Genomic DNA, 50,770 nt, shown 5'->3' on the forward strand with positions numbered 1-50,770 from the left:
AAATTTTGGCCTACAGATTCTGTAGAGGTGAGCACCCCGCCATGGTGACCACTGACTCCATAACCAGCACTCTGCAGAAAGGGGTGATTTTGGCTGCCCAGCCAAAACGTCCGTTCACGCTGTGTCCTTGTTCACCTTGATCATACATTCACACACCCAGGCACATCCCTAAGATAGGCATGGTGGGATGCAGACCTGCTGCACCCCGGGGAGAGCAGACACAAGCAGGGCCAAGCAGCAGCCCTGTCCTGCGGCAGCTCCACCAAGCGTGGTGCTCACTGAGCACTTGGGGACTATTTCGGCTGAATTGAGAAATAAGTGTGGAAAAGGCAGTATGTTTGGGTGGTGCTTGACTACTTGTCCTCATATTGATCCCAGGGGTTGCATGGGTGGGCAGGATCTCCAGTGGCGATACAGAGTACAGCCCTCTCTCTGGTGCAGGCTGAGGGCCAGTGGTAGAGAGGAGGCAGCTGGAAGATAAGAAGTGTTGTGGAAAGTCATATTTTTGGGGAGGATTTTGGGTTAGTTTATCTGATTTACCACTATTACCACAAACTCAGATTAGTTTATTCAGTTGGGACTGGGGGGTTGGTTGCCAGGTAGTGTGTTAGGAGGGAAAAATGAAAGAGGAGAGAGGGGTGAGGTGTGTGGAGTTCATCTGGGCTTGCGGACTGACTTTGCAACTAAGTACCTGTGCTATAGGATGGGAAGAAAGAAACCAGGGTGTGCAGGTGGGACAGGGCAAGCGGGGATGCGGAGCTGGCCAAGGCACCCACAACGCAGAGCACCCTCAGGCTGTGTGGGGAAATCAGTAGGGCTTGGACACCAGGATGTTGTTGTTCCCACTGCTCACGGTGTCCTCAGCATGGGGTTAGCCAGGGCACAGCTCAGAGGCCAGTGCTGCCAGAAGCCATGACCATACAGGGCCAGGACACATGTTGGCACACGAGTGGAGCTCAGGGGCTGTGGCTGGGTCACCGGCGGCGGCAACAACAGAAGGGCTGAGCACGGCCTAGAAGGGCAGGGTACGGACTTTGATTTTTGAGTGTGTGTTCTTCATTGTTCTAGATGTTTTCATTGCTTCTGCTTTTCCTCTGGGATTTTGCTGCTGAATTTGTGTCAAAGGATTGCAGGAGTGAAGGGGAAATGTGTCAGGCACTGGCAGAGAAAAATGCCTCCGAAGATCTGCCAGCCTTCTTGGGCCTGGTGTGGAGCCATGTCTGCTTCTACTGCCACCTGGAAATGTACATTATCAGCCAAAAAACAAGCACCTTTAGTGACCTTTGTTGAGCTCACAGAAAAGGAGCTCACAGTCTTTGTTGTTCCCTTGTGGTGCCCTGGACAATGAAGCATTCTCCATTTAACAGGTGACCTTCCCTTCTGTCCATGCAAATATTTTATCTGTTTAGCTTTGTTAGACATGAACAGTTGCATTTTTGATGCAGGAACTCTATTTAATGGTTCTTCTTGCCTGTGCATGGTGTCTTTACAAGTTGGTGACACCTGCAAGAAAGCCAGTGAGGATGTGGGTTCTTGCCATTTTTCCCAGCTGAGTTAGGAAGCAGATGATTTGAGTATGACATCACAGTGGGAAACGGGCAGAAATTTTGAACTTCCTTTACTTTACAACTCTACAGCTTTAATTGTGCCAGGTTAGGTCCAGGCATTGCTGTTAGAAGTAGCAACTGAGGTGTCACCTTCAATCTAGCTTCTTCGACTGAGGTACCACCTGGATCATTCGATGATTCTATGATTATGAGGTTCTTCCAGACCAACTCAGGTGGCCTCAGGCCCATTTGGGCAGCAATTGCTTGACAACGGACAGGGCAAAGGACCTGTCATAGATTAGACACCATTTCCATAGAAGATAAAAATGTCTGGATCTGATGAGAAACTGAATGGGATGTGGAAAGGCAAGAAACAGCATCTGTGAGAGAGCATTTTTGTAATGGAGGTTCACACGGAATCACGGAATCACAGAATCACGGAATCTTCAGAGTTGGAAGGGACCTCTAGAGATCATCTAGTCCAACTCCCCTGCTAGAGCAGGATTGCCTAAAGCACATCGCTCAGGGCTGCATCCAGGCGGGTCTTGAAAATCTCCAGAGAAGGGGACTCCACAACCTCCCTGGGCAGCCTGTTCCAGTGCTCTGTCACCCTCACTGTAAAGAAGTTTTTCCGTGCATTTGAACAGAACTTCCTATGTTCTAGCTTGTGCCCATTGCCCAGCATGTCCGCCCCTAACCTATACTGGTGTTTGGCATTCTTCCTTCCCAGGTGCAGGACCCTACACTTTCTTTTGTTGAACCTCATTAGGTTCTTCTCTGCCCAGCTCTCCAGCCTGTCCAGGTCATGCTGGATGGCAGCACGGCCCTCTGGAGTGTCGGCCACCCCTCCCAGCTTGGTATCATCAGCGAACTTGCTGAGGATACACTCTGTCCCCTCATCTAGGTCATTAATGAACATATTGAACAAAATTGGTCCAAGTATTGACCCCTGAGGGACACCACTGGTTACAGGCCTCCAACTGGACTCTGTGCCGCTGATCACAACCCTCTGAGTTCTGTCACTCAGCCAGCTCTCGATCCACACAATCCGGTGAGGGGAAAAAAAAAGCCAACTGGCCAAGATGCTGGAGGATGGGAATGTACAAAACATTGGTCAAATATTTGTTTATCACCACTCTATTCTCCCAAATTAATTCTGGGTTCCTTTTTCTCCTCAATAGCATCCCTTTTGTTTACAGGCAGGCTTCGAGCTTATGAGAGGGGAAGTATAGCCTGTTATGGTGTCTGGGGAAAATATCTAATTTTCCCAGGAGTCTGGGTGGAGCCTTAGGGCGTTCGTTAATTTTAACAGAAATTCCTTGGTATTTGCACCTGTCCATGGTTATTGCCAACGGACTGAACACACAAAGGCCGTGAGAAACATTCAATCCCTTCAGCCTCCATGGTAGAGAGATGAAGTGTGGAGCTGGGAGCCATGCTATGCTGCCACCTGGAACATGGAAAGCCATGAAAATAACTTCCCTTTCTGGGGTATTTTACTCTGTCAGTTGCATTCAGAGTTACTGTACAACACACACATATGTCTGCATATTCTTCAGTTAATGGGCAAGCCGAGTAACTCAGTGTTTCAACGTCAGTCTCACGTTAGGTTCAGTAAGGTTAAAAGCTTGCCATATCCTCTTCCACCATTGTTAAGTCCAGGCACACTGCAATGCAAAAAAAAGGAAATTATATGAGTAGGAGATTATGCTATTACAGGGGTTTTCATTTACAAAAGAGAGCCTTCTGAAAAAAGGATGAGACAGGTCACGTACGTTATTAACACAGCACCTCCTCCTCCTTTAGGGTCTTATCCCAATGATTTCAGAAGCACTACTGGTGACTTACTTACAGTGAAATCATAACTAAGCCCATTTGTATTTCAGGAAATACAGTGAAAGAGGGTATTTAGTCATGTTTTGGCGATGCTTCAAGGAATAACCTTCAGTCTTCTTGCAATATGATACTCAGTCATAGGCGAGTATGACGTGCCATTAAGAAAACCATACTCTCCATTATAGTTCCAAAATACAGTTTAAATTGATGTTCAGACCAGTCTCTCATCACTGATGGAAGACACAGAGTGGGAGAAATTGTCTGCTGCTAGGAGCGTATCTTGATTCCAGTATGGTCCAAGTGTTCCCAGAAAGATGCACCTTCTGTACCTTTTCAAAAAGAAGATTTTGTCATGATAAGAGATCAAGAGAGAGAGAATCAGACGGAAGAAATAAATACTTTTTTCCTGGGAGAAGGCAGATTTGTTTTGCAGGATGGCTCAAAGCATGACTTTGTCATCAGACCTTCATGCAATAGTAATTGGCATACTCTCTGAACACCAGTTTTGAGTATCAAGAGGACAAAGAAGGAATATGTGTATAGCTTGATTTTTCCAGGTCCACAGAAGGAACAGAGCCATCAGCAGCTCAGAAAATGGTTTTATTTGTTTCCTTCTTGCTGTAGCAATTCTGTTGTTTCAAAGAATCTGACAAAGTGGATAAGATAGACAGAAGTGGCAAAGGGAGGATGAGAGAAATGAGTGAAAGCAGGAAATTGCAAAAGACCCCCAGTCATTGTTTTGGGTTTTCTCAGGACATAAAGCTTGATGTCTACCTTCAGCTTAATGGTGGTTGCAGGTCCCACTTACTTCTTTGAGCGTTCAGGTGCGTCTATTTTAAGGAGATAATGCAGTGGACAATATGGTGGAGTCAACAGATTGCGTAGCCCTTCACATTAAAGGAAAATTTTGTGGTGGTGAGTAGACGGATAATCATTTGCATGTGAAGAAAATTTAATAGACTTCTGTTTTGCTGTGGATGGATCTGCAACAAGCTCTTTGTGTCTCTGTGCAGGCATGTGGCGCTTCGTCAACAGTAATCAGTCCTTTCCTGGGAGCTGAGTACAATAGCACAAGCGTGAAAGGTAACATCATGGCCTCTGCATGGTTTGGCTGTTGGAAGAGCTGACTGGATTATCTTTTGGAAGGATCTGAGAAACATGCAGACACAACCAACTCAGTCTGAGACGGGCACAGTGAATTAAGCCATGCTGCATTTCTTGAGGGCAACTCAATAGAAACTAAATGAACATCAGTACTAATTGGCAGCTATGCCGTTAAGTTCAATTAAATTTAAATCAGTTCTTTGTGAAACACACTGTTTAAGGACTTCCTAACTAAAAAGACAATGTTAGTAACATCAAGGATGACATAAAAGCTTTGTCATCACAAATACATCTAGCTCTTGGCTCTCAGCGTATACCGTTTCTGAAGTCTTGCCTTCTCAGACAGGAGTAATTTTAACTGTAGTCTGTTTTGTTGCTCACTTGAGTTCTGTTCTTGCATAGAAAAGACATTAAATCCAAAAGTGGTAGTGCAGAGTAGACACCATCAAGGAATATGGGGGAAGGTTATATTGGTAGTGTGTAGATATGTGTTCATACGGTCACTTTGCATAACTCAAGCATTATTTTTCATGCTACTCATGCCCACGGAGGTCAGTTAATCCAGAATTATAGGGGGTATTGAGGTTTTTTTTAATGTTCTTTGCTGAAATGGACTACCATAACTCAACGCCTTGGAGCCCAGGAAGCACACATGAGATGGGGCTGTATTTTGTATTCAGACCATGGAACTGAAGCTTGTTCTTCTCCACTGTAAGTGTCTTCATGCCACACCGTTGACTTTCTTCAGTTAGGGCTCTGTCATCTCTCCTTTCAGAGCTATTTAGGTTTATATCACCACTGGTATCCTTCTCGGAGCCAAGAACTTTGCTCTGGATCTCTCACACCCCAGGTATGTGTCTTGACAAACAGGCTGTCGTGGAGACTGAGCAGGCTGTTTTCACTGGAAATTCCAGGTAGGCGCTGTGAAATTTTTCCTGAGGAAGCTGGCATATGTGCTCCCACTGAAATTGGCTGTTTTTGACAAATACACACTTTCTAACAAAATGGAAAATTCCATGCCTGTCCTGTACTTGCAGAGATGCCATTTAAGTGCAGTTTGCTTGAGCAGACAGTGCATTAGTGCCCAGCACCTCAAGAAAGTGAGAAGAATTAAAAAAAAAAAAAAAACTCCAAAAAAAAAAAAAATGAAATGCAGATGCAGCATTCATAACACGCAGAGCCAAGAGCATTGTGGTTAAGCTCTTAACCAAGGTGACAAGTCACTCTTCTGTCAGAACTTCATGCTCACTTCTGATGAACAAAATCACATAGCGTTTGTCTGTTCCCACCCTTGTTTGTCAGGGGTCCCTTTGCAACAGCTTGGTGACCAGATCCTTAGGTCCTTCTGCAGCAGGCAGGCAGCAGATCTTTCTGTCCTCCCTTTTTGATTTCCCAGTTTTCTAATTTCTGATCCAATTTTTCTTTGCTCTGCTTCTCTGTCCCCCTCACCAGAGGCTACCTACTGCTTGGGTTGGGGGGCATCCATGCACTGACACCTACAAACCTATTTTATGCCAAAAGAACATATGGGGAAAAACAGTTTCAAGGAACAGTCGCAGCCTTTCTCCTCCACGCTCCTTCTCTCTCCACTCCATTTTCCTCTTCTCCTGCCTGACTCCACTGCTCCAATCTGCAAATGATCTTCACGGGCTATGCAAAGCGCTACAGCATAAGAGCAAATAATCAGAGGCCTGTTTAATTTGGAAACAAATAAGAACGGGCAGCCAGGTAAAGGACACCTTATTTGCTTTCTTGCAAGAACAAGGAGATATTCAATCATATTTAAAGCAGTGTAGTGTAAATCTTACCAAAGGGAAATGATTTTATATTATGCAGAAGCACTAATGCACAGCCACAGGATTTAAGTAAAGCCAAGGTCAATAGGAATAATGAGGGGAATTCAACATTTGTATGAGTAATAAGACCATAAAATTATGTCTGATGGGAATTTGTGTTTTGTTAAAGAAACATTAAAACAGCATGTTTTTAAAAACCATCCAGGGGTGTTATTAAATACAACTCATAAGGAGAGCTGGTGAGAAATGGAGGAAAGACTAATATACCTAGGGGAAGGGGGAGGTGATCTAATTTTCTTCCAATGTCTGAGCCTGTAGGCAGGACAGGGCAGAGCTCCAGACTCCTCACATCCACCTGGTCCATGTGTGCTGATCAAAGGGCTGGCACGAGCCGTGTGGTCATTCGGCACTGTCCCATGGCCGTTGCAGAGGGCTTCAGGCCGATCAAGGTCACACTTGCCATAGCTGGTTAAGTGAGAGAAATCCGTGCCACCAGATTGGAGAGCTTTGGATTTGGGGTCACTTTGCCAGATAACAGGATTTGTCACATCTTAATAAATAGAAATTTCAACAAAAGCCCCAACAACATTGCTTTCTGTAGCATCTTACAGAGCTGTTTCACTTGAATTCTTAAACCATCTTAATTCTTGTATTTCATTTGTTCTCCGTGTAAACAGATTGGCAAGACTTAGCTGCCTAATGAGGAAGAATCCCTTCATCTTAAATCTCTAGAAGCTTCCACTGTCTGGAAAAAAAGGCTTTTGTGAGGAATTATTTAAGTCTTAATTCTTTTTTATCACTACTTTATCTTAATAAAATAAAGAAAACATGAAAGTAGTTTAAAGATATATACTTAACCTTGTTTTATGTAAGTAAATGAGGGATTTTCTTGTAAATTATACTCACCACAACTGAAAAATTGAGGATTATTTAATAACAAAATCAAGACAAACAATATACCTAAGTGTGTATTTCTGAATGTTGAGCTGAACGCATTAGTTCTACGTTAGAATTGCAGCATTTGAACTGAAGGATTATGGACTGCAAAGTTTAGCAATCACTCCAGCCATGCTAAAATTTCACATTAGTAAAAAAGTGAAAAGCTTAAAATAAAGCCAGGCTGTATTTATCCATTGTCTGTAAAGCAACTTTTGCGCATGCGTTAACGAAGTGGACAGTGCCGTCAGCATAGCAATCATTGTGAGTTCTGGGCGTGTAGCAGGAAGGAAATAAATATATTTTTTTTGTACAATGGAGAAAATAGAAAGATTTGCCCACCCTGATGCTAAAAATACAGAGTAATTATCAGCTGAGGCAAGTGCACTTCTGACCTAAGCATACACACGCACCATCTATTTTCAAGTTCGCTTTGTTATAATAAACAGATGAACTTTTCCTCAAGTACAGACTTTAAAAGCAAATGCAAGCGGCTTTCCTGAGGACGGGAAAACCAGTCACAGAGTCCAGACACCTTCAATGCCTTGTTGTACGATTGCTTCCACAGTAGGATGAGGGCTTTGAAACATATGCCCTGATCTCTTTGGAGATGGTCCCAGGTGATAATGGGCCTTGGTGACATTGCTTACACCATTTATGGCCTCTGCTCCTTCTAGCTAAGGTCTAACAGGTTTCAGAGCATGAACATACCTTGTGGCATTCACAGGATCACAGAATCACAGGTTGGTTGAGGTTTAAAGTCACCTCTGGAGGTCATCTTGTCCAACCCCCCTGCTCAAACAGGGCCACCTAGAGCCAGTTGCCTTGGACATTTCAAATGTCTCTAAGAATGGAGGCTACACAACCTGTGCGCGTAACCTGTTCGGGGTTCAGTCACCCGCACAGTAAAAAAAGTGTTTCCTGGTGTTCAGAGGGAATCTCCTGTGTTTCAGTTTGTGCGTGTTGCCCACTGGGACAGTCTGTCTGGTATTTTCCTATTGTGTAGACTTTGAGCAATCTCAGCTATTAATGGAAGGTGATTTCTGATGTTTGACGCACTGTAGGGCAATAAAAAACTTTTCTGATTTCCTGAGTGGATGCTAAACCTTCAGAAAACCAGGAGTCATATCATAAATGAGTAGGTATAAAGTCAATACATATTCAGCTTGTGTATTTTTGGTGAAAGAAGGTGAAATTTGCTGCTTTCTTCCTTCTGCTTGGATTCTGTTTCAGTTTGTCAGTACGTGTTGCTTCTGCTTTCTTCCAGATTTTCCTCCTCAGGGTGAAGTTGTGGTTTTCACCTCTAAGCACGCAGGTCACCAACAGCCTGCTTAGGAACAGCTCTTTTATGACCAACATAAAACCAGGCACAGAAATGCAGGATATCTAACATGCATGAGATGTCCCTTGTGAGAGCTAGGACACAGCATACTACACCAAACTGCTCCTTTAATTATACTGTTTTCTATTTTATCCTACTTACTCCTTCACCATTGCCTACTCCTCTTTCTGAATCCCTCTTTTTGCAGTCCTACACTCCCCCACTTCCCTCAGACCTCTTTTGCTTCTCGGCCGTTTTATAACAGGAGATCATTTAGCCATGGAGCTGCTGCTCAACATGGGCAGTTGGATGAAGTGCCTGCAAAAGACACATCTCACACTGCTTCTCCCTGTCTGTGAATCCAATGAGGCTTCAGACTAGAAATATGGATTTTTTTCTTTCCCCACACTGAGGAGAGGATCGGTGGGAAAGAAAAGGGAGATGGTTTGGTGTACTCGGTCATAGGCACCGGGGTAGAGCTGAAAGCCTGGACCCTAATCACATTTGTGCCGGAATCAAAAGGTGGCTCAGATCCAGGATACAGGTCTGGGCTCAACTCTCTTTAGTGTGTTGGCTCTTCTGAAGCCTTTCCTCATTACATCATTCCTCACCATCCATTCCAGCCCCACAGGAAGAAGGACAAGTAACAATCACCAAGTGTAAAGGCCCTTTTTGATTCAGGGCCATATGAATGCACGTAGGCTGCTAAAGCAGGAACATCAGCAATTATTAAGAAATGAAGGGCCTTTCTTCCAGAAAGGGCTAAATAACTGATTTCTTCCTTGCATGCTCTTTCCAGAATTTCCACAGAAGTCACAATTATTCATTTATGCCATAAAAAAGAGCTACGCTTCTGAGTAACAGACGATCTTATACAATGTCAAATAAAAGCTGCTTTCACTGTTTGTTGAACATGAATCAAGTAATTTTTGTCTGAGAAAAAGTAATGGATAACCCAGGTGAAAAAAAGCCAAATAAGTATGTCTGTCTTTGAGCTGTTTTGAAGGCAATCACTTCAACACCCGGCTGTTGCTCTCACTTGGTAAAAAAACCTCCTTTTAATACCTTCTGCCAACTCAAAAGTTTGGCTTCTCTTCTGAAGAGATGCAGGAGTGCAGGCAAAATCCTTCTTACTTTGCAACGCTGGGTCCTATTTGTTTTGGATGTGATGATTAGTGAGTTTGATTTGCTAATCTGACTATTAAGCGGCTGTACAGAGCTATCCCGCAAAGAACAGCCTGCAAGACAGAGAAAGCCAGGGACGTGCCAGGGCAGAAAGGGGGACAGGGGACTTATACAAGTTGAATGTACCATAACGTAACAAATTGGGGCCTTTTTAACACGACAGATCTAAGCCAAGGGGAAAATAAGATTTGTTTTGTACTTTGCCATCATCTCAGGCAGAAGATGGAGGCAACCGATAGAAGAGGGCTGCTGCAGTCAGGAACGTAAAGATGCCTGCAGTCCCTGTTTTCTGTAGTCCTTCTTCACAGCAGGCAGTTTTAAGCCAGTGCTTTTTGCCCTTTTTACACAGATGAACCAAGTGATTCTGTCCCTGCCACAGAAATTGTTTGTGACAGGTTCCTGTTTTCTGCATCCATTTAATCTCAGAAAATCTATCCACAATATATTTATACACAATGTAAGATAACACTTTATTTTCTGTCCCCCAGCCCTCTAAGCAATCAGATCTAACCATTTGTTGTATAACCATAAACACATGATTTAATTATTTCTGAAGGTTTAAATACATGTTTTTCCTGATTTTACAGGCATATACAGCTTTTGTGTGAACTGGAAACATTCCACTTACTGCGCTCAAGTGGGGTTGACATCCGTGTTAGCTCAGCTCTTTTATGCTTAGAAAATAAAAACAGGATTATGGAAAGCATTTTTTTTCTTTTGTTTTAATTTAAAATGCTTTAAGTTGAACATATTACATTTGCTTTTGTTTGGTTTGAGAGGGGGAGAGAGAGAATTGAGTGCTTGACTTACAAATAAATGAGTCTCTTCAGAAGGAAAAGCTTAGTTTAACCCCTGGCTTTGAATTCGAGATTGCTTTCAAATTTTCCCATGTGAATGACCTAAACCCTTTGACTTTCTCAGCTGGGGTTCCCTCAGCCCTTCCTGACAGGGTAAGGGGAAGTTTCACATGGGATGAAATGCTTAAGCCCCTCTGGGCTCTGCCCGTCCGTGGCTGCAGCAGGATCTGCACGGGAGGTGGCTTCGTGGCCATGGGCGAGGAGCGGAGCATCCTGCCAGACAAATGCAGTTAGCCAACAACCAAGCCAAAGCTCGCTCTCTTGCCGTATTCAAGCAAACCGCGGTGTCAAATCTTTCGGAGCACAAAGGCATTGGACAGAGTAGTCAACAGTGACAATATGAAATACTTTGCTTCTCCTCTTTGTAGCATATTTGTGTTATTTTAATCAAGCATTTAAGAGGAAACCAACCTGTTGTCTCAAGGTAACTTTGGAGAAATGACCCATGGACTTAATCTGAGATTATTTTTTTTTCCTCTCCTCTTTCCATGAGCAAGCAGGCACTAACCATTTCCCTTGAGCTTCCTGCTGTTTCCAGTAGCAAGTAAGCCTTGGTAATAGGAGTCACCAGATTGCTGCCCATAGGGGTAGCCCCTGTTTTCTCCTTTAGCTGGAAATGCATCTCCAGGAACTAGGTACCTTGTTTCCTACTCTCTCATATTTTCTGTGGCCTCTTTCCGCTGGAGGAGTTGTAGCAGCGTGGAGAGAGAGGTTGGTCTGGGGTAGGCTGCAGAGCCCCGTCATTTTCTTATGCTTTCAGTAAATAAAATAAAACTCCAAATCAAGATACACGGCTGTGCAACACCAGTCCAAGCAAGACCAGAATCAGGCGTCCACTGAGAAATTCAATTTCTCTTCACAGAGAAAGTCACAAGAAAAGAGGAACCGAAACAGGGTTCGCAGAAAATCTGCGGAGACCAGACTGAAACCAGACACATTAGCGTAACCCAGAAAGTCTTTGGGCAATCAGGTGTCTGTCTCTGCAGGCTCAAAATTCCCCTCCAGCACAACCAGCAAATGCTTGCCTGGGAGGCAGAAGTGAAAAGCCAGTGGATCTGCAATCTGAGCTTCCACAAGAATTTCTCTGGTTGGTGCTCAGCGCTGTATTCGGGGGATTAAAATGGCCGCGAGGCAGGATGTCGGGTGGCTGGGTTGGCTCCCAGCGGCTGCGGTTCTTCCTCGGGTAATCCCGCACGGTTTAGCTGAACTCAAACGAAGTGGTATTCATTTCTCCTCAGACCATTTTCCAGAAGCAAGATTTTCTTACCCTGAATAAACACCAAAATAGCATTTTTCCTTATAATTCTTTGTCTGAAGAAGACTGTGGCTGTCATACTGAAAGTATTTCCTTTCGCAGCAATGACTGTCAGTGCTGGCAGTGGTGCAGACTGGCTCCATCTTACTTGCCTGTGGCCATTTAATTTTTCAGTAGCTCTTTTCCTTAAAGCATTTAGAAATCCAACAGAAACAAGTAAGCCTTAGACATGTGAAGAATGCCAGGCATAAACCTTAAATGATAATTAAAAAGAATGTAATAATTCAGACACGTTTTCATGCCTGACATGGGGCTGAAGATTCCCTTATACTTTCAGGCATAAGCTGTTCTACTGAAGTCACAAATGACGCGCGTCATAAATCAGATGCCCTCCCACAAAGGGCAATTCTAAAATGTCCATTATAAATAAGTGTTTTCTTATCCTTTTCGGGTTTTACTTGGAGAAAGGAGGATTACGTGGTTCTCAAAGTCTGGGGGAGAGAAATGAAAGGAAGACTGTCTTCATGGCTTGGGTTAAGAACAGAGCTGGATGCCCCCCAAATTAAAATTTAATGTTGAATTTGTATTCCTTCGGCACAGCACAGAGGATCTGAATAAAACACATTCATGCAGATCAGCTAAACTTATGTATGACAAATCAGTCTAAACTCACCCTTCTTACAGTACGTCTTCAATCATAAGGAAACATAAAATTGTCTTTCCTCCCTCTTGCTTTCCCATTTCTATACTTTTCTTTTTCCTGCCTGAATAATGCAACTGTCCTACTTCTTTGTATCAGAGCTCAGTATTGAGCCATCGGTATCGGTGAGTCAGCATCCTTTCCCATAAGATTCAGTACTTGGGATTTTTCAGGGAAACACCGCCAGCTTGTTATGCCTCAATGGGAATTTTTTTGGAAAACACCTTACATTTGGAACATTAAAAAACCACCGCTGAGCGTTATGTAGATGACGGCCAAGGACCCATTATCTCCCCAAAGGATACCTTACCAAGGAGGTAGTAAACTGCTCAGGGGGTGGGGAAATTACTCGGAGCCTCCCTCCAGTGCTGGCGAGAGGTTCCCTCCAGGCATCTCTGAATTGAACATTAACTTACTCTGAACCAAGACTGAATAATATCTCCAGGGCTGAATCTGAAATCCAGTGTTCACCTACAAAAGGGGAACTCAGGTGGCTATTAAAGAACTGTAGAAATTTTCATTCTTATTATTGTAATTATTTTAATTTACTGTTTAATTAGCCAGCTCTGGAAGTATACATTTATTTCTACAGTTAGACTTACTGTATGAATGGTGTCTCTGGGGCATGAGAGCAAATCCAGGAAACTGCTGATTAAGTACTTCCCGTGCTGAATGGGCTTGTAGGTATTTTAGCCTTAAGCAAGGCTAACCAGGCAACAGGACTGATGTTTTTTTTGTGTGTGTCAGATTTATTGTTGCTCCAGCAAAACTGGAGCATGTGTCTTATAATACCTGCACCGTGGGAGCAATGATGATTCTTCACAGGACTGTATTTTCCTAGCTTAAGGGTTTTCCTAGTCATTACCCTTCATATAACCCAGGCTTTCTTGTTGTCAGAGTTCTTTTATTCTGTATTCTGTGGGTGTCTGAGTTTGTCCGATACCCTGCAGGATTACACTGTGGGATGTCGCAGCAACCACCCTCTCACCATGGTGTCAGAGGGGGCAGGGAGATTTGTGTGGGACTTAGGTGCAATTTCTGCAGTTCCAAAGCAGCTTGTAAATGCAGCGCAGGGTGCTGCGCCGTCCCGTTCGCCACTGATGGAGCCTTTGCACTGACAAAACATTTCTAGTAGGGTCAGTTATTTAAGGTGGGGTGGCTCGGTGGCTAGCGGTGCTCCTTGCAGCCTCAGGTTGTGCCTTGCAGGTTTCCTGCATGGGGACAGGAGGAGGACAGCGTGGCGGGATGGGGGAGGGGGGAAAGGCAGGGTAACGGCAGAGCCATTTACCCCGCCAGCGCCAGCGGAGAGGAAGGAATTACATCAATAACCTGTGAGCAGCAAGAAAGCAGAAACAGCGGTAATGGGGCTATTGTGTGATCACAACGGTAGTAAGGGAACAAGGAGGATGGGACGTGAACAGTCAGACCTCTCTGTGCTTCACCCAACATCCTTCTTTTTGAAATGCTTCTCTTTGTGCATGTAGGAACATGCTACAATCCGTTTAATTGAAGAGAACCCTAATCTAATGGTAGCTGACTTGCACTTTGAACTCGCAGCGCTGTACAGAGGGGGTTTGATAATTCCTTGGGCAGAACTCCTACAATTAAACCTCGGGCCTCATTACAGGCTCTCGCAGTACTGCGTGCTTAGTCTGTCAGACAAGTGCCTGCAGATTGCGCTGGGATCAGTTTGATGTCCCACATTATTGCAAGGAAAGAGTCTTCTAAGAACTTTCTGGAGTTATTCTGAGGTTATTATAGTTAAAATAAAAAGATATTATTTTTTTCCTTCATCATTTAAAGAAAAAGGGCAAACCTGTAGGCCTTAAATTCCTCCCAGATCTGTGCAGTTTGCAGTTGGCAAAATATAGCATTTGCCACCCTTGCTACAAATGCCTGAGTTAGGATATAAGAATTCCTCTGTGTATTGAGTACAACTTCACAGTAGTCTCCCTCGAAAAGGATACGCTGTATGTCATGGAATTATTAATAAAAATTGAATGTGGCGTAGTTTCAGATTTACTGTCATATTAAGGTTACAAAATTAGCTACAGAATCAACTGTTTACTCTGGCTGACAAATGAATCCACCCCGCCTTGAGTGAAAGATATCTTTCCTGCCTCTGAAGAACCGCTGGCTGCCCGGGTTCTCTAGGATAAGATTTCTGCTTCACATGTTTTTCTTTTTCCACTGATTTCTGCGGAGTCACCCTGATTTGTGCAGACACAAACTGCGGAGGAACCAGGCCCATGGCCTCTGGTGGCACCCAGGGGGTGAGCAACATTTCGCAGATGCAAAGTGTTTTGGGCAAGCACACACCTCCCCGTGCACCCACCGTCCCCCCACGGGCTCGCTCTGCACCCGCCAGCCCCATGGCTCGAGTCCATCCTCGGGCTGCAGGGGCAGAATGCCGCATCCTCACCATGGGTCAGCGGCCACAGCTCTCCATCCGCCCTCTTGGAGGCTGAGCCACCGCACAGGTGGTACATGCCCAAGTGTTGGGTTATGTGGGGTGGGACATCTCATATCCTGCAGATACGTCTGCTCTCCTCAGAGCCTGGGGAAGAGGAGGGAGGGTCCTGGCCATCACTTTCTGTCCCAGTAGGCGCTTCCTTCTATGCCAGTTTAATACAAATGCATCCTCTGCTTGCATTTTTTTCTATGCCCGCTTAATGGAAATGCAGTCCCTGCCTGCCCATTCTCCACGGCTGTTTAATAAGCACTTGGCCACCGGTGTGGCCCCATTCCAGGCTGGACGCTGGATACCGGTGCATCCTGCCCTGTCTCCAGGCTGACTCAGGGCCTCTCCTCAGCAGCCAGTGGGTAGCAGCCCCTGTGGCTGGGGTGGAGGGAGTCCACTCCTGCTGCCGCCGCCTCCCTGCATGGGCAACGAGCGGTGGGCACCCAAAGGGATGACTTGGGTGCATCGTACCACAGTGGAGAGACAAGCTACGAGACCATGTTTCACAGAGGCATCTAAGCCAGTGATGGGGTGGGGAGCAAGGGACCCAGTTTCAGCACACAGACCTTTGCAGCAATTTCCTTGGTGGGGTGAGCATCTTTGTGCTGTTTCAAGTGTCCGAGCCCTTGCAGGGTACAGAGGGAGCCTGGGAGCATCACTGGGTCACCACTTCTGCAGCTGGGCATTGAGCTACTGTGGTGCTGCCATTGCTTGCCTGTGAGTAGCCTCGGTCAACACAAAATCACCCAAACACTGCTACAGGGTCTTGGTCATTACCTGCCAAAGAAATCTCTTCCTTTCAAAGAAGAGGGATTTGTTTTCTGAGTCTTGGTTTTGGTGATTATTTCAAGAGAGAAAGTCTGATTTTGAGGCACAAAGTGTAGTTTTCCTGCATCGTTCTTCTGTCTTCTTGAGGTTTCAGCATGTCAGTCTTGTTAGACTTTCAAAACACTTCTCAACAGCAGTAAATACCCATTCCTTGTATCCCTGAGCTGGCTCCCAACCCACGCGGCATAAAACCAAGCTGCTCTTCTCTACCTCCGGGAGACGGGAATAGCCCGGTTTCCCGCTGGCTTCACCGGCCTGCCAGCCACTCTCAGCTTGTTTTGTTGCAATCCAAAAAACACACCCTTCTTCAAGCATTGACACATTTCCCAGGTGTGGACACCCTTCCCGAAAACGTGGGTCTGTGTTCGTCTTCCCTACCTCCAGCCAAGAAAGGCTCCTGCAACCCTTCTGGTATTTAGGCACCTAGACCTTTGATGTCTCTCCCCTTCAAAGAACACAAAGGCGTGATCCATCTTTTACCGACACTGAGTTTCCGTCACATTACGTAGGACTAATAATCCTTTAGGACGTATCATTTCACTCATCTTAAGTGCCACAGGCAGAGCTGAAGCACAATACCAATACCTCACCATCGATACTGTCAGCAGACAGAAATCTTGTTTTGTGTGCTGACAAAGTTCTGCACATCCAGGATGATATATGTCCTAGTTGCCAGAAAGTTTATTTGTTTATTTAAAGTGTATGTAGGCTTTCATTCATAGATAAAGAAAAAAGGAGAAAAATATTCTCCAGAAAGTTCTGTCTTCACCGTTATTGAACCACGCCCTGTCCTCTTTATATACGAAATATTGCCAAAGCCACAGTCTTTCATCATGTGGTTCCTTTTAAATAACCTCCTAGGTACTAAAGGTCAGGATGATTTTAAAAAAATAACCTGGTAGTATGAAAGAACTTTTTTTAAATGCAAAAAGACAAACAGAGGAATCCTACGCAAACTTACCATAAATACAAGGGATGAGGATGATGATGAGTGGAATAAACTACGTTCACATTGAGTTCACCTGTTCTACTTTGTCTCAAGCTTTGCTCAGTTCAAAACTCCAGTATAAAAATAGAATTAATTAATTGCAATTCTGAGTCCACTCTTGTAGCCCTTTCCCATAGATTTGTCCTTCGACTCTACTGGGAGTAGTCACACGACTGCAGCCTTAACTTTGTAGGTATTTTTATCCATCCTCACTACTGAGCTTATTGCCAATATTGGTTCTACCATCTAATTAAGGTGAAGGAAGAAAAATGAAACACTCTCTACTCTTTTTATTGGGCTATTTTTGTCAATTTTTTTTTTTGCTTCTCCACATTATTTCAACAAAGAAATATTTTGGAGGGTGGGTACATCCTATATTTGACATTTGTCCAAAATTGAATAGTTTCTGATACTCTGCAGAAATTGCTGGTTCTTTTTTCTATAAATATTTACTTATTTCCGAGCCACAGTTTTGAAGTACTTCAAGGCTGAAAATCCAGGCACTTTGAAGGTGATTCACAAGCAAACCAGACACCTTTGCCTTGGAGGTGGCAACGTTGACCCGTACCAGGATGGGCAGGACGGGTGGCTGAGGGCGATGAAGGGTTTGGTTGAATTGAATTCATCTCCAGAGCCCGTGGAAGCCCCCAGGACAAGCTGTGTCTGTGGTGTGTGTGAGTGTCAGAGTGTGTGTGTGGTGCTTGGTTACAGACGTGTGTGCATCCCTAACCAATTCTTCGAAATTTTGTTATCCAGCTCTCTAGACAATTTAAAAACTGTATAATACCATGCTTTATTTCAAAATCTTCTGTCTGTAACAGACTATATTATTGATTGGTAATTTTATATGAGAGCATCCATGAGTCACAGTCAGGGACCAGGCATCTATTGTTCTTGGTGATGTGCATAGCGTAAAGAAAGATGATTAAAGTGCTTATTATCTACTTTCTTCTTCAATTTCCCTCCTACTCCAAAACATCGTGTATTTTCTGGGACCCGAGAGACTGCCTTGCTGAAGGACAAGTGCGTATAAAAAAGGATCTAAAAAACGGCTTTGTAGAAGATTTTGAAACCGTTAAGGTTCTACTTTAAACCCATGGTACTTTTTGGTGACTGAGGGTTGTTTCCACTCTTTGAGAGCACGGCTGGGCAGATGACAGCTGAAAAACCTGCCTTAGAGCCAATCTCACCACTTCCCTCAAATATTCCTGAAACTGCGTTTCCTTTTTCTCAGCAAAGGAGAAGCCGACACGGTGGGACAACCCCTGCCCCTGCTCGGGGCAGCCGAGGCCGCAGAGACAGCACAGTCCTCTCTCCTCCCTGTTCCTCTCCTCCTTTCCAACCCAAGGCAGGGGCAGCCTCGCCGCTAGCCAAGGGCTAGCAAAACGGTTTCCTTCCCCTGATTCTGGTCCACATCCAGGCTGGGAGGAGGGCAGGCACTGGTACCCCGGCAGGTCAGGGTCCCCCCAGCACAGCACCCCTCTTCGTGTCACCCCTAAGGCCCAGCTCTGGCTGGTTGTCCCCAGCCCTCATGCCTCCCTCTGTCCCCCCAGCAGCAGCATTTCCTCTGTGCCTTGGACGCGGGGACCCCTCTCCCACCTGCTGCCCCACCGCACAGCTCGTCTTTCCTCCTGCAGCCTTCTCTGAAAAACAAACCTCCACCCCCAAAACCCACATTTTTTCCAAGCAACCCTCCCACTTTCTGTTTGCCTCACCCTCTCCCTCATTATCCCGGGTCTCGCTTTTGTTTGTCTTGGCTATTTTTGGGCCGGAGGCTCTTTGGGGAAGGGAATACGGTTTAAGTGTCGCCTGCTCAGGATGTGAAGCGTTCGATTCCTTCCAGCTGAGCACAGCTGGATTGATAAATGAGGCATAAACTGGCTGAGAAGTGTCTACCTGAGCGTGGGCACTTGGTTAGCTGAATCAGCTTTAAAAGGTGTAATTCATTGAACAGGTGTAACTTTATGTTTAGGAAAAAAAAAATAATCCTACTTTAAAAGGCACAGGTAATAGTTTAACGCTTAAGTTTCAGAGGAAATCCTGTACTCTACTGCAGTGAAGTACAGCATATTCATATGGTAGCCATAGCATAAACTATACTCCGTGGTTCTGAGCACCTTCTTCAGTGTTGTCATTCACGAAGGACCACAAACATTCATGGTGTTATTTACAATGACATTTACATATCATTAGCTGGAATATGGAAGCATAAGTGTATAGATTAAAAATGGTGTCATGTACTAAGAGGCAACTGTGCTTCTCCCTAGCCAATAGCTCTGTTAAAGTGATTCCACCGATACACATTTTAACTATATTCCTACTTGATACTATAACCGTGCTACCAATTGCTAAATTGTTGTATTAAATAGAGCTAATGTGGAAAGGATTGGGATGGAAATGCTTAGAAGAGGTATGTGGGATTCTTCTTCTTTTTGCTGCTCGTAAGATGATTATTCTCATTCTAATACCTCCAACACCCCAAACCTCCACATCTGTCAGAGTCATGGAAACATCTGGTCTCTATTTTGCACATTTGAGACTCTGTTGTTATAATCTTTTAAGCCTTTTAATTATATGTAAAACCAGTTTCTGTAGTAAAAGTATGTAAATTACTTCAACACAAAACTAGGAATTTTTTGTGTGCATTCAGCGTCATTTCTCAGCTACACTGATGAATGAGATACTAATATATAGAATTGGAAATATAAAAGGGAATTTATTCCTTTTGATACAAAAAGTGATGTGAGAATTCAGTGAAAAATGAAACCTGAGTATTTTAAAGCAGTATGTCCCATTTGTACTCTCTGTAAGGAGAGCACTTCTGATGAGCACCTATCATATCTACCAGGAACGTTTTTCTCGTTCTTTACTTAAGATCCTCTCATCTGTAATAGAGGAATATTTGTCATACAAGGCTAAATGCTGATGGCTTTTCCGCCCTTTACACAAGGGAAAAGAATATGTTGAATACTCAAGCTCTGTTCATGTGGTTTAAAGAAAAAAACATGAGCACAGTCTCTCTCTGCAGCCACTGAAGCCTTTGGTGTGCAATGAGTGATCACTGGTCCTTAAAATTACGTGAGCTTCTGATAACAACACTCATACACTCTCTGTTCCCTTTTTTGGGGGGCCCATGTCTTTGCAGGTGCCTCATGCTGCAGCTGAGGGCAATGGTAAATGATTTTTATTTTTTTTTATGTGACCTCTCTGTGCTCCCTTCCTTTAAACATAGTGGCAATATGTGAGGCTTTCCAAGCCCGGCAGGGCCCTGCATCATCTTTCCTCCATGAAATTACAAGCTGTGGTTAGGGCAAAGGTTGTGAGCTCTCCAAGAATGACGCCGGGCCAAGAGTGATACTGGGCCAAATGTCTCTGTGGAGTTACAATCAGTTGTAACACGACTGCCTGGGCCCACTGCAACTAGAACCTTTAATACTTTTTACCTTCTTTTACACCTCTACAGTGATCATGAAAATCCAGGGCTGGCCAATATTTACTTGGCTCACATATTAACTCCGAGACCAGAGAGGGAGTAGCAGAGAGCCAAGCCCAAGATAAGGAGTGAAACCCACATGGTCTGTCTTTCTTATTAGTTCCTACTTTGGAGACAAGAGTAGAACACCAGTCAAAAAGTAAACTGAAAAATTTAATTGTTTTATAAAATAAGATTATGGAATTCTATGTAAAAATCCAGCTTCTTAAATATGGTACATTCACTTCCTCACAGAATATTTAAATATTCAGGTCACGTATGCTATATTTTCACCATATTTGAATTAAAATCATTGGATAAATTAAAACATCCCTACCAAAAGATACCACAACTTATACAAATAAAACTAAGCAATAATATTTTTTTAAATACAAAATGTAAAGAAATTAATAACTCTTAGAGCATGCTACAAAACTTTGCCAGAAAAATATATGGAATCATTTTTGTTTAACTAGAAAATATACAGTGTGCTTTTCATTTCTCTTCCTAAAATTCAGTCTCATACAATTTCCATTTAACTTAATAAATATGTACAACAAAAATGTTTATACCTCAAAGAATATAAATAGCAAATACTGTAGTAGAGCCTGGTCCGGCATTCTTTTCTCATCCAGTGACTATAGTGGGGCTTTTCAACTCTGAATGTGCAAAAATGCAGAATCAGGCTCTTAGTGTTATCAACAGGTTAATAGCTTTTACAAAAGTGATTTTATTAAAAAAAAACTTCCAAAAACACTGCAAAAGACTTAGAGCTATTCCAGTCAGGCATTTCTATAAATAGTAAGACATAATGTAGGAAAACAACGTTCCAGTTTAATTACTGCTGGCAGTAATTAGGGAAAAATAGTCAGTGGAGAATGAAAAATATCTTGAATTAGACACATCTTACTTTCACTGATTTAACTTGGTTCCTTACCATTTCTGAAAGGAGTTTCTGGTGTAATCTATACATTGTAAATCTGTGAAGAAACTTAATCACCTTCTTCAGACTTTGGATGGTTGGTTTTGGAAAGTGGTATGTTTTCAGGTGCTTCAGTCCATACATTAAACCTTTAATGGTGTCTTGGTCACCATTCTTTATTCTCCACAGATTGAGAAGCTTCAGAACTCGCTCTGTAGGTTGACATAGTTTCATTGTGCGCTCGATGTCTTCTTTTCCCACTTTCTTGCCTGGTAAGCTTGCCATCAGCGTGTTGAGATGTTCAAAGGTGAGGTTCGGGTGGCCAATATGCCTTAAGACACTGTTTTCACAAAGATCGATATCTATAGGAAGGGAAAAGGCAAGAGAGATAAGTACGATGCATTACATCTTTACCATGGCCTACACAAAACCTTCCACATTTCCAGGTGAATACTCCTTCCTTTTTTACGTTATTTCAAATCATCCTATCAGCAATGCTATTTTTTAGGCTGATGAAAAGCACTTAAAAATTTAATTAACTTTGCAAATACAAACAACGCCAAATTACAAACAAAGTTAGTAACAAGTATTTATTGCTATATGCTTGTTTCATCTATCTATCTTGTAAAATATTATGCATGTGAAAAGAATCCTAACACTTGGTTCTATTCTTCTGAAATGTCTAGGCAAGCTTTGCTAAAATAAAAATTTTCGGTTTTGAAGTATTCTAGACACTTCAGAGTCTAACATAAGCATGCATGTTAAAAAAGAAGAGGGAGAAAAAACAATTTCTGCAGCATTTTTCAAATCTATTCCGAGTGGACAAAAGGTCATTCTAATGTGGCAGTTGCTGATGGTGGCTTACATGAAAAGAGCTGGCCTGACTCTCGTAACAACCTCGGTGTTAACATTGCGGCACTGTTTCACCTTTGACACCTGTCTTGGCAGATTCAGCACAAACAAAGCGGTGAATTGGCATGACAAATAGGTACCAGAAGGGAAAAAGAAAGGAAAGCCTGTCTGTGTATTCCTCACTCCCATGTGTCCCCATTCCATGAATAGATGTCGTAGTCCGAGCTGTCAATCTCCACTTTATAGAAAACAAATTGCAGCCTCAGTTGCAGGCATCCAGCTTCCTCTAACTTCAACAGCCACTGCTCAGATGTGACAGTGGGAAAAATTTTCCCCACTTGATCAAAATTCTTCGTATGTTGTGCAGTCTCAAAAGGGGATCTTGGCTGTGACCAGCTCCCAAAGGGGATACAAGTCTGAGAAGAGTTCAGTCTGCGACTGATCAGGAGAAGCTGAATTCTCTTCCTGCTTCCTCTCAACTTCACTGTGCTTACTGCATCAGTAAATCTCAGTTAAGCCCTGCAGGTCCTTCTCAGAGCATAACACACCAACAGGAGGTATTTGATCCCAAGCAAATTTTAAAATGCCATTCAGAATGTTGCTTTTAATGTAAGTGTTATCAAGATAAGGTACCTTGAATAATCTTCTTGACCATATCCTGTTCTTTGTTTTGCTGCTTCCATAACTTCAAAAGCTGGAAGGTCTGCTCTTGAGTACCGTGCCTTTGTTTAATCCTTTCGATATTTTCTGTGCCAACCTTTGTCCCAGGCAAACTGTCTGCTAGAATGTTCAGCCAGTTAGGTGTGAGAAAAGTAGGAACAGCAAACCTGAAAAAGGCCTCCTCACACAGGGTTACATCTGAAATGAGAAAGAGAAACAGAATATGTCAATTGTTCTGATCTCTGTTACCCTGCTTATCTCTGAAAAAAAAAAAGCAAGTAGCAAGGATGATAAGAAAAAAAGGCTTAAAAAACAAACTAAGTGGTTTTTATAGTGCTGTCGCTCTCTGTGCTTGAATTCCATTTGTTCTAATCTACAATAATTAAAACTCTACTAAGGCCATCACCATAGCAGGCAAATGGTTACCAAGCTAGATATTTTTATCATAAATGCTGATACGTTAATTTTAACTGTAATTAAAGGTACGTTTTCAGAGCAGGTATGTTTTCAGTCTTCCTTAATATGATACATACCTATTCCACATTTTTGAGGTGTTGTATCTGTATTTTCCTGACAGACGTTGTCACGAACTGCATTCCCCTTCGAGGCTATTTTGAAACCCAGTGCACTGCAGTTTGTGTGCTTTAGACAGGCTGCTTTGGATGACGTTTCATTCGAGAAAAATCCTTCTGGACATCTCTTACACACAGTGTCACTCTCAGGGGTACCTGTGGAAATAGGAGAACAATGCATCCAATTGCATGTAACCTCAACTTTAAAAAAATACAAAAATACAAAAATAAAAGAACATATTCCTCCCCAAATTGTCATGCTTCTGCTTTTCACATTTCTGATGTATGAAGGAATCACATTTAGAAAAAAACCCCACACTTTAATTTTTAAAACCAAAAACGTTTCTTGAAGAGAGTGATGTTCCTGCTGGAGTAATAGAGTAAATAGCACTCTTACATACACTTGTTACCAACTTTAAAATCAGCAATTACTGGTTAAATCAGTAATTTAGTAAGGTAATATCTTTAAATCAGTAATTACTTGAGTATATTCAGACGTTACGTGATGTCTGACCTTCACCCTTCAACTGTACAAATATTCTGTAAAATTACTAAATGGCCCAAGAAACTGCTCTCAATTTTACTCTAATATCTGCCCAGAACCTTACTCAAACAGGTTACTTTAGTTCTAGCTAAAAATATAACCTAACTAAATATCAACTAAAGAACCTCTGAAAAGTACTGTCCCTGCTTAAATATTAAATTATACAGGAAAATAGAATTTTTGAACTTTTTTCTGGGCTTGAATAAAAGATTATTAAAAGCAAAAAAAGTAGATCATCCAATATAGCAAAAATATTTAATATACATGCAAAAGTTTTACTTGGTGTTTTAATTTTATAAGGCATAGTTTTACTTCAGGATGAAATATATAATATAACAATAGAATGGCAATGTATGTTTCTATTGCATTGACAAAGAGGAAAAAACTAATGCATGAAATGGGGAACAACGCAAACAGTCTAACCACCAGTGGCAGGAAAATAACAGCACCAATAAATGCTGTATATTCACTCTTAATCAATCTTTATTCAGCCAACATTTAAGCAAGTGCCTAAAGTCTAATATCTAATATTTCATTATTGAACATGAACTTAAGCACGTGCTTAAAATTCTTTAGAAAAAAATGGAAATTATGTTTGAATAAGAAAATGCCTCCATCTAGTGTATTTTGGAAGTATTTACATGTGGATCCTTCTTTTAATGCTAGCTTTTAAGTAAATTTTATTTATTTGGGACATTTCCTTAGAGAAAAAGAGTACGAATCTCCAGTTTTCAACCAGCCGTGCATAAAGTATAATACTTGCATACACGCAACCTCGCACTTCTTTCATCAGACATCAAGTGGAAACAAAGGAGAATTTTTCAGTCGTGCATCTGAAAATCAGAGACCCTGTATATTGCCAGACCCTCCAAATCCTCCGCCCTCTGCCGCCAGTGCCCAGCCCCCAGCAGCAGCGTCTGCCTTTGCGTGTTCTTGCACAACGTGCGCTGCCTGTGGCTCTGGGCTGTACCAAACCCCAGCCAACACCTGCGCCTGAGCGGGCAGCAATTAGCTTTGCTGAGAAGTCTGAATTTTTAGCAACTTTCCCTGCTACAGACGCGCGGCTGTTGTGTTCTGGCAGTGAGGAAGGGGAAGAAAGGAGAGTCCCTGCAAACGGTGCGTCGTTCTGCTCAGAGCTTCCTGTATAACCTTTGCGGCACAAGAAGGGAATAAACCGGGTAATTCACCAGTGTTCACAGGGTTGAGCATAAAGTGACCTCCCAGCTTTGCCAGCTTCTTCTTCCCTGCTTATCTGGCCGCTCTTGTTCAGGGCCCGGCTGCCCTTCCGCCGCTCCCTCCGATTGTCCTGGAATCCCCCATTCTCCCCAGGGAAACGGCAGCCGCCGCCGGGGAGGTGGTGCAGCCTCGTAGCAGCTCTGCTTCCCCAGCACAGTGCTGCTAAAAACTCTGGCACATACAGGGCCGACCAGGCAGAAAGGAACAAAACCTTAATCTGCACTCACAAAAGGGGACTACCGAAGTAAAGTGATCTGCCCAATGTAATCATGAGTGACCGGCAGTGGGGAAATGGATTTCTAATGTTTTAAGCTTCGAATCAGACACTGGACCACGTCATCTCCCTGTGTGGCAGTGGAAGCATATTTCTCTACACTTAGGTTTTATTTCACCTGAATTTACATTGTTACAAAGTTCAAAGCTATCATATGGCAGAAACCGGGAACACAGTGTGGGCCATGCTCATTAAATTCTTCGTCGATGCCTCATCTCAAAAACTGACTATTGACACAGAGGGATGCAATTATTTTTACAATGTTTTCATTCCTTGTTTGAGGTCTGCTTGGGTTTAGCTGGTTCATTCTGATGGTCTTTTGGAAACCAACTTTCCAATAAATTACACGATCAGACAATTTATCTTCTTCCAAAGTTTGTTTCATTTTGAACTGAGGGATTCAAATTTGTCTGCCACCATTTCACTATGCTCGCAGGGATGCAGCAGGCTGGTTGCTCAGACAATTTATACGTCTTTGTATCCCAAACGTCTTTCTGAGAACTTTGTTTCTATCCCCGTTTGACTTGCTGCTGAGGTACAGTGGAACCTCATTAACCCAAGCCCCTGGGTATAACGATTTAGGTTAATGAAGGTTTATAATATGGAAATGTGGTAGCTGCCGGTGGAGATGCTTAACAGCAGCAAGGGCATTAGAATAATGCTTAGTTAACCAATTACTCGGGGACTAGTGAGCAGCTACAGCAGCAACATTACTCCTTACCTCAAAGTTGTTCTCCAATGAGACGTCCATAACCCAAGAAAGGACTCCCGACCTGTCATTCAGCATAGCTCTGAACTGTACAGGCCAGCGCTGGTGTTTCTCACCATGTATATGGAATTCCTAGGGAAGTAATTCTGCAGTCTGGAGACTGGTTGCCTAAGAGTTCGCGTCTGAGGTGCTTTGATTCACTTCCTCAGTGCTCTTTTCTGGGCAGTTATCAGTCTCTGCTCCAATGACAGTTTACAATTCTTTCAGGCTGTATTAAATATGGGAGCTAAACTGGGCCGTGACATTTGCCAAATGATAAATGATGTATTTTGTTTTGAGAGAAGAACTTATTATTGGTTTAACAATTTATGTTGTCTTAAATTAAGAAAACACTCCACTGAAAAGCGCCGCTTCGCTCTGTAACCCCACCAGACCTACAGCACAATGCCAAACTGCTTGACAAAGAAACAGTTGTTTGTTTGGTAATAGTAACAGTTTCCCTAAGAATTCCACTTAGGACGCTGATAATTAATTATTACCACATATTGCTGCGATGCTACAGCTATATTAATATTGTTGTAATTATACACTTGGTGTCAAATACGTAGTGCTCCTGGTGTTTGTCAAGATATACAGTTGCTTGAAACAGCAGATTTCAAAATGAAAAAACATTATTATTTATCGCACACACAAATACTACATTCCAGATAATGTTCCTTTAAAAGAGGCAATCCATCATGTTTCTCATTAGAGTGCAATTTGCTACATTTGCTACTGCCATTAAGTTATATATTACTGTAGGAGCAGGGTATTCCACTGAGAAACGTTCCTTTGGCGACCGTCCAAATGATGCAGGCTAGGAACAGGTTCAATTGGCTTTACAATTTACTGTCCTGGAATTTCATCTGGACGAGCCTCTTTCCTAATCTTGTAAGTGCCACGCGAGCCGTCGACGTGCAGTAGAGCTCTAATTAAGTCTGTGCGTATTGACAAGCGGTACATACCTGGCTGCGCAACGCCGAATCCAGGAGGACACTCCGTGTGCTTTAAACAAAACTCGAGCTCCAGGTATCTGCCTTCGACGCACTGGCAGAGGCGGTCCTGCGTGGGGGTGCACTCCTGCTTGACGTACTGCAGCTCTTTGCAAACGGCGCTGCAGTACTGGCATTCGTCGTTGCTGTTCCACTCTTCGGCGTAGTACTGATCCGGACACGGGGCACACTGCGTCGGGCTGGTGGCCGTGCAGTGCTGCTTTACATAGCTCCCAGGAGGGCACTGGTCACACAGCAGTTGGCGAGATGTCCCTGGGTCATAATGGGGATACTTGCGGGGAGAGTCGTCCTGGATGGTCCACTTCACAGAAATGTCCAAGAGCTAGCAACAGGAAAATAAAACATCGCTCGCTTTAGTTCTGGGGAGCACCAGGGTCACAAAGAAGCCTTCATTTTAACAAGTTTATGACTCTAATCATGTTGCTATCTTCAAAAAAATGTTTGCGTTAGAAATTTGTGAAATATTAGCCAGTTCCTGGACGTTCCCATGTCTGTCTTAGAACAGGAAAATTTTAGGATCTTCCCAACGTAAGTACTTCCTTGTTCTTCCAGAGTTGTAGATCCTGTTCTTCTCCCATTTACACCCTTTTAATATCACCGGGTAATGACTTTTTACTGCCTGGCACCACAGAACCTGGCCTATTAATTTCATCGGCAGCAGGCTTGATGAACAGCAAGGCGGGGATTATGCACTCCTGTGTTCTTAAGTATCAAGTACTTCAAATGGAAAAGAAATGGTACCCAAACTTACAAATCTGTCCAGTGTACTGCACCATGACCACACATACCTTCAAAGGTGATTCCTTACAATATTTCTTTTTACTAGCAACGAATGGCTAGAACAATACAGGGTACTTTTTAATGTCTTCCATTTAACCTTGCACTGAAATGCAGCAGTTCTGGGCATAAAATGTGGCAGCTACATTGAGTTTGAAGATGCAGGTTCAGACAGAGGTAAAGAATGCTGCAGTTTATGAAGGGTCCATTAAGGATTTAAGGTACATTAAGGCACAATAAGAAGAGGTGGGAAGTGTAGCAATAGGATGAGAGGTAAAACAGTTTTAAACTAAAAGAGGGGAGATTGAGACTAGATATTAGGAAGTAATTCTTTACTCTGAGGGTGGTGAGACACTGGAACAGGTTGCCCAGGGAAGTTGTGGATGCCTCATCCCTGGAAGTGTTCAAGGCCAGGCTGGATGGGGCTTTGAGCAACCTGGTCTCTTGGGAGGTGTCCCTGGCCATGGCAGTGGGGGCTGGAACTAGATAATAGGTCCCTTCCAACCCGAACCATTCTGTGATTCTATGATTCCATGACTTGGTCGCATGAGCTGGCAGAGGCCGGCTAATGCTTTCCCTTCCTATCTAAAACCACAGACTTAGGGCTGTTGTGAGGACCTGGGTCAGTACCGGCACACATCATGACCCCTACACTCACTCTGCTTCCTGCAATGCTCTGCTTTGCTGGTGTCATTCGGGGTCTAAAGAGCCAAGATGGCCCTCCTCTTCTGTAGAGACCACCTCCCTCTCACGTCATTTTGGTCTCCTAACTGAAAATCTGGTTCCATGATTCCACCAGTCTAGTAAAAAAATAACTCTGGAGTTTACTCCCTACATACCGCCCTGAGCCCCTCAGGGTCCACCTGCAGCTCACTCTCCCCACTGAGAACTTGTCTCTGTCCCAGCGCTGCCTGACCGACATGCCACTTCTCTTCTAAAACTTGTACATTTTATAACGATGAAGTAAACTGGCTCTGAATTAAGATTTTTAATATATCCATTCAAATTACAGATCCAGCTGACTTGTCTTTGTTGCTATTTTAATCCCAGTCAGTTAATATGGAGTTGCCAAATCAATTGTAAGAACATATTTTCCTCTTTTCCAATGCAGATGTCCCCAAAGTGTAAGTGGAATTAACTCTTTTTTTTCATTCAGACTCTACATTGCTTAAAGAGGTTTCATCTAAGGGCCTCACTTCTGCCACAGCATGGCACTTCTTAAGTGATAGTCTTATTAAGGTTGGAAAGCGTAATATAATGGTACATCTGCATTAACATAAGTCCCAGCGTTTGCACCAAGTAATACTGGGTGCCTAAATTAGGAACTCTTACTGCTTAAGAAAATATTCTTAAGTGCATTCTTCTGTATCCTGTCTATGATCCCACTTTTTACAGAGCTATACTTAGGCTGAAGAATGAAATGCAGATAGTATGGATATTCCCCAAGGCCTCTTCTAGTTACCCTTCACTAAACCCTGTAACTTAGCCGGTCTGTGATTTCTATAGGTGGAGATCTCACTTTTTCTTGTGGTCTCAATGCACAATCTCTTCCACTGTGAGAAATTCCTTATTAGTCATTGAAGTTTGATGTACCACTCCATTTTTCTTAAATGACTGGATCTGTTTCATGCCATCTATTTAACAAGAAGGTGTAGCACATTTTTTAATGGTGAATGGCTTTCCATTGATGAAAAATGCACCCACCCTTGGTAAATCTACAGCTATTACTTTAGTAATAAGGAATTCCTGGTAATACCATTAATTGTTGATGTGGTCTGATTTTCTCCTACAGTTTTTATTCAGTAATAGATAATACAGCATCCAAGAATCCAAGGCTTGCATGGACACACGCATTCCCTTCACAGAACAGACTGCAACATGCGGCACTGAAGCTACAAAGAAAAGCATCAACCCACATTTCATGCAGACGTCTGCGGAAACCCAGGACAATACCCAGCACAGATGAAAATCTGACACCATGAAAATGATTAGGGACAGCAAGCAAACATGCTGACAGCACGTCCTAGTGCAGAAACACCAGTTTTCCTTCTCTGCAGTGCACAACCCACAACAAACCCAAAGCTGTCACTGCAGCAGAATCTGCTCCTCTAGGTCATGCCTCTGCCCTTGGTGACACATTTTCAGGTCCCAAATGTGTTAGTTGGACCATTTTAAGACTGCTCAGGTCCCCTCTGCAACATGCACGAGTAAAAGCAGCAAGATTTTCTCTGTTTTCCCAACTCAACAATTTACATTGGAAATCACATACAAGGCAAGTGAGAAGTTTTGCTGCAAGGGATGATTGAGGATTAGAAATAATTCAAATAATAATTTAAATCCAGCAATCAGGGCTACGAGAGCATGGTTTTGTAGGGAAAAATGGAGACACTTGCTTCCTGAAGAACCTACAGCTATGTGAAGCAAACCAATAAAAACTGAAAGTAATTCAACACAATTTGAGAGGAACTGATTTTAAAAATTGAGTAAAAATACTTGGACAATACATGTGTGAGACCATGCAAAGTTTTGCCTTTGGAAGTGCCAATAGCTATGAACAGTTAATGACAACCAGAATGCTACTAATCTAAATCAGCACAACCAATAACCATAATACTAGGATTAATAAATCAGTATCGCTAAAAGGACAATCAGACTTTGCATTTGATTTTTTCTGTGTGTTTTTAAAAGAAAAGTGCATCACACCTGTCTTCCCTTCCTTCCCAGAAACACACATTATGTAGCTGCAATAATCCAGCCGTCCATCCATCAGTGGCTGAGCCAAATGTATGCAGGATCCAACTCTTTTATTTAGTAAACAATTATGAGAAAAAGCTCTTCAGTCAAACTAAAGCTATAAATGCAATATCTCAGTATTTTACCAGAACATATAACACATCATTTTAAACATAGAGCTAGGTTACCGTTACTGTTACTTTTTGACTACTGTGATCCTATCAGTACAGTGAGCTGTGCAACTCATTGCCACAGGACATTGTAAACAGTTGAGTTCAAAATGCAACTGGTCATAGTAATGGAAGAAAATTCTAATAAAGGGCTATTAAACAGAAACATCACCTTTAGATCAGGAAATCCCAAACCATAAACTGTTTGAGTCTGTAGGAGTATTTTGGAAAAATATCACTATTTTTCTGCCTTTTTCTTCCATGTCCTCTATGCATCAGTTATCAACCTCTGCCATAGGACTCATCAACCTCTGCCTTTTTAGGGCTTTTTGTCTGAATTAATTTTTTCTTAGACCCAGTACAGCCATTAGTATGTTGTTAACTACGTTTCCAGACTACAACCCCCAATTCCACACTTCTTCATAAGACTACTGTAGGTCACTTAATAATACTTACAGAATAGATCAGGAAAATTGTCTTCCATGCAGACCAAAACCACCTAGCACACATAAGTATTCTGAATATTAATACGCAACCTGAAAATGAGAAGTTATCCTTGAACCTACATCAAGTGCCAAAGTAGAAGCACTCTATTTTTCAGAAGTTTTGCAAAAATGCAGGAAGAATGGTGGAAGGTAATTAAGTATGATTTTTACTAGTTTTACTGCAGCAACTTGACATGAAGAGAATGAAAAGACCCTTCTTGTCCCCAAGCTCACAGAATAAGCTAGAGGGCAACGTCACTAAATTGTCCTTTCTACTGGCCTAAGACACATTGAATTTGTGCTTAGATTAGCAAGCTGGGTCACCCACTACAGTAGATTTTTAGAGCAAAACAGATGGTGCTGAGCACCTGACATCCACATTATGCGTGATTCGGGGGGGGTATTTTGGACTAACTTCAGTCTGCTCTCATGGACTCAGCATGCGTTAGTGGTTACAGTGCACCTGGTGTGCCTCTGGCGTCTGTCTCTGGATTTACTTTCATCAAACCAGTTCACTTTTGTAAATCCACTTTGTGCACTCCATGTCCACTCTGATGTGCAAACTAAAATACAGTAAATAAGGATGATCAGGAGAGGCCCTTCAAAAGCATGTTCCTGAATCAAATTAAAATGCTAATTCAATGCATTTTGAGTCATTCCTGACATTTCTCCTCCTAAGCCATGCTATGACCAACTTGTTAGCAAATTCTCACTTACATAAAACCTCTGATTGACCTGAATGACAATAGTTAGAGGTGGGAAATGTACTAAACACCTTAATCTCTGCGGTAAGTAATACCACTATTTAAGTACATGAAAACGAGTGATCAGAACTTACTAGTTCTGAATGTTGGTCTTCCTCAAAGCTTCACAGAAAGCAGGATTTCTCCCTAATTCTGCTGGTACTGGCCTGTTTTGAACTTGCTGGAGAAGAAGGCATGTTCCAGTTTGAAAGAAGGAAGAAACTACAAGTCTGGCTTCAGTTTACTGGAATCAGAAGTAAAGACAATGAGCATGTTTAGCCTTTAGCCCTTAAGAAACCAAAACTGGAGTCTACCAGTACTACACTTGACCAAGTTACGGATTTGTCATTCAGATGATTGCGTAAAATTCTGTTCGTCCTTGTTTAGGAAAGGTTATTTCAGCCCAGAAGAGGTACCAAGAAAAATTAGAAGGATATAGAGAGCCTCATCTTGAAGAGGATCTTGACTTGTTCAGTATCTTGGCAATTCAAAACAGTACCTATAGATTCAGTACAGGTAGACAGTAAACGCACACAGAGAGAACTTTCTCTGTTAAAGGATAATGCTGGCAAATGAAAAGGGGATTCTCTCATCAGAGGAAGTTTGGAAACAGCCTTTTACTGAGAAGCACGTGCAAGAAACCCAAGTAGTTTAAATATAACTCCCATGCGTTTCTGAAAGCAAATATATCATTTGGTTTCCTGGAAGAGCTGGGGAACAAACTGAAAAGATCTAGGCAGTTTCTATCAGTTTTAAACCCTAAGCATATCCTTTATATCCCAATACCAATGGAAGCCAGTGATACTCAAGATCTTGTTCTTCATCTCAACAAACTAACTCTTACTCTGATTCAGAGAGCACTCAGTTGCAAAGCATTTTCTTAGTGGCACTGAAATACACCCAGTATCATTAACTGCATCTATCAACCTACGGGGTGACATTTACCTCTAAAGTCATGGGCTCAGTTCTGAAAGGACTGAAAAACTCAGTCCTCGTCCATCTCCCTGGGCCAAATCCTGGGTACCTTTCAGGATGGCCACCTCCATGCAAGGAGTTGGGATGAACTGTAAATACTGAAATATAAGTCTAGTGTAAGTCAGTGTCATGCAAGTAAATACTGAGAACTTATTAAAAAATGAGTTACCCAAGGTTAAAAAGTAGTTCTTTGATTGTGTCACTCAACATGTTAGACCTAAAGCTATATTTTTCAATAACCTCTTCATGTCAGCACACACAAAATAGTCAATGCTAACATAAAAGGCCTGTGCAGTCCATTTATTTGAGCCCTTGGAAGATGCTTTTGAAAGGGAAATAATGTGATTGTAAAATTTCATTTCAGATCTTGGGCATGAAAAAAGTACACGCCCTCTTCTTTCATCTTTAAATGTAAGGCAAAGAGCCACTTGCTTTTTCTTGTTGAATTAAAATGAACTGGAAGACAAAGCACATAAAGCAAAAATCCTTCAAGCATCATCTGCTTAAATCACTGCTTTGTTAGAGAAGAGAAAGTGGCTTTTCAGCATATGAAAATATTATTATATAGCTTGGGTTTGTGGTTTTGGGTTGTAGACCAAAGGAGAATGTTTAATTTGCTGAGAAAGATAAATCTGTTTCTGTTTTGCATTCCACAACTATTCTGAAGCATATTTTCCTGCGTGATAAATAATCGCTCAAGGCATCTGTCAGATTGCTCCTAGTGTTTGCATTGGGTTCAAAGTAAAACCTCACAACTCTCCTACTTTGCTTTCTATACAAAGTATTTGGACAAAGCTAAGGCAGGAGGCCTTCATTTACCCTCAGCCCTTAGGCAGAATGCCTCACTGAAACCGTGCACAGACCCCAAAGAAATCTCAGTGGCAAAATATAGCACTGATGATATTGAAGAAGTCCTCCTAATCAATAGCTTGTCAAATCAAAACAGCATCTCTAGATCCAGTACATGACAGTGTGATGCTGGAACAGATCCACGGCTGTCTATGGCAAATAACCATTGCAAAATATTTGTCAAAAAAATTACTCCCATCCATCTGGGAGATACTCAAACCTCATCCTCCTCACCTTACTGTTCTGGGGGGCCCCATGCAATCGCAGAATTTAACCTCTTTGGGCTGACAGCCACACAGAACAGCTTACCCCATGAGTCGCTCAGGCTCACTGAGAGCACAGCCCAGACGAAGGACCTCTCGGCAGACCGCAGCTGAGCATCAGGTACACCACGAAACCTAAATCAGAGTCTTTTTCACTGCTTTGAGTTTCGCTCATAATGCTGTTCCACCACTCTGCCAACTGCTTCAGTGCAATCCACTCACTTTGGACATAACGAGAGTTACTTTTGTGAAGTAAGTCTTCTGCTTTGTAAAGTGGAGGCTGCTCTTTTATATCATAAATATAACCAGTGAATGTATTTCGAGCAACCTGTATTCCTAACTGAGGATATCAACCACTGTCTCCATTTCTCTGTCAGTAAAGCAATACGTCAACAATTCAAATCTTTTAGAGACTTTGTGACGCTGTTAGTTGCCACTCACAAAGCAATTTAGGACTCTCAAAGCAATTTAGGGATCTAAGATATTGTTTCATTTTCAGTGGTAGGAAAATTACATTCAACAGAAGAGCAGTTTTGCATCTTATCAAAGAAGTGTTAAATTGAATATCTTCGTTTATATGAGCTACGTTTGCCCGGAAGCTTGTGGAAAGAAGAAAAGACTAACCAGCTACTCACTAAAAGATACGTCCTATCCATAATTCCTATTTTGGAACATATTAACCAGACTGACAGTGAGATTTAGAGATCATCCAAACCCAGGATGTTACCACCATGACTACAATCTGCTTTTGCACTGAACAGAATTACTAACAACTGACCATCTAGCAAGAGAAACAGTACATCCAGTATTACAAGCAAACAGGTGTTTTTCCCCAGGAAGACCATCAGAGTAGTAAATCTCCTAGTATAAAAGTTAAATACAGAAGGAACAAAATTAAAGTTTCTGTGAGATTTGAACAATGGGCGTTACTTAAATTGTGACAATATCTTTTAAAAATCCTTCTGGTAACCTTGGTGTTTTATTTTTAACCAACACACATGCAGACAGACAGAAGGAAAGTCAGACAGAAAGATAACTCCTACCCTCGCGGGCTGCAAAGCCACTGCTGCCTACACACAGCAAACCCAACAGGCAGGCCAGAAAAAGAATGTCACATGCGTCCAGAGATCCAAAATAGAGAAAGGTCAAGTTTAAGGGTCAAGATAGTTACGTGACAAGTAACGAGATCCAGCTCTGGGGAATTTCTTTCAATGCAGTCTGATTTCATAACGCTTGTCTGTTTGTAAGCAGTTTTAGCGTTCCAGCAAACAACACGCACATGTGTGTACCACCACAGCAGGTCCCCTTTCTGAAACCTTAGCAAAGAGGCCAAGACTGAAAGAACATCACGTCCAGAGAGCCTTTTTTAGCTATGGTATCTCCAAACTAGGCTTAAGGTGTGTGAGCCAAATGCACACAACTTTGAACTGCTGTTGTGCCTCTTACAAGTGTTCTTATAAAACAGGTACTAAAACTACTTTTCTGAGCTCTAGCACATCTGACAGTACTTAAACTTCTCTGGCAGTACTTAAACTTCACAATAACTTTAAATAAATTGCTTTTAAATAATAATTTAAAGAAAGAGTTGAATGATGAAGCTCTGTGGTATGTACCCCTGCCACTGACGTATTTCAGCTGTGAGACTCATCTGCCAGGGGATTATGCTGAACTTCACCAAACGCTATTACTTTATGGGAGAACATGAACAGGCACATTACATTTAATCAAAATCAAAATACTGATGTGATTATTTTATGACAGCCACAGATAAGACGCCAAGCCGATAACAGGCTATTGCTGAAATTCCCAGATTAACTTCCCATGCTTTCATATAGACAAAGAAGGCACAACATCAAATGTGAGATGAAAAAGTTGTCCCGCATTTCAAGTCACTGACCACACGGTGACAATTTTTGCTTCCCTTGCACCATTAATTACTTTGGGTTCGTTTCTCAAAAAGCTCTTTCAGAAAGGCGTACAGAGAGTAATAAACATGCATTACTCATCGGATCCTGGAAATCTCGTTGCATTTATAAAGAGCTTTCAAAATAAATGGATCTCAGTTCTAACATTCTCCCACAACATTAATGCCACTGTACTCACCCAAACAACCCAGGAACAAGTTACCGCGCAGGCATGCATGACAGCCTGTTATGGATATTATTTCTTAATGTGTTTCTTTGAATGTTTTCTTCTCCATAAGATTAATAGCCTCCAAATAGATGTTACACAGTATTTGTCTGTACGCAGGTTTTAATTATTCTGACACCATATACAATTCCATACGGCTAAATGGATTAAATAACACTTTGAAAGATTTACTGCACTGCTAACATCTCTAAATTTGCATCTGGAAGTATCTTGCTAAATCACTAAATAAACAAAAACTTATTGAAGTGAGGGCTTGCACCGGATTTAATAACACAACTTTTTCTGTAATAGCTACTGACACAGTTACTAATTCATTACTTTCTCGCACAGGAAGCTGAATTTTCTAAGCCAAAACAAGCACCACACACTTGTGCTTTTTTCTGAAGTTCACAGTGGTTTTGCTGGGTAAGAAAGCCAGCCCAGTATCTGAGATAACTGACCAGTGCCAGTGCAGCAGAGATTACAGAGACGGGCAGTGATGGAGCTTTTGTTAATCAAAAACAAACATCCCAGCCTACAGTTTCTAAATTCATTCCTAGATACAGTGTTTTGTGTCAGCCCAGTATAATGAAGCCTTATAGAAGGAGAGAGAAAGAGAGGAAAAAAGACAAAAGAAAAGCAAACCATGCCACTACCTTAAGAATGGGATGAAAATCCCTGCTGCCTCCCTGGAGCTGGACGTGTCCATTGCACTCCAAACCTCACCAGGAAAGCTCGGCGTGATGAAATGAAAAGCGTTTACCAAGAAAACAGAGAGAAGGCAAAAAAAACCCCAAAACACAAAAAAACCAAGCAAAAAAAAAACAAAACACAAAAAAAAACCACCCCAGAAGAAAAGCCATATGTCTTTACAGCCTGATCTCTGAAGCTGCAATGCATCTTAAAGCCTATCTACCTCTCTGAAGGGACTTACCACAAGCGTGCAGCACAGGAACTTGTTCATTGTGGTCGGTGGAAGAAACCTCAGCGAGCTGGGAAATCAGGCAGAGAGTCAGCGTCCGCTCCAGTCTCCTAGCAGCCTGCTTACATCCCCCAACATTAAAGACACGATATATATATAGTCCCGGTGTAACAGGAAGCTTTGGCTCAGCTTTGATCACTCATTCCCTACCATGACCAAACTTTTCTCTCTCGCTCTCTCTCTCCCCCTCTTTTTTTTTTTTTTTTTTTTTTTTTAAAGGAACCTGTAAAACTTGATGACTTAATGGAACCCTTTGAGTGCTGTAACCACAGACTGGAAAATGCAGGAGGGAGTGTCAGGGGCTGGCCAGGGGAGGGTTTAATTGGGCTCTGTCTGTCTGGCTGTCTGTCCCCCCCTCCTCTTCCCTCAGCAGCTGGCTTAGAGAATCATAGAATAGCTTGGGTCGGAAGAGACCTTTAAAGGTCATCTAGTCCAAGAACTGGAGGGGACACATGTCCGGGGATGACAGGAGCTCCCTCAGCATTCCAGGCTCACGGGAGACATGGTTAAAAATCCCAGCCCCAGGGCCCGCGGCCCCCGCTCACAGGGCCCTCCAGCACACCCGGGGCCGCCATTTCCCCGGGAGGAAGAGGGCTCCTTTTGGCTCAGCTCCCCAGGGCTTTCCAGGAGCGGTGTTGGCTGGGAAGCAAAGGCCAGGGAGGGGGAGGCTGAGGGGAAGGAGGATCCCTGCTGGTTTCCCTTTCCTGCTGAGGCAGGAATGCGAGGAATGGCCCCATTGCCCCTGTCTTCTGCTAAGGCAGGCCTGTGCGACATGATGAGCGTCCGGCTGCCTGGGCCGCCACCGGCCAGCACTGGCCCGGAGGGGCTTTGTGAGGAGGAGAGATCTGTGGGAACACTTTTGCACGTGTGGTTGTGATTTTCCAGTGACATCCAGTCTCCAGAAAAGAGGAAGGCTTAGTGTTTTCAGCAAGCCCTTGTCCACAGTAGAGGCCCCACTCAGGCGCCTGTTCTTCCTTCCCCCACTTGCCATGCAGTGCTTTTAGTTAGCAATGGGCATTTTTCTATAGCCATAAGGATCAAACCCTGCTCGTCTTGCCTCCCAGGATTTCTCAGAGGGCTCCCTGGAAGCCCCAGGGAACCTGCATGTACCAGGCGCAGAGCTGAGCTCGGCTTCCCAGGCAAAGGTGTGGAGAAAGGATTTCTTCTCCCAACCTGCAGATGTTCGGAAAGTGGTTATGGGAGGCTGTGGGATCCTGGGGTAGAAGCCAAACCCAGATGTGCCTCCAGTTTTCGCAGATGGTTTTCTCTCCTTTTTCACAGGCCAGACCAAAACCTCAGCTCTGGATGTTCCAGCTCTCGAGCACTTGAAATCTGGGGCCCATGTTGGCTCTGGGTTGTGCAGTTTTGCCCCTTTGAGTCACAAGGCTGTGCGGGATTGGCAAAAGAGTGAGGTGGAAAAAGCCTGCATATTGTTTCACAAAAATTCAGCTACGCTAAGTCAGGAAACCATCATCTTAAAGAAGGACAGCCTAGGCACATTCCTCCTTACACATCTGTAACCGTTTGAACACCCATCAAGCATAACCTAAGATTGAAACAGACACTCATTACACTCATCAGGACAGTAAAAATTCGACACCCTTGAATTAGTGATGAGTTCTTTGTAAGTGGTGACGTGACAACTAGCACAGATACCTTACAACCCAAGGGAGTATTGCTGGCATCTGGTGGGTAGCAGTCACCACTCGATTACTATTGCACCTTGAATGGATGCTGTAACTGTTCTCGTAATCTTTTCAGAGCCTTTTAGTATTTAGCATCTATTCTTAGAATATCCTGCCCAGGTAAAGGCACAGTAGTACCAATAAACAGGATCTACCTCTACATTTCTACATTTTCGTTGTGGGGTAGGGGGAAGGACTATTTTTGAGTTTGTCCATCTTTGGTTTTGGCCATCTTTGACCGTCTCAGGGTAGCTATGCATGTGTACTGTATTCTCCATAAGGGGACCAAGTTTAACTGTGAACCAGATTGATATATCAACTCCATCAGCAGAAGTTATTTAAGCCAAACAAGCTTTATTCCCTTAGAGGTCAAGAGCTGGACATGGCAACTTGTCTCTTCTCCTGACTGGGAACAGCAAGCTCCAGTGTCAACCCAGAGGTCCCTGGGAGGTGCCTGAGGCTGATTCATTGCGTCCTGCTCAGACACAGCAGAAAGAAAAGTACCAAACCTATAGCAAGCTCCCCGTGATTAATGGAACAGTGCAACTGAATTTCAGCGGGCTTTGGATTGGGCTGTGTCTTCTCATTGCCAGTGCCAGCCATAAATACACAACAGCTGGCTCTCTAGGGAAATATAAATGTAGCTCAAAAGCCTGTATTTGAACAGGTTAATGTGAAGGGAGAATATTGTTCATATCAGAGATCAAAATATTTTGTGCCGTGAAACAGACCAGAAAACAAATTAAAAAGCCATTCAAATTCTTTAGCTGAAAATGTGGGATGGTTAAGAAGTGGCATCTTCTTTGACACATCTGCTTTGTGTATATTTTTGTTCAGTTAGATTTGCCTGAAAAGACATTTTACTCCCATAAGCAGTGAAAAAACTGACACAGGTTAATGAGAAGAAAACAGATCCTCCTTGAGCTCATTCAGCTCAATGGAAGGGGGCCAAGGTGTATCTGTTTCAGTGAGGACAGCAGGTTTGGACAGATGCTAAGGAGACCATCATCTTAATGATACATGAACATGAAAGTTTCAACTATCTAATCTCATTGGAGCTTGTGGAGCTGGCTGTGGATGTTAGGAGGGAACAATATAGTTGTACTTACATGTTTGAGCTGGAAATCACAAATAGACAATAAATACAGGATCCCACACTGCCATTTTTAGTGTCATTTTTCAGAGAAGAACTGCACTTTAACAAGGTTTAAACTGCAGTTTGAATGTTTTCACAAGTGCTTTGCAGTGTTGCCACTTTGCCTTTGGGAATTAGTTAAGATGTGCTTTGCAAAGCATGGAATCATAGGACAAGGCAGTAAACCCTGTAATAAACACTTGTCCATGCTACAACCAAGTTGTTCTCAGCAGTGTTTAAAAGAACCAAGTTTGTGATTATATGCCATAACAGGGAAGGGACGCAGCCTGAATTTGTTTTTTAAAAGTTAAGTCCCTTTAATTATTCATTATTTGTAACATAGTTTACCAGATGTAATAAGAAAAGAAACTAAAAATAAATCAGGGTTTCTTCTTTCGCTAACAAACCTAAAGTGGTGGATACAGGCATTAAGTAGTTCCATGTTACAGGAATATGACTAGCTTGTTTTAAAAATCATTAGGTAAAAGTGATGCAGGAACAGTCCTGTAGTTAACAGAAATGGTTCATTGCAACTTGTAACAGTACACAAAACTGGAGAAAAAGGATCACTTTCACTGGGCAGACTTAAAGTTACTGATACCACATTGCTTTCAATTTGTAATGACGTGCTTTTGGTAGGACATCAGCTTATTGATTCAGTAGTAGTCATATTTCCAGACAGGTATTTATCTTTCCCTGGTTTTTATCCTCACTATTTGTATTGCTGTCCTGGATGTTATGATTGTTATAAATCTATTTTTGTTCCCATGCATCATTATAATCACCAGGTCTATAAATGGCTTTGCTCTTTCAGCCTGTCTACTATCTGGAAAAACTCACAAGTCCCGACCAGTGAGTTGGTGCTGGCAGGTGAACGCTGTGTAGCTGAGTCATCTCAATATATCAGTGTGATGTTTTTTGAGCAACAAACAGTGGGAAGACTGTGGCTTCAGGTTTGGGACTCAAAGTTCACCACACGTTGCATTTAGAGAACACTCAGAGCTTCGTCATTAACAGATTTCTGTCAAACTAAGGGGAAGAGGGATCTCAAAAGGATCGATTGCCTCTGAAAGCAAACATGTTAGTAGCTGCAAGAATGAAACAAGCTGGCATTCTACCATGCTGTTACAGCAGTCCCTTAGAAATTAATCTCTCTGTTTAAATTGTAAGAGCTGATGATCTAAACTATCCAGGGAAAACTTTGAAAATGGAGGCTTAAGGAAACCCGTTAATCTGTAGACAGTGTGGTGGTGCAGGTAGCAGGAAGGTACATTTCAGATTTTGCTGAAGGTATTTCCCCATCCCATTTCTCTCATATAATCAGAAACCCTGGGGAAGAGATTTCACGCCAACACATACTGAAGGAAGAGAAAAGGTATTTAGCTAATAGCGTTGTCAAAAGAAAACTTATACCTAAGTGGCTACCTTTGTTTTAACTGTGTGGCTTGTTTTATCTTGTAAACGGTTTTGCCTCATTTTTTTGATTGAGACCTTGGCTCATTTTGTAAATCTGAGGCAGATACAAGGTGCTAATATACCATAAGGAAAACCTCACTTGTCAAACTACGTGTCCAGAGAGGGAAAGACGGAGCTTGTCCTATCAAAACCGAACTTGATTTGGATTCAAGGATTTGAAGGCTGCAATGGAGGAACTGAAAAATTAGTCACTGAATGTATGAAGTTACCAGCCATAAACAATTAATTACAAAGATCTCCTCCAACTTCAAAATGAAGGTGGCCACATATTCTTTGCTGTTCGGGCTTGCCTACCTAGCGAATTAAGTCAGCTTGTGAATTTGAAAAGTGTTGGTTTCCTATGTGGACACCCCGAGCTTGCAGACAACATTATCTTCTCTAGTCCCCTTTCCAAGTGGATTCATACCACATCACTCATCTGGATTTGTGAATTTTTGAGGCTGTGTAAGCAACCTGGACCAGGTAGGATCAGACTCCTACCTTTCAGATATCTGTAGTCGAGAGTAAGCTCTTTACCTCTGTATGGGGGCCACCAAACTGCTGCACTGTAAATTTGCACCCCAGCCTGCTTCCCAGTCACTCCGGCCTACAGGCAAACAACCTTGAGTATAAGGGATGCTGGAGGGCTGGGAACTGAGAAATGGCCGTTTCATTTAGTCATTCCTGCCTTGGCCTTTTTTGGCCTTGAATTTCTTCCTAACTTGATCTCTGTGGCTTCTTGCAATGATTCCAGTCCTTCAAGCACTCAGTAAGCTTTAAGGTCTTCTGATAAAACCCAGTCGTAAGCCCCAACCATTTGATAAGAAAGAATTCGTTGTTCCGAGAATCAACATTTCCAGTTAACACCAGTACTCCAAAAGAGACAGCGCATACTTTACCGAAAGCTACGGAAACTGGAACTGAAACAAGACAAGCTTTAGCCAGTAAGATTTTCTGGCTAACAGGTTTTTCTTTTTTGTCTCTACTAATTTGCTTGCTACTCTGTAATTGAAGGTCACTGGTTAAGGAAAACGGTCCCGTTAGCTCATGAGGAGCGGCTGTAATTTCATTGCTTTCAGTCTGACTTCATTGTGTATATTTGGGTGGTATTAACATAGCACCAATTTTCCCTCCTTCTGGCTTTCCACATACACAAGGATGTCAGGCCAGCAACGATGCTGTGCTCGGCCTTCAATGAATTTTGCATGGACATCTGAGGGTTTTTTGCTACATGCTCTGAATTTAAATCTCTCAAACACTGGGTTCGCTCAACTGTGAACCAGCTATTGGCTTGTGCAGCTTGATGGACAGCCTGTATCATTTACACCCAAACGGTTTCACTACCTGTGGATTGCTAGGCTCTCCCCTTCCAACCAGGAAAGTAGTTAAAGGCAGCTATGGTCTATGAGAAGAAGCTGACTGCTCCTTGGTACAGGACCTTGGCTGCTTCTTGTGGCACTAAACCTCTACAGTACAGCATGAGATTTTGAACGCTGAGGAATCTGAAACACGGGTGAGATAAGAGACAGAACCTCAAGTGTAAACTTTACTGATCTTGGAGAGAAAAAGCGCTGTGAGGGAGTGCTGCCTTTTAAGGAAATCAACCAAATTAAGAATACTGGGTACAAAAGCAGTATCTTCCAGCTGCAAATATCAAGCAATCTGTATGTCAGTCCTGTGAGGTATGTAGATAAAATTACAAATCCAGTAATTTCAGACACGCATAGCCCTGCTTTTTCCCTTATTTTTAAAAAGTTTCTGACCTTGCCCTCTGGCATATCAGTACCATGCTCCTTTGAACTTCTCCAACAGCCTCTCCTTTTCCTATTGAATTGAGTTAAAGCATCTTGTCCACACCTTTGAGAGATCCATGGTCCTTTCCATTCCTAATTATCTTCATGTTTCTTTGCACGCGGCTTGTTTCCTTCACCAGGCCACTGAGGCTGGACTCAGCTTGCCCATTTTCCCCCAACCATCTCTGTGTCTTCTTCAGTACTGTCCTCTGTTCATAGGTCACCCTTCTTGAATGAAGTTTGGAGACTTTCTAGTCCATCCACCCTCTCTGGGAGCAACCCACTGCCTGTGAGAGATGAGTGTCTGAGGGGCAGGCCAGGCTAGTATAAAAAAAGATTTTTTTAAAGTCTATGTAATATATGTGCGTAGGCATATTATAAAAATTGGATGCACTTCTCTGCTGTCTACTTGCTGTGCTTTTAAAAACTTTTTAAAGTTTCTTAAGAAAATATGCTGCCGTCCTCGGACTTTGTGCAGCACCACCCACAAAAAGCCCCACTTATGACTACACACAGAAACAATCACAATAAAGTAACAAAATCAATAATGAACACCCGATGTTTCCTCCCCAAAACGGCTATCAGAATTTATTTGAAATTCCTTGTACAATGTCAGCTCTTCAGTTTCTGGCTTCAAAGGAAGTGCAGTGGTGCAAGCCAAGAAAAAAAGGAGGGACCTTCATGAAGTAACACAGAGGGAATATGCAATTTGTGGATGATGGCAAAAGTCACTCAGAAAGCTTGCCACGTCCCTGCAGAAATAGCACACACTCATGCACTAAATGCTCTGAAGCACCTTTTAGGTACTTTTGCTTATGCCAAACTTCAGGCATAATAAAGCTTTTGTCCTTTTCTTGGCAAAGAAGGTTGAAAACCAAAAAAAAAAAGAGGGGGGAGAAGGTGGAAGGAATTTCAGCCTCCTCAGGAGATGCATTCCAGCCGGCGTGGACTGTGCTACATCCTCCCTGGATGCTCCAGCACATTCCTTTGTTCCCTCTGACCAGACATTTTCTTTTGTTTAGTCCATCAGAGCCCTGCAAAGTATGTTTTACCTCTTCAGCAATGTGGAGTGCGTTGCACAGCCCTTGTCTCCTAGCTCTGAAGTTTCCCCAGATTTACCATTTTTATCACATGCTGCTCTTTACTCACTGTGTTAAAAGAACTATTAATTATTGTTATTAATTTCTCTTATTCAGCACTGACAAGTGAGCTAAATTAAGCTTTGGTGGAAGCCAAACTAGCTGTCGACTTCATGCATATTTATTCTCCATCACCATACGCACAGCAGGGTGGCACCCTGAGAGCAACAACACAAATTCCAGCGCCGCACCCAGCAGGGACCAGGGGGCCTTTAAAGAGATTGCTCAGAGACAAGTGATTATTGTTCACAGGGGAATGCTGTTGATTTAAAGATTTTGCATCTACCGTACTGTGCCTCAGTTAGAACCGTGGGTTTGCTGTATTTCATGCAATGTGAATTCTAAACATTGGATGTTTGACTTCTCTGTGTGTATGTGTGCGTGCAAGGTGCACCTCTTCCCTGAATCCACCTTTATTCAGCCTTCTAAAAAATTCTAAGGTTTGCTCTCAGCTTTCTTCTAAGCTTGTCTGCTCCCAGTGTTTGGGGGATTTTGCTTTTGATGCTTCCCCTCAACTTTCTAGCCTCTGCTCTCTTTCTTTTGCACGGAAATCTCCATATACATTCATATTTCTAGAGAAGCTAGAATTCTTCTGGCCTGCTATCTGAGTAAGCACCACAGCTTTGTACTGTGAGATGAGTTTGCGTATCACCACGTTCCTTATGAATCAGGATCCGAGAATATCACTACTAGGAGAAATATTAAGGAAGGAGCCCACAGTCAATGGTGGTGGGCTTGTCTCAGTGAAAAACAAATTAAAGGCTCCTCCCTCAAAGCTATTAATAAGAAGCAGATATCTTTCTAGCAGAAGCAAAGCAGAACTTGCTTGATAAAGCCATGCGTTGCAGGTGATCCTGCCCGCTTGATCATTCATGAAATTTTGCAACGAACGTTCCTGCAGCTACGATTCGGGGCTCGGGGAGCCAGAAGCACGGCTCCTTGACTAGGTCTGCTCTTGGACTGGCTTAGCACTCAAGAGTCTGGGGAATTAAAAAATAAAAAGAGAGGAAGTGAAGGCTGACCCTATTAAAAAGGATTAACGCAGCAGAGATGAACATACTTTTTTCCTATGGAGATATTGCAAGCAAGAAAGAATAATAATAATAATTGTAAAGTGCTCTTTCAGTTAAAGAATTCAGTGCTGCTACTTTAAATGGTTGATGCTGACTGCACAAGGCAAGTTAACAGCGCTCTGATTTGTTGTGAGAACTTCTCTCTAAAATGTAAAAACCTTTCTTATCAGAGAAAGCCTTTCCCTTCTCTGCGCCTGCCATCTTTTCTCACATTGCTATAAAAAGGCTAACAGTAAACGTCAATGAAAATGACGGCGATGTGGAAATACATAGAAACTGCTCCTCTGTTGTTTTTTTTTTTCTTCCCTGTGAATTCTTTTAAGTAATTTTGATCTGCATCCAGAGCAGTTTATGGAGGCACAAAACAGTGCATGTGGAACAGCAGGCAAGAATGTGGAGTGAATACTAATGCGCTCAAACACCCTCCCCCAAGCTCTCTAAGCCTGAAAAATCCTTCTGCAGCATAACTACCAGTTCCTGTAGGGCTTGCTTGTATCCTCACGGAGGAAAGTCCTTTAGCATTTAATAGAAAGTTATTATCTTTTCATACACTTTTTGAGCTGTTAGGATTTAATACAAAATTATATTCTTGCCATATTGTAGTTTGGGGAAAAAAAAAAAAACCCTACAGACTATCACGAATGAATTCTAAAAGGTTTTAAGGGTGGATTTTGCAGACGAATAATACTTTTTTATAGGACCTTCCTTATTACCTCTTGTTAAATACAATGGGATTTCTTCACAATAGCAGAATCTTGAACTAAATAGATTTTTTACAGATAAATTTACCAGGACAAATTTTGGCCCTTTAGTGCAGGAGGAGAACAGAAAGGGGCCACCTGTGAAAAACAGAAGAAAATTGACTTTTTTGAGAAAATAAAAAATTGACTTTTTTTTCACCGCAAATATAATAGCAGTTCTGGAGGCCTAAATACTTAGATTATTTAAACCTATTCTGCACAAAATGCTGCAAAAGGCCTTTATTTTTCCTCTCATTTCAAAGGTCTCGTTGCAATCTGACATACAACCTGGAGATGACAGCTGAAGTCCGTGAGGTGCACAGGACAAAGTTTGGGGCCACACTGGTATCAGAACATATTTTTTTTTTCACTAAACGATTAATTTTGTGAAAGGGACCGTGTGATGTCTGGCCTGCAATAGCAGAAGACTGCAATCAATGAGTTTCCTTTTCTGCTCCCTCCGCCTCATACTTCTCGTAAATTGGGGGTTCGTTTTTCCTCTCATTCCACCTATAAAATGATTTTATGTGTTCAGAGTGGAAATACACTTGGGTAGCCACCCAGAAGGACAGATGTAAAATTTCAGCAGAAGTATGCATTGGATGCCTCTCTTCTGCATAGACGCGAGCAACTCCGAGGACAAAGCGGCTGCTGTTCCTGCTCATACGCGGAGTCTGCAGTTGAAAAGGGATGAAAAGCATCACAGTTCCATAACTAAACGCAGAAAATTTACTATTTGTAAACCTTGCGTGTGGGTGGCATTGGGCTGTTTGCAAATGTTTGCTAAATTGAATGTTCGGCCTTGTGCCCACTGGGACTGGGACTGCCTGGGAGTATGGACGTAAAAGGAGAAGGCAGAAATTGCACGTTACTTCCCCAAGGCCATTTCTCCACAAAAGGATGGGTAGCCCAGTGTGAGGTTCTTGAAAGAGCTGACTTCAGTTCTCTGCTGTGGCACCGCCTCGCCCACGCGCTCCCAGCAAGACATCTACAGTGATCTCCAAGTTATTTTGGCTCTGCAAGCAGAGATGGGATCTGACTATCTTGCAAGATGGAGGCTGTCGTTTATTTTTTGCCTTGTTTTTTTATTCTGTTTGCATAAAAAGCCATAAACTGGGATTGCTAACAGATTAATACCTCAAATTGAGATGCAGTTGGATTCTCCAGTGAGAAGAGCTATATAGTTACCTTGGGTAGGTAACTAAGAAGTGGTGCTGACAGGCCTTGGCATTTAGCGCGCTGACTGTGACAATGGAAAGATTTATTCAAAACTACTGCGTCAATTAGAGTCTGTATTTTATTTCACTCTAATACGCTTCTTGGTGTTTTGCTTTGTAGCTTACTTAGCAAAATAAGCTCCCTGTTGAATACATCAGCTGACTGTTAAAATGAGTCAAAACCCACGGCCTTCCACAACAGCGTTGCACATAAAAAAAAGAAAAGCAAACTAAAGCCAGACAGGCAGACGAGAAGGGATGGCGAAGGAGATTCATCAGCCACTCTGGCAGCGGCAAAAGCCAGACAGTGATGGTTATCTCCCCATCTCCCCCCTCCCTGCCATGCAGCGGTAGGGGTTGGATTCAACGAGAAGGGGAGAGTGAAACCGTCTGTTTGGAGCAGAACCCAGATCAAGGACCTCTGAGCACTCTTGAGTGGATTTCCATTGCCCTACAGTGACGAGCTGGGTTTTTTCCACTCCTTATCTCTGTCTCCACATCTTCAAGCAGCCTTGCTGCCTTTCCCTCATCTCACCCCTCCCTCCCCAACTTTACCCCATCTTCCATCCAAAAAGGAAGAGGCATAAAGCTATTATGTTGTTTGCTGCTACTACTATATTCGTTTTCCTTGCAGGTTGTGACATTTCTTTTGGGGCTTGTCTTGACTATTTGCATCTTATACTTCCCTGTTTTACACTACTTAGAGTGGGGCTGTGGCCTTTTGATGTTACCGGAATAAATAAGATCAAGACAAAGTCAAGCATGAGACAGCGGCATCCCACACACCAATTAAGAGCAGCAGACACTATCTTGGACATCAAGTCAAAACTTTGGTGAGACTCAAATCATGTGCGGGTCCCACACACACCAGCTAGTTTCATTGTATGCCAAGCCCTCGTTCCTGAGATATGTAAGCACACGTCCAACTCTTCAGTGTGTCAGTAGCCCACTGCTTTGAATAGGGTTACTCACACTGTGAAGCATCTTCCTGAACTGGAGCTTCAGTATTAAGTTGAACAGCAGAGAAAAAACCTTTTAAGATCTGTTGAAAAAAGTGCTAATTCAAACCCCATGTAAAATGTGGGCTAGTCTGAACCAGCTACATTATTTCTCAAAAAAAAAATATACAGCTGGCTTGGCAAAGCTCATCTGTTATTGAATTCATTTTTATACTGCAAGTTACGGGAAATTAAATAATACCTCACATTTTTCTTTGTTATGGAAACAATGTGAAAATATTTCAAGTTAACAAATGCTAACACCCTTAAGTAGTCTTCAAAACATAACTAGAAAATTAACATTTTTCCTTATGATGGTCCTAATTAAAAATCACAGATAGGCACAACTTCTTTCGCACTGAAACAATGGGAAACCTTTTTAAGTAGTGCATATCAAAGAAAGAAAATGCAAGTGAAATGTAAAGGTAGGTAGGTTTCTGATCAAATAACATTTTTGTTTCTTTTATTGTCGACCCTTCTGGAGATCCTTCGCTTTCTCACATGCTGGATGGTTGCCTGGGGCATGTCACTCTTTCTGAATTGTGTACGTTTGCGCACCATTGCATTTGTCCCAGTGACTTTTCTGTGAAACCACAGCTTGTGGTACCTCCTAAGGGTATTCACAGTGAAAACTTTGTGCATCATTTTAGGGGTGTTGAAATGACTGAAATACAGTGAATAAGAGACATACAGGAATTTCCCTCACCAGCAGGAGATGAAGTAAACAAATAAGAAAATACCATTTCATCACAAGCCCACGGAGGTCGGAGTTGGGTCACCATGTAAAGCAGTATAGAAAGAAGAGCTTGGTTTCCATGTTCATTAAATACTCCTCTCTGCTGAAACTGCAAGCAAGAATGCTAATTAGCACTTGCCACTCTACCTTGGAACGACATTGTGAGATGTCTAAATATTCATCTGGCTAAAAAACTGTAGTTTCTTGCGACCGAAGTTATTTCTGAAGCAATTATTTGGAGGTAAACAATTCTGCGTCCCCTTTTCAAAACCTCTCTCTCCATCTTAAGCTGTTCTAATTTTGCCAAAAATGCACAATTAATTCTTCTAAAAAATGCAATCTTTTATTGCTACAATAATGTCTAGCACGTTGCTCAAAGGATCACATGACAGCTTAAAATTTTGCACTGAAACTCTGAGCTGACTTCAAAGATCATGTGGAAGTACATCTTGTTTTGTCTGTAAAATCACTCCCTGAAAACTTAAGGTGGTGTTCCACTGATTAATTACGAACAGTATAAAAAAAAAAGTTTGGCCTATCTTGTCAGCACACGTATAGCATCAACTTCTCTTTTATGCCATGCAGTTCACAGAACACAGCTCTGCCACCTCAGTATTGAACCCAGCAGCTTTCGTCCACTTTTTCCAGAGAGACATCTACTCTGTATTCAAAGAAGTGGAGAATACACCAGTATTCTTGGTATTTTGTTCCAATGGTTAACCACCACCAAAATTATTTCCTGACTGTTTATTTTCAGTATCTTCTGATTTAAATTATGCAGACAGTTCTTCCTGATGTCATTTTGAACAACTGAAGCCTTAGTCCAACACCTATTTAAATCAAGGGAAACATTCCTATTGATTACAAAGAATATTGAACCAAGCTCTGAATTATATATAACACTTCTCTGCGGTTTATGAGATGAATGTTAAAGAAAGTGTCTCTTAATTTTCCAGCAGAAAGAGAATATAAATGATAGAGAGAATGCTGCCCTCTCATGGTTTTATGGATGAATGTGTTCTCATAATATATTAAAAATACAAAAATAATATTTTTAGGCTGCTACATGCTGATCTGCTCTCTTTTACCTATTGCACTGAAAGGCAAATTTGCAACAGGCATCGCTTTCTGCCACGATAAATGACATAAAAGCACTGAAAACACAGCCCATTAATGGCAGACGTGGAGGTAATGAAGCACAAGGAGAAAGGGTGAAGCAAGAGACAAGTTTAGGATCACTGTTTTCCAAACAGCTTTGTAAGCTGAAGCTGGCTGGGATGCAGCTGGGTACTCATTTTGTTCCCCCTTCCTGAAACTGGAACCTCGTATGTTCCCGGCATGAGGACTCATCCATTCTCCAGGTGAACTGTTTCACACACCATGCTTCTCCTGCTGGAGAAGTCCTGAGCAGGAGGTACAGGAAGAACTTTCCTAGTTTAAGAGCAAGTCAGTTCAGCCGTGTGTACCCAAATTACTGGAATCTTTTTCCCCTCCAAATGAGTAATCTCCTGTGCATGTATAAAGGAACAGAAATAGGTACAAAGTGACTGCAAGCTTCCTACACATCCTTGGTAGCTGTTGAGCA

General features: G+C 42.4%; 1 protein-coding gene across 1 annotated transcript; it reads right to left on the bottom strand.

Moving 5' to 3' along the window:
• Positions 1 to 20,442: 20,442 nt before the first annotated feature.
• TNFRSF11B (TNF receptor superfamily member 11b) lies at positions 20,443 to 37,682 on the bottom strand. Its single transcript, XM_063327447.1, has 5 exons — positions 37,167 to 37,682; positions 27,060 to 27,429; positions 23,254 to 23,448; positions 22,694 to 22,918; positions 20,443 to 21,570 (listed from the first exon to the last, which is right to left on the bottom strand). Exons 1-5 carry the CDS (start codon positions 37,194 to 37,196, stop codon positions 21,182 to 21,184), a joined length of 1,209 nt encoding a protein of 402 aa, XP_063183517.1. The 5' UTR covers positions 37,197 to 37,682; the 3' UTR covers positions 20,443 to 21,181.
• Positions 37,683 to 50,770: the final 13,088 nt, after the last annotated feature.

This window comes from Chroicocephalus ridibundus, chromosome 2 (genome assembly GCF_963924245.1).
Source record: "Chroicocephalus ridibundus chromosome 2, bChrRid1.1, whole genome shotgun sequence".
NCBI lineage: Eukaryota > Metazoa > Chordata > Aves > Charadriiformes > Laridae > Chroicocephalus > Chroicocephalus ridibundus.

Coding starts and splice junctions, on each gene's coding strand:
- TNFRSF11B (XM_063327447.1), bottom strand. CDS start 37,196: ATGAACAAGTTCCTGTGCTGCACGCTTGTG. Junction 27,430..37,166: donor TCCTGTGCTGCACGCTTGTG/GTAAGTCCCTTC, acceptor TCCTGTTGCTAG/CTCTTGGACATTTCTGTGAA. Junction 21,571..22,693: donor GGTCAAGAAGATTATTCAAG/GTACCTTATCTT, acceptor CCCTTCCTATAG/ATATCGATCTTTGTGAAAAC.